This window comes from Triturus cristatus, chromosome 7 (assembly GCF_964204655.1).
Source record: "Triturus cristatus chromosome 7, aTriCri1.1, whole genome shotgun sequence".
In the NCBI taxonomy this organism is placed as follows: domain Eukaryota; kingdom Metazoa; phylum Chordata; class Amphibia; order Caudata; family Salamandridae; genus Triturus; species Triturus cristatus.
The window spans coordinates 1,716,934,150-1,717,006,238 of NC_140590.1; the positions used below are offsets into that span (position 1 = coordinate 1,716,934,150).

The following is a 72,089-nucleotide window of genomic DNA, read 5'->3' on the forward strand; positions in this document are numbered from 1 at the left end:
CTTAAGTTCTGACTGTGGCCTGTGAGTCCAAATGACAAGTAACCACACATGAGGCTGGACTGGCCCTGGAGGCGCAGAAGTCCTTAGGCGGCAGATACACGCACTTTAACGGCTCGAAGCACACTAAGCACATTAGCACTTTTGAGGCCAGGGTTTTTTAGTTAGGAATAATCACCTTTTTATGGTGTAAATCTTTTTATTGAAGCAGGTGTCAATTGTTGTATACCAGCAAAAAGGAGCTATGCGGTCAATCGGGCCTCGCAGGGCCCCAGTGCAATGTAATGACATACAAAATTACAAAGAAAACAATCTATGGAAATAAGAGTAGCAACACAGCCCCCACCCTAGCTTAGAAGTAGAAAGAGAGGAGAATGAAAGAAAAAGGATAGCGCTCGCCTACCTCATCCACCACCCCCTGGCATGTTTAAATGTGAGCGGCACCCTAGCTCGAGGGGCTGACCTCTGAAGTGAGAGCGTTAGGTGTCGTCAAGCGTAGAAGGCGCAGGTGTCTTGGGCATGTCAGTTCCCTAAAGTCCTGTGCTAAAATGGCCAGAAATGGCTGCCATCATTCACTAAACCCGGGGCCTTTGCTGTTATGGTGAGCGAGATCTTTTCCATGCCTAGTATGTGCCACATTCGATGAAGCCACCCAGAGTGTGTTGGAACATGGGTTGTTTTCCAATGTGTGAGGATGTTTTGTGTGGCTGTACCCAGCGCGAGCGCGATCTGCTTTCCTCGCCTGGATTTCAACGGGTAGGTGAGCGGGTTAGGGACCCCTAGAAGCACATACTCCGGGAGCCGGGGAAGCTCCGTGTCTAGGTACTTGTCGATTTCATCAAGGACTTGAGTCCAATAGGGGGTCAGGAGTTCACAATCCCTTAACAGATGGACAAGTGTACCCACCTTCCCACATCGTCTTCAGCACTCTGGGCTATGCGTGCTATCAAAATGGTGCAGACGCTCGGGGGTATAATACCAATAATATGCCAGTTTAGTATAGGTTTCAGTGGGACCAGTGTGAGTCGCAGTGTGTCGTGCCCTGTAGCAGATCCCTTCCCATTCCTTACTGGTGAGGTCACGACCCAGGTCCTTTTTCCATCAGACCCGGCCTGCGTGGAAAGTATGAGTGTAATGAGACAGAAGCATTTTGTACAGGTCTGAGATTAACTTGTTGTCTGAGGAACGTGTTATCAGCCATCATTCATATTGGGTGAGATGTCTATGAGCCTGCGATCTATCAGTCAGTGCGCAGCTGTGTGAAGGGCACGACCCCATCCGCATCGTAGAGAGTACCAAGCACGCGGCAGTCAGTGGTTCTCCAGAGGGGGTAGGATGTCTCCCATCCCGATCTAAAGTCAGAGTTGCCAAAAAGCAGAGTAAGTGGGGAAGGGAAAGTCATCAGTCCGTGTCGTCTGTTCGTCTGGTCCCAGACCAACATGGTGGAACAGGTCATATAGCAAGCATAGAGATTGGGGGGTTGTTGGGGCTTCTGAAGAAATGGGATCTTCATCAAAGAGGTGCCCACTACCGCACAGTCCTGGAAAAGCCAGTGTTTCTCTGACTGAGCCCTACTCCACTCCACTAGGTGCCGTAACTGTGCAGCTTTATAATAAAGCGCGAGATTAGGAATCCCCAGACCCTCTTCGTTTGGATGGAGAAAGCTGACCAGCCGCTTTATCCTTGCTCTGCGACCCTGTCAGATGGATTGAGAGAGTTGTGATTGCACCTGCCGGAGCCAACCGGTGAGCGGCTGGAGAGGGAGTGTTTGAAAGAGATAGAGAAGTTTGGGAAGGATCGTTATTTTGACGGTGGCGATGCGGCCCAGCCAAGAGATGGGGTAGTGTTTCCAGCACCGTAGGTCAGCGTGGATATGAGCTTGCAGAATGTTGTAATTGACCGACCTTGTCACTTGAAGCGTGGGGGCAAGCCGGATACCCAGATAAGGGACTGTGTCAGTAGACCACTGAATGGAATGACGCGCCTGCAATTCTGCCAGTATCTGAGGCGGTAAAGAGAGATTTTCAATTTTTTCTTTTCTTTTCAAATTAAAATTTATTTTATTTAGTTCTCTGCTGAGAACAACAAATAATTCGATAAGACATTAAAATTACATCCATAATTAGCAAAATTGTAAACACTAAGTTTAAAAAAGTTTTAAAAAATTTAAACGGGTTATAACATACAAATTAATTAGGGGTGATTTGAGAATGGAAATCAAACTCTGTACACTCGTATAGGTACACTTTGTTTGAATTGGTTTTAAAAATCGCTTTCTGGCGACAACTACTGTGGAATTGGGACAAACAAACAAAATATGCATCAGATCTTGAGCTCCTCCTTTGCAAAGGTCAGATAAACTACTAGAATTATTATCATTTGTCCATTTACAGATTAAAGATTTAAGAGGGAGAATCCCAAACCGAAGTAAGATCATACAACGCTGGGCACCGTGTCTTAAAGTAAAAGTAAGGTATTGTTGCCTTTGTTTGAATTCTATTGAATCAGCATAGACCTTGTAACATTGCAATTTTGTACAGTGCTGGAAGTCTAGATCGTAGGTTATCCTTGGAGTTAAATGTTTTAAAAAGAGTTTCAAATGTGCCGGGGTCCATGTTCTCAGCATATCAATTGTACATTCAGACAACTTCAGTGCAAACATTACATTTCGATAAAAGACATATTTTTAGGATCCTTCGTCAAAGATTTCCAGTTTTAGTAGAGCTCTTAAAGAACCTTGTTCAGCATGTAAAATGTTATATGCCCATCGAATAATACTAGTGATTCCTTTAGCATATGTACTAGTTAGAGAAAACTCGAGGCGCAGGGCCTGCACAGGTACAGCTTGAGGCATTTTGGTTAATTTCCGAAGAATCTTACTTTCTTTGAGTTGTATTGGATGCCATTGATTTATTGGAATATGCTCGAGCGTATGAAAGAACTGGAGGGATCTTGATACTATAAACCTGTAAAAGGGTTGAGAAGTGCCTATGCACAGTGGAAGAATATAATCTTTGGAGTGCCCCGGCATGAACATCCGCTTTGTAGGCCAGGTGCTGGAGACGAGAATGATTTTTTAAAGTTTGAGAAAAAATACGACCTAAATAGATGTATTCGTTCACTATTTCTAAGGGTTGCCCTCCTAAAGTCCAGTTATATTTAACATATCTTCGTCTTCCTCGAAAAGGAACTATTTTTGTCTTTATGTTAGAGACAAAAACATTTTTGTCTGCTTATAACGCAAGTGCGTGTAAGTTCCTTTGGAGGCCAAATGGAGTAAGATCAAAGATAATCACATCATCTGCATACAACAAAGTATGAATTTTGTGTTGTGATATTTTCGGAGGAAAATTTGTTATCTGCATAAAACAGTCTGGGAGATCACTGAGGTAAAGGGAAAATAATAAAGGCGCTAAAAGACACCCTTGTCGTAGGCCATTCAATGTTTTAATTGGGGATGTGAGGCCCTTCTCTTTCCCCAATAATACTTGGCACCAGGTTTCGGAGTGGAGTGACACAATAATATGTAATAAGTTATCTGGGATTCCCAGATTTTTTAGCTTACACCAAAGTGATGGTCTATCCACTCTGTCAAATGCTGTTGAGAAATCAACAAAGACAGAGTAGACGACCTGTGATTTGGTGAGGCTTGTAAAGGTTTTTTTGTGCCTGTTTCTTTTGCAATAAGAGTCCAGTATTCACATATATTTTTTTGTTTAGCCGCTATCTGAATATCCATCCATTTTCTATCCTGTTGCGCTTTTCTTTGTTTTTCTTTCGCCCTCCGTTTACGATTTAAAAGTATTTTAATTTCCTGTTGTCTACGGTTGGAATAAGATAAGAATTGTGCCCGAATTCATTTGTTAAGCAATATTACATTTTTATCTGGATTTTTGTTTTTGTGATTTCTTGATTGAGAGCTTCGAAGATTAAATGAGTCTTGCAGGAATTTCACCAATTTCTTTAAAGCAACTTCAAAATTTGTTATTGGGTCTGTAAAATGTGTACTCTCAAATATTTGCATAAGTGCCTTTTCTATGTTGTTATTGTCAAGTGCTCTTGTATTCCTAATAATTCGTCCTTGTACTTAATTCACGAATGTAGGGCTTTGTGAATAGATGTTATAACCCGCAGAGGTAGGCTTCGCGATTAGGCCAGTCGTAAGATTAAGAATGGCATGATCGCTTCCCTGATTGAAGTTAATATTTAAGTGTTCTATCTTCCTAAACAAATCCTGGCTACATATCATGTAGTCTAATATTGAGGAGTTAAATATTCCTGTTCTTGTACCTGTTGCCGGTATGTCTCCTTCTGTGTTACCATTTAAGATAACTCCACTGAAAGCTGATAGTGAGGAAAGTATCAATTTCCCCCATTTATCGGCTTTGATCCCTGGGGGAAAACTGGTGTTGAAATTAACTGGGCCATTTCTCCAACAAGTCATTGGAAATGTTCCCGTTAAAGTCTCCCATTAGGAAGACTGACGGGAATCCTAAGGTTTGTACCACTTCTTTTAGTTCCTCAAATATTTCATACATAAGGAAATCCAACTTGGAGCCAGGCGGAATATATAAGTTAAAAATAAGTAAATCCTTTGCTGTATCTGCTAACTCATTCCGGCACTTAACCTTTATACATTGGCTGTTTGGTGTTTTCATGGGGATGATTTCCTGATCCCATACGAAATCTTCGCTTAGAAGTAGTGCTAATCCGCCCTTAGCATGTCCCCGGCTGACTGGTTCCGCTGGGATATCATATACAATATAATTATCTAGATGAAAAGTTGTAGTTGACCATGTTTCCTGGAGTGCCCCGATCCCTGGGTCCTCTTCCATAATTTTAATAAGTTTCTCCTGTGTTTTCCCTGCAATATTCCATGAAGTAATGCTCAGGCCTTGGTTAAAGAGGGAGTAGTTTTGCCCTTCCCTGGGTTTTATCATTTAGGTTCTCTGCAATCCAGGACCAGTGCTTTTCATCTGTTTTTGTCTCCGCTTTGGGGATAGGTTTATTCCAAATCCTTCTTTCACCGTTCCTAATTGATATTGTTAGATTTTCATTTGTAATGGATATCAGGTTAGTGTGACCATTATGGCCTTGTAGGAGTGAGTAGTTTTTCATATCAGTACTCTTTTTGAGATTATTCCAATTGTGGAATTCCTTATGATCAACTGCTACGACATCGTATCCATTTTTAAACAAAATTTCTCTTTCCTTTAGAATAATGCTCGGGATCACCGGGGACCAAAACTCCACAACGGCTACTGTAATTTTGGATTTTAAGGGAAAGTGTACTAGTTTCATCTCTGCACTTGAGAACGAGTGTAACACATGAATCTTTTGTATAAGTTTTGTTATTCTCTCCCGGTTAAGTGGGTCCTTCCCTGATGGGAATAGATCAGTGAACTCTAAAGTATGTAAGTGAGTCTGCTCTTCGCTGCTCTAGTTTTTCTATCGTTTGGGTGGGCACTGGGAGGGAGAAATTATTACAGCTTAAGGCAGTTGAAAAGCTAACTGCCAAAGGGTTTAGTGCGTTATTGGTCTCTTTTAATTGTATATCTATGTGCTCCGTAATGTCCTGATTTGGATTTTTTTCCAGAGGTTTATCCAGTTCAGATGATTGAGGTTCAGGAGATGAAGATTTTGGGAACTTTAACACTCGTAATTTTTGTTTCGCGAATCGTCTTTCTATTATTTTCTTCTGCCTTTTCTTTATGTTCTTAGTAATTCTCTTTTCCTTATTAGATAAAGTGGTATCCGAGGGGAGTAAGACTGGATATTTGGACAGTTTTCTTCTTTTTTTGATTTCAGTTGTAAAAGATTTTTTTGATTGATCAGCTGTGACTTTAGTAGTGATCTGATTAAAGATTGGATAGTACGGTTTAACCTGAATTGAAACTTTATCGTTGTCTGATTCCTTAAAAAGTTTGTGAAGCGAAAATGTTTGAGTGATCTCTGACTTTTTCTGTGGTTCTCTATGTTTGTTCCTCCCCGTTTGAGTTGAAGTATGCTTTGTCTCTAATAAAGTTTCTTTATTTAAAAGAGTATCCTTGTGGTTAGGAAAATTATCCTCAGTTTTTCCCTTTCCTTTTTGCGGTGGTGACTGGCAGATACATTGCTATTTTCTTTTTTTATCGACAAGATATTGCAACATACCTATTTGTCTCTCCAACATCTGATCTGAATTATCCATCATATTCCCCAAAAGGTTGAGAATTGATTCTAAAAATTTTTGAAGAGAAAATAAAGAATTTGATACCGGTGTATGACCCTTTGGAGATTGTAAGTGCATTGTAGAAAGAAATTCTGGTGATAGGGAGAGATTTCCTAATGAAGTTGGATTTGAGTTTTTTTGAGGGGTACTGTTTACAATTGTCAAGTGATCCTTCGTCTCTTGGGGCACTTGGTTCGAGAGAGAAACGTTGATATCAGGTAAAGTAAAGTCAGTAGCAGGAATTTGTTGTACATTATGTTCTAAGGGGGATGATGATATTTTTCCGTGATCCTGCGATAGATCGATAGTTACCAGATCTTCAGTAAAGGAATTACTGATTTTTTGCCCATTAAGGTTTTTTTGATCTTTACTAGGATCAGTCTGAGTCACTTTATTGGAGTTTCCGACATTCAGTGCACTTCCTTGGTCATTAGGTTCAATCCTTTGTGCATTATGATTTATTTTTGGAAAGAATGCCGTTATTTCTGTAGTCCCCGCCATATATCCTACATGGACCTTCTTGCATGCGCTTTTGCATATGTCTTGCTGTGTTCCGATTCTTTTCATAAAGATCGTACAAGATCTTAAATTTTTGTAGGTCATTGTAGGGTAGTAATTTACTTGTGGGAGGCTTTCGAAATTTAGGGTCTTTTATAAGAGATCTTTTTGGTAATACTAAATACTGTGGCTAGGGTGATAATTGAACTTGGTCGAAGAAACCCAAAGGGTGAAATTTAGCAGGTTATGATGACAAGGAATGCTGGGACGACAAGGAGTGCTGGGACGGCAAGCAGCTTTACCGGTTGCTCGCCTGGCTTCACAAGCAGTGGTTTGTACTTAGTTGCTACAGGCCTATCTGGCCAAAATCAGGCCACCGCAGCAGTCCTAGCTCAACGTCCTTGCCGACCGAGCAGCAGCCGGACAGAACTAGCACTCCCTCGCGGTAGCCCTCCCCGCTACACAGTCAATCGAAAGGTCTCACCTTACAGCCTGCTGTATCCTATACACCATCCCCCGTTCTCCTCCGCCACCGGCGCCTGCTCGGGTGCCCTCATGAACCAGATGTCCCAGTCCCAGGGCTACCTCCGCCGGGCAGAGCACAACAAATCAGCAGAACCTCCTCCACACAGTGTGAGCTCCTCCACGCGGCACTTTACACCAGTCAGAGCTACATCCAGTGCCAATAAATATCTCTATGAATTGCCAATAGGAATCTCTGTGGATCGTCTCAGGGGTGCTTAGAGATCTCCTGCCGCGTTTAGGGAAGAGTTCGCGAATTCCAAACTGCACCAGGTAATAGCCTCGCAGCTCCTGCCAGAGTGTAATTTGAGCCGCCGATTCTGGCGTGTTCGGCGAAGTGCCTGCAGCTCCAACCGCGTCAGACAACCTTTCCGCAGGTCAGAGGGGCCGGAAACCTCGCCTCGAAGAATTGTGGTCCGGTTGCGGATACGGTAGAGGTCAGGCCAGTCTGTGGCTTTCCGATGCTTTCAACGGCACCCCCTGCAACGGCAGCACCGATAGCACCGGTGGCGTTCTTACAGCGTCCTTTGCAGCCGAGCGTTCTAACAGCGCTCGGCGCTCAAAACGTTACGCTAACAGCCTCCCGCATCCCGTAGGCAGGCAGCCAGCCTCTCCCTCTCCGCTTCGCTCGTGGCTCCTTGCAAAACGCGGCACTGGAACTGCTTCCGCCAACACTTAGCCAAAAGAGAGATTTAAAGCCGTGGACTTCGTAATGTTAATTTTGAACCCGAACGCCCTCCCAAAGGAGTCCAGCTCCTCCAGAAGGGTGCCCAGGGCCGTTGCCGGATCTGTCAGGGTGACCAGGACATCATCTGTGTACAAGCTAATGGTATGAAGATCACTGCCAAAACGTATACCCGTGATCTGAGGGTGTTACCGCACCCTTTGCACCAGGGATTCCATGCATAGGGCAAAGAGCAGGGGCGACAAAAGGCACCCCTGTCTAGTGCCTCTATGGATATGGAAGGAGGTCAAAGTATGCCCATTTACCCGTACTGTGGCAGTAGGGCCCCGATAGCAATTGAGAATGCGAGTCCTCATCTATTCCCCAAGGCCAAACAGGATCAGCACTTGCTCCAGGTAGGGCCAGTGTACTCAGTCAAACCCCTTTTTGGCATCAATAGTCAGGAGCATATAATCTCCCAGGATGCGAGAAGCTTTTTTAATAAGGTGGAGCACTCGGTTTGTGTTGTCGCTGGTCTGCCTCTGAGGGATAAAACCCGCTTGGTCGGGGTCAATGTAACCGGGCATATAGGGGACCAGGCGAGCCGCTAGGATGCTGGTGTATAGTTTTAGGTCAATATTTAAAAGAGAGATGGGTCTGTACGCACCGCATAGTGTCTTGTCCTTACCGGGTTTATCAATAGCCATGATATCCGCCTTGAGCATTGAAGGAGGGATCGCCCCCGAAGACGCGAAAGAATTAAAAAGACGAGTGAGAAGGGGAGCAGGAGTAGAGCAGAATTGCTTATAGAAAGCCGCCTTGTAGCCATCCGGACCAGGAGATTTAGACAATTTTAAGCGCGAAATGGCCGAGATGACTTCTTCTGGGCGGATCTCTCTCTCTATATTCTCAGTCTGCACCTGGGACAGGCTGGGAAGAGTAACCTGTTTTAGATATGCATCAATGTCCTTCAGCTCTAGGTGCTGCGCATCATACAGTCGTGCATAAAAGTCCCTGAACGTCTCAGCTATGTCAAAGTCTTCTGTGTGTGTGTGACCTACATGATCCGTGATTACTTGAACTCCCTCACGCAGCCGGGTTTCCCTCAGTTTGTGCGCTAACAGCCGACCGCACTTGTCTCCACCGACGTGAAAAGAATGGTGCAGGCGTAGCGCCATGTATTCGGCATTGTCACGATCTAAAGCAACTAACTGCTATCTAGTCACTTTCAAGTGACGCCAGATACGCGGGGCGCTCGTTCATCGGTGGATCTGTTCCAGTTCACGCACTTTCTGGGTGAGATCCTCCCTCTTGCATTTGCGCTCCACATTGTCCGCAGAGGAGAGAGCAATAATTGCTCCTCTAACCACTGCCTTCAGGGCGTCCCATCTAGTAGAGATGGGCGTGTCAGAGTTGTCATTATGGCATAGGTAGTCATCGAGGGTGCTCTGAATCTAGGCAACAGTGTCTGCACGATGCAGAAGGGTATCGCGGAAGTGCCATCGCTGGGTGGGCAGCCGAACGGGGGGTAAGGTCAGGGTGATCACAACAGGCGCGTGATCTGATAAGGCGGCAACCAGAATGTCAGAGGAAGTTGTGATATCAGTGAGAGTGTTAGTACCTAAGAAATAATCCAGTTGAGCATAAGTCTTGTGAGCGCCAGAGTAGTGAGTATATTCCCTGGAATGTGGGTGGTGGTGCCTCCACAGATCTGTCAAGCCTAACTCGTCTAGTCTAGTATGCCCAGCGTGGGAAAGGGCACCCACTTGCCCATAGCGTTGCTCGGATCTGTCTAACTCATTGTTAAAAACTAGATCAAGATCCTCCCCAGGAGTAAACTACGCACAGGAGTCGCAGTGGCTTCGAGCAAGGCATCATGGAGAAACCATTCCTGTCCTTTGTTAGGGGCATAGATTCACCCTATAATCAGTGTGTGGCCCCCAACCATAAACTGGTAGATAAGTAGCCTGCCTTTGATTTCTGCCTCCTTCTGCACCACCTCCCCCCTGAAGGCCCCGGAAAACAGAATCGCCACCCCTGCAGATTGAGGATCCAGAGGAGAAGAATTGGGTAGGAAAGGCATGGGATCGCAGTCTGTGACAGTCTTTGGCCAGCAAATGCATTTCTTGTAATAGGCATACATCAGCCCCTGAGCTCTCCAGCTACGCAAGGATCGCTCGGCGCTGGATGGGGTTATTGAGTCCCCGCACGTTAAGCGTGAGGACTTTAAGACTATGGGGGGCATCTACATCAGGGGGTATCTTGCGTGGCAAGGCATGCGCGTCACGGGGCAGTGCAGAGCGCTCGGCTGCAGCAGCTGAAAAAGGTCGGGGATTATCTGTCGCCAGCTCGAGAGACCATTCCTAGCAGTGCTAAGAAACCGGGGAGGATCGCAGGGGGGAAGAAGAGAGAAGAATAGCCCTTGAAAAGTAGAGAGAAGACCCCGGCACACCAGGTGCCAACCAGAAACAAAAGTCTTGGCAACAGTCCATCCTCCGTGGAAGATCAGGTGGAGCATCGATACGGGCATTACGTGGCCAACTGCATCCCCCGTCCTCTCCCCGACAACCAGAGGAACAGTAAAGCTAAGAGATAGCTACAAGGATCAGGCCTATTTCGAGGACTGTGTCTTGGCCAGGGTTAGTGGCAATGTCTCAAGGGCATCCTGCCGTCCCTTTGCGATCTCATCGGGATCCAGACGCCGCGGGCGGGTGAGCGGTGTCGACGTCGCTGCTGTCTCCAGCGCGGTTTTGCATCGTCGGATCCTCGGTCCTGCGTATCGCCACTGTCATCCTCATCAGGAATTTCAATCCCCAGCAGCACCCTGCAGGCCTCCCCAAGAGAGCAGAGGTGGTAAAGCTTGCCATCGTAGCGGAATATAAGACGAAATGGGTGGCCCCAGGAGTATGCAATGTTACGTTGGCGAAGAGATGCAGTGATGGGGAGGAAAGTCTTACGTTTTTGAAGTGCGAGGGCGGCGAGATCCTGGTACAGAACCAGAGACTGAACCTGAAACGTGATTGGGTGTTGCACCCTGGCCTTCCGAAAGATTTCCTCTTTGGTGCGGAAATCGTGTACACAGACTAATAAGACCGCCAGCGGGGCATTGTTGGAGCGTGGGGGACCCACACGGTGTGCTCTGTCGATCCGGAGCTCGGTATCCAAGGGATGACCCTGGATGTGAGTGAAAAGTTCACGCACAAATAGGAAGATATCGCCCACCTCTGCGTTTGGTCTTACTCCCTGAATCCGCACATTATGACGCCTTGAGCGGTTCTTCAAATCCTCCAAGTCAGTCTGGAGGTCCACCTGTTGGTCGTGTATGCGGACAAGTTCCTGCTGTAGGAAGGAGACTTCCTCGTCGTGCCTGTCACTTTTGTCCTCCAAAGCGACTACCCGGTCCCCAATGCTATCTAGGTCCTTTCGGACGTCTTTAAGTTCCGCAGTGAGGTTCCGCTTCACGGTGTGCAGATCATCCCGAAGGGCCGAGAACAAGGATTCCAGGAAGGCCCGCGTAACTGTTTCCTCCCTAGGGTCGCCCATAGGAGTCGAGGTAGTGCAGATCTGTTTTGTAGATCCGATGGCGTCCCCCCCCCCCCCCGGGGATACGCGAAGAGCTCCTGAAGTGACTTACTTTTCTTCCTCCGTGTGGAGGCCATTGTGCTGCCCACGCTAGGAAGAGGCGTAGAAGAGATCGCCGACTGTATGCCACTGTGCCGCCCTGACCGAGCCCCTCGGATAAGCGTTAAGATGCTGAGAAGTGTCCCGGAAGCTGAGAAGTGTCCTGGAAGGGGGGTTGTTAGACTTGGCCCTTCTGGCAAGTTCACCCCTTTTTGCAGTATCCTAGCCTTTTTCCTGTGTTGTACTAGTGGTCTTAGGCCTCTAGTCGCTTTCACACTGTGTCCCAGTGGAAAGCGCGTGCGCTCTGTGTGGTTGAATGAGACTGACCTGCCCTCCCATAGGAATGCATGGGGGATCTGAGTGACCGTGCTAGTTCCTGATGCGTGGGGAGTGCAGGGTCGAGTTTGATATGTGCAAACTCGTGAGAGTGAATGCTGCGCAATGATGTGTGCGGCGTAACTGTAGCTAGTATAGAAGCGCCACTTCTAGACACTGGCATAAATGTGCAGTGACTGTCTGGCGTGTGATTGGCTGGTGTGCCTGGCTCCAGGAGTCAGGGTGGGTCTGCCCCAGTGGTGGGTGGAGAGCTCTGCAGGTTGATGAGTGGGAGGAGTACACCTAGGACCTGAATAGGTCTGGGCTTCCCCCACACAATGCTGGCTCCGCCCCCTGTGGTGCGGCTGATGACCCTGGCCTGCTCTGTGTATAGGGAGAGGGGCTGAGCAAAACAAAGTGCTCAGGAACCAGTTGTATCTGGTTCGCCCCTTCCCTGCACCTTTGAGAACAAAGGATTTGGTGTATAAAAGAGGGGCTGTGACCCCATGAAAATGTTCTTGTTCTGACTCGAATCTACCAGGGGAGTGCTGCTGCTGGGGCCCAGGGGAAGGCTTGCCTCCCTGGGCCCTGCCCAGCCCCTGGATACCTAAAGGACTTTCCCTTGCTGGGAGCTGCTTTGCTCCATCTTCTGATGCCCAGGACTGCTTAGAACTTTTCCCTTTACCAAGGCTTGTTACAGCCTGCCTAGCGCTTGGGGAGCGCTGTGTCTCCAATCTGCTGAGGACCGCTTTATTATTATGGAAGAGCGCTTCCCTGCTTTCCTCGAGTGCCTCACTGCCGCCTGCAGTGCTGCGAACTCCTTAGAGGGATTCCCCAGCGTAGGGATTCCCCCTCATTGTGTCCTGTCGCGGGTGCCCACCCCGCTGGTTGTGTGCCAATACGGGTGCCTACCCCGCTTATTTAATTAATTGTATGCGCGGGTGCCCACCCCGCGACTATGCCGTATTTGTGGTGCGCGGGTGCCCACCCCGCGACTTCAGCCGTGATGGCGGCGCTGTGTACTTGTGATTACGAGGGAGCCTACCCCTCATTGCCCCCGAGATCCACGCTGCCGTCCGCGGCCTGCCTGGTTGTGGGCGAGGCCGCCGGACGGAACCGGAAGCAGAAGACGAGAGGCAGTGCCGGGTCGCGAGGGGCTCCCGTGTGCGAAGGGAAGCCCCGCGCGCCGCACCGGAGAGAAGTCCTGGGCCCTAGGAGAGGACCCAGGTGAAGCTGCCTCGCGTCCCAGCGGGGCTCCCTTGAGTGGCTGGGAGCCTCGGGAGCCCCGTGAGAAGCGCGAGGCGTGCAGCAAGTCCCGGTCCCAGAAGAGGGACCGGGTGAAGAGAACAGCCCGGTGAGTGTACAGGGCTGGAGGGGGGGCTCAGCAGAAACTGTAGTATAAAGTCTAGAGCGGCCCCGGATGGCAGCGGGCCGCTCCAACGGGGGCCTGTTTGTTTTAAGAGCCCCGTGGCTCCAACGTGAGCATGATGGTTATTTTAGAGCCCAGAGAGGCTCCAACGACGGGGCAGATTGTTATAGAGCCCTGAGGCTCCAACGCTATGGGGGCATGGTTATTTTAAGAGCCCCAACTGGCTCCAACGCTACGGGGGCATAATGCATTTCTGAGCCCCAGATGGCTCCAACGAAGGGGGCATTATGGTTTCAGAGCCAAGAAAGGCTCCAACAACGGGGGCATATTTTATTTAAACTGCCAGTGCGCTCCACAGTACTTTGGGGCAAGTTCCTTTGCTATATTGGCGCACAATTATTTCAGGAGCCCGTGCGCTCCATGGGGACATGTTATTTTCGAGCCTAGGTGGCTCCAACGTTTTGGATATTGTTTCAGGGGCTATTGAGAGCCCATGCCTACTATTTGCCTTCCCAGCTGTGCAGCACTTAATGCCAGCTGCAGCGTTTAGGCCCTGTTCTTGTCCCCAGCTGCCCAGCAAGTTGTGGGCAGCTGCTACGTTGAGGTTCTGGCGCGACCTGGACCCTAATGTGATTGAGGTGTTGTTGTGATTCATGCTAATGTGATTCATGATGTTAGTGTCTAATGCGTTTAGACTTCTAATGTGATGTGGGTGTTAGGAAATGTACTGTGTATAGCATGTTTTGCGCACCCTGTGTTTTATACCTCTAAATGTGCTCATTTCTGCCTAGGAGGTTGTTTTACCTGTTTAGGTTGATGTTAGGGAGATTGTACTTCCCTGTGCGATATACGCCCCTAGTGTAGGTATACTTAGGTGGTTAGGTCTAATGCGTTAGACTACTGAGAAATTGCATAATGTGTTTATGCCCCTGTGATGGATGCAGGATAGGTTTTATACCTGATGCTAGTGTGATGACGCTGAGGTCATTATTGCGCCAGTAGTTACTGGTTGTGTTCTACAGTGCTAATTTGTGTTACAGTTAGTATATGTTCTACATGTACAAATTGGTGATTTGCGCTGATTCTGACAGTGGTCCAGGTGGCCCTGTCCCGTGTAAATAGTCCCTTGTAAAATTTTGTCCAGTGCCAGTTGGCACAGTGTAAATTGTGTGAATATTATCTAATGTGTTTTGGTATAATACAAAGGCTATTTTTATATATAACCTTGTGTGGAGTTTCCTTTGTGGTGGGCCTTGGGTGTTGTTGCTGGGTGCGCGCGCAAACGCTTTACACATTGCCTCCGGGATAAGCCTGACTGCTCGTGCCAAGCTACCAAGGGGGTGAGCAGGGGTTATCTTTGGCGTGTTACTCCCCAGCCCTGACTAGAGTGGTGGTTTCTGCCTGGCTTTGGCGCAAGCCCTAGCCAACCAGAAATCCCATTTCTAACAGGGGTGCAGCCTAGTAAGAGAGACTCAGGACCAGGCAAATCCGGTGGGGTCACCACAGGCCCCGCTATCGCTCTGATCATTGCGGTAGGGCAGGAACGGCGGCCCTCTCAAGGCTGAGTCCTTCCAGTGTCAGCAGAAGTAGGGGACCACTCCAGCCCCAGCACGATGATGGCTCCAATATTGGTTGTCTGGGGGGCCCACCAAGGTGCACAGTCCACCGAACATGTAGATGACAGGGCCACCTCTCCCTCCCAAGATAGCCGCCACAGATCCCAGCCGGCACCAGCAGTACCAAGGCCCTTCACTGTTGGCAAGGCACGGGGACAAGGACTCACCACCAAAGGCCACAAGGGTACAGCACATCCACAGATGTCCGGCGCTTCAAAGCGGGGAATCGCTGTGTGCACACCGAAGGGGGATCAAGCGGGGAGCTTCCAGCCCACTTCAAGGCACATCCAAGCCGCAGCCGCACCCTCGTCTCCCCGTTCAGGCTGCCAGTTTAGGTATCTTGCGTGGGGCCCCTCTAGAGGACACGGAGCAGCAGCCAAATTTCTTCCCAGGGCCCTGCAGGTAGGCGGGGAGCTCTGCCAGTCAAGACGAGGGGCGCCATGTGCGGCGTGCTGCTAGGCCGTCCCAAGCACTCCCTCTCACCTCAGATGTGTCTCAGGGTCGTCGGGCGGATCTGCACGATGCCACAGGCAGGAAGGCACCTCCGCTATCGGCCCCACCATCTGCCGGCTCGAGTGCAGGTGAGCGCCGTCTCGGACTCTCCAGAAGCGGGCACCGGGTGTCGGGCAGGCCTCGGCGCATCCACCTCACAGCTCCAGAGCACTCCAGACCTGGCTCCTCATTCCGTCGGCCACAGCGTTGAGGCGGCAGGCTCAGTGCCCCGGGCCGAGAGCGGGCCGAGGCACCAAACACGCCAGTCACCAACTGCCGGCCGCTCCACACCAGCGCCGGTCCGGCTCAGTCCCCAACATGAGGCCGTGGCTCTGCCTCCAGACGCAGGCCTCGAAATCGTGCGTGGTGGCCTCTGCTCTACGCCTCAGCCCAGGTGACGTTCACCAGCGGAGTAGGGGCCGCCGACTCTTAGCATGTCGTCTCGAATAGAATTCCAGCCAAATTTAGGCTGCAGCTGGCCCGTGCCTGGGATTTCCACGGACGGTCGTGTAGTGTCCATGCATGGACACGTTCTAGTGTTCTAACCTGCTGTACTACACTGTACACCCACCCACCACAGACGTCACTGTGTCAGGTGACGCTGTCAAGAAAAGGGCCGAGCGCACGTGCTCGTGGCCATTCCCACTATCCCCAACTATGTGTGCAGCGTCATTCATTACCTAGCATGTGGGCCTAGGGCCCAACATTACATTGGCGACGAGGCGGGTACTTTACCCCGCGAGTGCAGCCCCCGATCGGCGCACCATCGAAAACAATGGGGGGAGAGAGGACTGCCCGGTGAGGACACCACCCCCTCTGCATGGAGGCGCGACGCGCCGAGAAGCCTACGGGGCGAGGCGGAGCCCGCAGCATGTCCTGTGGCGGCCGGGTGCCCACCCCGAGTCTGCCGCCGTGAACCCCGCGTGGGAAGCGCCCCGGCGACAAGCAGACCGTGCGGAGCCCACCCGCACCGGCCGCGACGCCGTCATTCTGCAGGCGGAGGCCGGGTGCCCACCCCGACCGGCCGCTGTGCCCAGAAGTGCCCTCGAATAAGGCGGACCGACCGGAGCCCACCCGTGTCGGCCGCGACCCCGGGAGTGGCGTGGACCATGCGGAGCCCACCCGCTGGCCGAAGGTGAGGAGCACACCCCGCCGAGCCGACTGAGCGCGTGCTGTGACCCCCAGTGCCAAGACCGGTGGCGGAAGCGAGCTGGTGGCGAAGCCCCGCGGCCCGATGAGGCCTGAGCATCGGAGGCGGAGCCCACCCGCAAGAGGAGGAACGGCCGTGTGAGTGAGGCCGGCGGGTGCCCACCCTGCAGACAACCGTTACCCAGAATAGCCCGACCCCCTCTCACCCTGCGCGGCAATGGCGCCAAACTTCCCCCGCTCCGGCCAGCGTTGGCGCTAGGAAGCTGCACCGGGAGCGGGGAGAGTGAGAAGGAAGCAGCGTCCGGGCCCGTGAAGGGAGGAGTGGCACGGATGGCATAGCGGAGCCCGCCCGCAGCCGGAGGGACGAACGGCAACCTCTACTTCATCCGCCTGCCCCCCCCCGCACAGCGTGTGAGCTCCGAGACGCTGCTGCGGTGGGGGGCTGAAGCAAAAAGGAGAGTTCGGGCTCTAGGCTGCCGAGCTAGCGACCGGACAGCGGGGCAGAAGGAAATAAAAGCCCACAGTGCTGCCGAAGGAATGAAGCGGAGCCCACCCGCGAAGCAGGATCAGAGTGATAAGTTAAACCAGCGGGTGCCTACCCCGCACTAAGGAACATGCCGGCACCCCCTTCCTGCCGCGCGAAGACTGCAAGGAGCTGCCGCGGGCAGGGAGGACGATCGCAAAAGTGAAGAATGGCCGCCGCCGGCCATGCCCAGTCAAGGCCCACCTCGCAGGACCCCCAGCAGTGCTCGCAGCGCCAAAAGTACACCACAGCTGGGCGCGTGATGCCACTGACTGCCCTGGTGCTCCGAGTGATGCCTCTCCCTGCTGAGCAGCCCACTGACAAAGCTGGTGCCCTCCTGCCCCTGAAAAAATAAATGAAAAGACTTACCTGCTGCCCAGCCCCTCTCCTGCACTTCACTGGTCTGCCTGGCTCCAGCTCCCCTCCAGCTCTCCTACTCACGAGTGAAGCCTGGAGAAGTGGAAAAGAAAACAAGGGATAGAGTTCTGGCAGCACAGAAGGTTGCTGCTGCATGGGAAAAGCGACACTGCCACCCAGTGGCCACTGGTGGTATTGCAGACACCTAGAAATCAACAAGCATGCAGCAATCCAAGGAAGTCCAGCAGCCACAGGTGACCGACGGCTCGCAGCGCAAGGAAGAAGAGGCAGCAAGGCACGCACCGCAAGGTCTGACGGATGCGCGATGGTGAGCGCACGGGAATGCGACGGAGGCGCACAGGAATGCGCCAGAAGCGCAGGAACGCGACAGAACTAAAGGACTCAGCGCAGATGTACCCCGGACGCGGAAGGTACACTGCAGCGCCTACTGGAGAGGAACCCACTGAAGAGGGTGGGCGCAGCAAGTATCCGACACTGGCGGGCAAGGATGTTGAGCCACACCCAGTGGCGCCAAGAAGCCACCACATCAAGTGATCATGGTACAAGGAGCAACGCTACACTGAAGATGTACCACGACGGTACGAAGAGTAGCACGCACCAGCGCCTGACAAGGCAGCGGACAAAGGTAGTCACACGACGCGACACACCTCGTGAAGCCGACCAGCCAAATGGTCGCACCACAAAGGCCAAGCCGACCTGCCAAACGGTCGCACCACAAAGGTCAAGCCGACCAGCCAAATGGTCGCACCACAACGGTCAAGCCGACCAGCCAAATGGTCGCACCACAGAAGCCGACTCGCCAGGAGTCGCACAAGGAGGTGACCGACGCACGGGTCAGTGAAGCTACAAAGCAAGAGGTCTGACGACAAGACCGAAGATATCCTGCCAGTGATCGGCAGCGCGGACCGTCAAGTGGTCCAAGAAGCTCAAGAAGAACCGAAGTAACTGGTGAAAAGGAGAAGAACGAAGCGGACCATGAGTATGGCCCCACAAACTTCAACCAAAGTAACTGGTGAAAAGGAGAAGATGAAGAGAAGGTCACGACCCTAACTCGGAATGCTGAGGAAGATGAAGAGAGTGTTCTCGGACGAGGACAAGACCAGGGGGAACACGTGCAGAGTGCGCGCGCTGCATGGAGAAGCCTGGCCAGACCAAGAGGAGAACAGAAGTGGTCCAGAGTGGGTCGTGAAGGGAAGAAGATATCTGAGTGGCACGTTTGCCACTACACGAAAAGAAGGAAGATGACATCGGAGTGGCACGTCTGCCACTAAAAGAAAAAGGGGAAAGAAAGAGATCTGAGTGGCACGGTTGCCACTACAAGAAGAAGGAGAAGTCAGAGTGACATGACATCCTCACGGAGAAAGGAATAGAGGAAAGAGAGAAGAGTGTGGCAAGACTACTCACACCTCAAAGACAAGGAAGGTGACAAGCGTCAGAACACGGTGCGCAAGTCCTGAAGAACACCCGTGGCACGGAGAAAAGACCATCTGTTTGATGATGCTTTCAGCGCACCTGGGATCTGCAGAGGTGAGCAGGCCGGAGCATTCGAAACACCCACCTTTGGGGTTACACGGACACTGGACAACGCCAGCCGTGGTGACCCAGGGGCAGAGGCCTCAGGGATGCCAGTGAGAGAGCGTCCCCGCGACGAGAGATGGTCATCAGCCGCCCTCCAGCAAAGGTCCCAGGAGGATGAATACATTGTGTGCGAAGACAGGAGCCAATAGCTACCCTCCAGGCACGACTGTAGAACCCGAGGTGAGACTTGTCGTCTCCTCAGCACCCACACGGATCGGCGTGCGAGTAACACGGCACGGTACACCCAGCTCAGGACAAGTCAGAGGGCCTCAGGGATATCCCGTGGCAGGGGAACACCTGCGAGAGAGGCATCATGGTGAGAGGGGTGTCTTGCAACCAATCCGTCTTTTGCAAAACAGAACACACGCCACAGATAAAGAAAAGGACTGGACGAAAAGATGAACGGCAACATCCAGCGGTGAACCACAAGAACTCAACTGCGTTTGTCGCCAAGAAAGTAAAGCGAAGAAAAGACTGTGAGAACAACTTCAAGGCAGAGCCGTCAAACAGACTAGATCCATCGAGCACCCACGACTGATGCCACAGTGAACTGGTGATCGTCCGCGACAGGAAGAACATCTTCTGCGACTCCAAGCAGCTGAAGCGTGAGCAATTCTGCAGAAGTTCGGTCACTGTATTACAACTGTGTATATCTCTCTTTCTCCCCCAGGTTGAACTTTGACTTTGGGTTTTGCTATTAAAAATTGGGAGGGATGTAGTGTCCATGCATGGACACGTTCTAGTGTTCTAACCTGCTGTACTACACTGTACACCCACCCACCACAGACGTCACTGTGTCAGGTGACGCTGTCAATAAAAGGGCCGAGCGCACGTGCTCGTGGCCATTCCCACTATCCCCAACTATGTGTGCAGCGTCATTCATTACCTAGCATGTGGGCCTAGGGCCCAACATTACAGGTCGGAGGGAGAGACAGGAGGACAAGTCTCACCTTGTCGCCATCTTGGCCACGCCCCCTTATCACCTTTTAAATTACTTTTATAACTGACTTACTAGAATCTGTAAAAAGAAGTAATGGTACAGGCATATTGAACCGTTAACATTTGTTTTTTTAACTGTTTGTCGTAATACTATGAATTGTGTATAATTGTTACATGCAGGTTGGAAAATTTGTGCTTTTGTAATGGGACTAAATATGATCGCGTTATTTTGGAATATTGCAAGGATTTGAAGTAATTCCACAATAAAAACTCTTCATTCATTCATGTTTTTAAGCACTCAAGAAAGATGTCGACAAAAGACAAACAATTCTGACATAATACAGTTATGTACAATAGTGCACTAAAACCACAATCTTTAAAAATGATGAAGCGTTTGAATCTGACAAGTAAGGACAAACAGTTTCAATTCACAATGTGTCCAGAAGTACAGGAACGAAAATAAAGAATGTATATGTTTTCCTCTCCTTGACGTATAACAGTCAATGGTACCCCTTATGCATGTGTAGGTTGCTTAAGGTTCTGTTTCCATCTTGGAAAATGTAGAAGTTAATCTAATCTCAGTTCCTCTTCTCTCCCAATATCTGTAATTGTGGAATGCAGCCACTGAAAGAAGGGGTATTGGTTGGAGAGGGTGGGTAGTTGCAGTAGGGTTTTCTGGGCCCAAATCGTTTTCACAATTATGGTTTTCCTTTCATTTTCCTGTTGTCAATAATTTATACCACTCTCTCGGTCCTCCGATGGACCTTGTTTTGTACCGAAAGGGGTTGAATATAAAGGATCTAGCAGTCATCCAATGAGGACCAGGAATTGGATGACTGAACTACAAACTAGAAATTAAGCTCATGTAAATTACTCTCAACACAATACTATAAAGGGAAAGGATTACCACAGCAAGCCCAAATCTCCTTAAAAATGTGAGCGAGGCAAAATCATACACACTAAAAGCTCAGTTAAAGCAATACAAAATAAATAATAACATTAGTATTTGATGCTCTAAGATTTCCATAGTATGATCCCTCCTGATCATTATCAAACACAAATTAGGAATGCACATTCAATTTAAAAGGAATAAATCATGATAGCGGAGTCGATATGGAAATTGTAGTATAGTTTATCAAAGATTAAGAAATAAATGCATCATCCAATTATATCAAATCGTAAGCAATTCAGGAAATTCTAAATAGATATACCAAAGATCAAGCATTCAGGAAGGGACATGGAATATGCCAGTTCGATAAGTCTCCAAGGAAAGGATGAGACCGCTAAGACACATAAGACACATGCGTCCGTTCTGAAAGGAAGCCAGGAGAGTCCATATCAGCCCAGTCAAGATTGCCAGGGAAAGTTCCGCAAACTCTCCTTTAGGAGATATACAGTTGCCCATCCATCAGCATCAGCCAGTAAACTAGCAAAAAGCGCAAGCCCAAAAGTTCGTTAAATTGGGCGATATTATATTCTTAGAGTTGCAGGGGCGACACCTCCTGGAGTCAACTCATGTGGTCAGACTACTTAGTTCATTGGTCAGTTCGTATTGGATGAGTGTCAGCCAACATAAAGAAGACACAAAATGTAGAGAAATAGGTGATACACTTACGCAGACCTTTAGCAATCCAGTAGGTGAAGCGTCAAAACAAAACTCCTTTATCAAGAGCACATGAGCAAGTTCAAGAGGATGATTACCCAGGAAGATGGTCCTCACTGTAATTAAAATGTAACAATTGGTCTGGTACAGTGCATGAGAACTCAAGAAAGAAAACACTGTTTCACTTTATTTGTAATAACGAGGAATTCTCTCATGAGCAATGGATTTAGCAAGTCAAGAGACTTCACATTTTCAGTCAGGCCCACATAAATAAACTAATTTAAGGTAAAATATATATGATCATTTGACTTATGTTCAGAGAATACAAACATTTCATGATTCTAAAAACATTCTGATGCATTTGAAATAATTTAGTGTCATTATAATTAATACGTGTCAGTATTACTACATTGAAGTACTAACATAAAAATATTTTAAATCAAAGTATCAAACTCTGGTTATAGCCACATACCGTTAGTAGATGTGTGAAATACATTCCTTGAAAGTTTTATGAATACATCATAAATTAGGGATGTGTAGCACCTATTTTCTTTTGTCATTTCGGTGCACACGGTTACTCGGAAAGTATAGGTTCTAATTGAATATGTAATTATTCAGGTTAAATCTTGATAATTATCTAGTTTCCATTAGTTATACACACATATAAATGAAACATCCTTGTACCCCTCGGTATCCTCCAGCATTGAGGCCAGGGATTTCATGGGTATATCAGAGGCCAGAATTGAACACAACGGCATAGATTGGAGTGCTGCATAAATATTGCTGCATATTGCAATACTGCTTCTGACACTGCAGAAAAGTTACCTCGCCAACATTCTGCTATAGAATGCGGTATTTAGCCTTCTAAATAGGCAAAACATGCTTCCGAAATAATGTGTAACTATTCTCTAGTGATGGACTGAAGCAAAGACATTTGTATCCTGTAGGAGATTTAAAAAAACTGAAATAGTTTCTTCTTATCAAACAGGTTGCTCAGAGTGATTCTTACTTGACAATGGTTTGACTTTTCTTACAAATGTCTGCTTCGATCATAGCCACTCTTCGCAAAGCAATTATTTCAGGGGGACACTCTTGGCACATGTTGCCTCTCCTCCTAAAGTCCAGTGTCCTCCTAATGCAACTTAAACATAGCAAAAAAGCATAATGAATGCAAATGCAGAACACTGTTCAGCTCAGCTGTTTCATAATGGAAAGAGGCGCTTCTGGACGCCATCTTCGGCAAACAAGGAATAACCCTGAAAGTGCAGACCCATTGTAGAAAATATCCCGGAGCCACCGAATAAATGGAGTTTACCTGTCATTATAATGAATGCAGGGGCGTGGCCTCCATTGGTGTAGCAGGTACAGTGGCACCGGGGCCCACTGAACCCTGATCATTGCCTTTCTTATACTGTAATAAAGGAAAAAGATGGTTCTGTTGGGAATTGGTAAGCTTAGTTAAATATGCAATAAATGCTAAATCTCATTAAGTAAATATTCATTCACAGAGCGAAAAAAGTGTACACACATGAACGAAAGGATTCAGAAATTAAATTAATTTTTACTCTATAATCAGTGTCCGGAAATTTTTCTCTCAAAAAGGTGTGCATTTACAGGTCTGACCAACCATAATACAAATACAACATAGAACACTCAGTGCTTACATAGACTCCTTAACATAAAATCACAATTGCCATATACACAAATCACAAAAATAACAGAAATAAAGTAATACAGACAAAGTCCAAAAAAAAAAAAGAGCATTAACCACAATTGGACATGATTTCCTAATTCTGATTGTGGAAGTGCGTGGACAATTTGGACAAAGCACGTCGACGTTTCGACCCTATATAGTAGTGCTGGGTTGTGTGCATCTAGAGCGGGTCTTCCTCAGGACAAAAAGTTGGGCTGGCTGCCTGTAAGTACAAATAATTTTACATAAGGGACATGTGTGTATGAATAATGAAGGAACAATGAAGGTATCCCTTAGTGCCAAAGACGCTCACCTGGAGTCAAATTTGTATAGGATTTTAATTTCCTTGTCTCTCATTAGAGTTCTCAGCCGACATCTGAATTAATCAGGAATTCTGTAATCAATAAACGACAGAAATAGGCGCTAGAAATCCCTATTGTACATGACGACATGTAATGAGGTATAGTAAACAGGTCACGTACCTTCACAGTGACTTATTCAACTGGAAAAGAGTGGTGCCGTCAAAACGATCGCCACTTACTGAAAATGAGAGGGCAGAGATTAGCGCCAACCTGGAACGCCTAGATTGATTTTAATCAGTTACACAGTAGACTAATGTGTTGTTATACAAAGCAAAAGAAAGTGCGTGTTTTGCGCACATGTGAAAATATATCTCAAGTGTTCTTCTATCGTATAGCCTAACGCGTGCAGGGTTGAAAGTCATTTATACCGGGTGGCACTCATAAAGCCAACTCCGTGAGAGACCCGACTTGATGCTTTTAGGCTGTGAAACAAAGGGGTCCTTTATGCGTGGTATTTTAGATAGCAACCTCCCAATTGTTTCTCAATTACGATACCACTTTAAAATCACTACGGTTTCTACATAAACACACGTAGTCTATTACGGGGAACATTGTTATAAACAATTCGCTGAAAGACGCTTACACATCTACAAAAGAAATCAAGTAGCGTGGCTGGCCTACGCGCCAATGGTTTTAAAACTTACATAGTTTTCTCCGCACAGACGTCTGTATCCGTCTCACGCTCTGCAACTAATGACAGCGAGGCGAGGGTGAAGCCGGCTATATGACGTTATCCCAATTGGTGTCTACGTGCAGGCTGTCAGCTGCTCGTAGACAAAACACGGAGCGGATTCTGAAAGTCACCCGGTCACCGGTTCCTGGCGAGTTATCTTATGATTTAATATAGTCACGAACAATACTCAGATGTGAGATAAAGGAATATATTATTATATAGATCCTTTCTCTGTGAAAAGCGGATCAAGTTTAGCCGACCAACGTGCTAGATAGCGGTAGGAATAAGGGTCTTAGTAACCAACTAATGGAATTCGTACAGGTTGTTACATGTACATTGAAAGGCTGTAATGTAAACGAGCTCCTATGTGTATTTTCTTATATCCACTCCGGATATATTACATCGAGGCAATATTTAGTTGCTTAGTGAATATCGGTTACGGAATGAATTCCTCACACATGTGGAATAAATCAATTACATTGATTCAAAGACAAGTCATGTGTACCAATTCCTTAATGGACCGTGGACAAGCAGCAATATTCTTACACCATATAAGAAAGACCAACAATTTTCTGAAGCAGTTTTCAAACAATATAAGGAATTAAATCATTCAAGGGAACATGTATTTCTTGGGCAATATATTCACTCTACATGCACCATGGATTAAAACAGTGTTTTCTATATACCATAACAATATATTCTTACACCATATAAGAAAGACCGACAATTTTCTGAAACAGTTTTCAAACAATATAAGGAATTAAATCATTCAAGGGAACATGTATTTCTTAGGCAATATATTCATTCTACATGCACCATGGATTAAAACAGTGTTTTCTATATACCATAACATTAATGAAGTATATATTCTCATGGAATTATGGGTTATCAATTAAAAACTGACATGCATATTCCTGTCTAACCATATGGTGTAATTCATCATGTTCAGAGTAATTATATGTAGCATATTGTACATTCAAAATACTTGATAATGAGTACACATTGAATAGATCTTTCTGATGGAATATCCATTAATGGGGAAGTGTGTCTTACATCAATACACTCATGAGTAGAGATAATGATGTCAATGCATTTGCACAGTTAAGACATGTTTATAATTTACTCATTTGTACGTATGTCTCCTCATGTTCATTGAGGCCATAATTTACAGCATCAAGGGTATGGATCCAACGACACTCCTTATAATTAAGGGAAATGGCAGTGTTCCCACCCCTTTGGTGTAAGGTGATTTTTTCTATTACCCACCACTCTAGATGATTGTGAGTGTGTCCTGCGTTCATATAATGTTCTACCAAGGGGGCCCCCAAGGTCTTGCACTTGATTCTGCTCTGGTGTTGCAGGATCCTGTTTTTTACTTTTTGGGTCGTCTGACCTACATAAATCAGCTGGCATGGGCATCTGATGGCATAGATAACATTTTGACTATTGCAGTTAGAAAACTGATTAAGTGCATATGTCTTCCCACGGTGACTGAAGTTGGCTCCAGGTGTGGAATATTCGCATGCCTTACAGTGACTGCATTTGTAGTGTCCCTTGATTGATGGTAGGCCAAGTTGCGATCTAATATCTGGTGCAGGCAGAGATTCTAGAAATGAAGAAACTACAAAGTCCTTAATGTTTTTTGCACGTTTGAAGGCAAACATAGGAGTGTCGGTGATGCCAATTTCTGAACCAACAAGATTCCAATATTTCTTGATGACTTTTTTTATTTCGTTGCTTCTGGTATTAAAAGTCGTTACGCATACCAATTTATCAATTGTTCGGTCCTTGGGTTGTACTTCAAGTAAAGTTTCCCGTGGCCTATACCAGGCTCTTTTTCTGGCTCTATTGAGAAGTCCTTTGGGGTATCCCCTTTCCCTTAGTTTTGCAAGCAGAATGTCAGTTTCTTTAAAGAAGTCTTTCCTTCTGGTGCAGTTGCGACGTAATCGCAAAAATTGTCCATAAGGTAAGTTATCCCTAAGATTTCTCGGGTGATGAGAATTGTACTGGAGCAAAGTATTTCGATCCGTTGGTTTTTTATATAGGTTCATTACAATTCTGCCGTCCTCTGCTTCAAGTGTAAGGTCCAAAAAGGGGATCGATTGATCACTGTACGTCATGGTGAATTGGATATTTGTGTTGCGAGCATTAAGCCATGATAAAAATTCCAACAGTTGGTCAACAGAGCCTCGCCACAACATCATGATATCATCGATATATCGTTTCCAGGCAGTGATATTATCGATATAGGGGTTTTGATCAGAATAAATGTTCTTGTCTTCGAAATGATCCATATACAGGTTCGCCAGGCTCGGCGCGAACCCGGCTCCCATGGCTACTCCTCTGCATTGGTAAAAAAACTCATTTTGGAAGATGAAGTAATTTTTCTCCATAGCGATATGCAGTAATTGTACAAGGAAGTCAGTTGGAATCCAGTGAGGTGTAGGGCGGGTTTCTAGTATGTTCCTGATGACTTCAATGGCCTCATTCTGTGGTATGCTTGTGTATAGTGAACACACGTCAAGTGTGACAAATAACTGTGTGGTCCCATCAAAAGGTTGGTCTTCAAACAGTATGATAGTGTGCATTGTGTCTCTGACAAATGATCTGGTCTCTACAACAAATGGCTGCAAAAAGCTGTCAAGATATTGGTTCAGTGGTTCCAACACTGAGCCACAACCCGACACAATAGGTCTGCCGGGGGGTTTCTGTAAGTTTTTATGAACCTTCGGGATAGTATAAATAGTGGGAATTCTTATACTGTAAACAGCAACAGGGGTGTCTTTCCTTCCTTGCACTAGGGCCCATGACACACTGCTATGCCACTGTGTGTACACGTAGGGCAACGTGTAAATGTTGTATTGTCTATTCTTTATTAGGAAGCAGAAGGGACAGTATCGATAACATGGAATTGCTTTGCTTCCAATCCCGGCAGAATTATTTATTGTTGAAGATTAACATTTTAAATAGGAGCTGATGAGATCAATGTGTATAGTTTTCTTTCATAACAACACTACCTCTTGTGTAATACTGGAATTACTATTGTATTAGTAGGGGCGGCTCCTCCATTGGAGCGGAGGAACGTCTCCCCATTTACATGGCCCCGAAAACCCCAGAGATAAAAAATAAAATGGTAAGTGATGACCATTTTATTTTTTATCATCCCGTCCTGAACCAAGCGTCAGAACGAGGCGGAGCCTGCTGAGGGAGCAGGAAGGAGTGGTGGGCAGAGGGCTGCCGTTGCACTTGTTTAAAGTGCGCATGTGTCTTTGGCCGGCTGTCTTGAGACGGCCAGCCACACATGCGTACTTTAAACCTCTTAAAGCAGCTGTCTTAAGACAGCTGGGTTGAGAGCAAGTGCAGGCATCCAGCGCCCTCGGGAGCACAGAGAGAGGCCGCTTCCACCAATCAGGGTGCTGCTCACATACTGGCTAACAGCACATGAGCACGCCTGGATTGGTCGAGGGAGTTTGCTGGGGCCTGCAGTGCAGTCCCAGCAGACAAAGTCGGAGTGAGGAGGACGTCGTCAGAATCCGATAAGTCTTTTTTTTAATTTGTATTTTGTGCACCCTTAGTGGATGCCAGCTGCCACTGTGTATTAGTGTGTTAAAATCTCTGAATCCCTAGACAATTATGTCCCAGAATTTGGTGCAAAATCTCTCTGTGGTTATGTAAACTGCCATATAATTTGTTTTTCCTTGCCACATGATTCCAGTCAATTCTGCCACACCTTTTGTTGCATTTTACTGCAGTTCTGTCCAAAGGTTCGGCAGGAGCTCCAGTGGGTGATGCAACCCAAAGACCCAGGCTAGCAGCAAAGAGGCCTTTTGCAGTGAACGGTGCTAGTGACAAGAAACGTTCCGCAGCTTGAAGCTAAATCCGGGACATCGGTATCTTGTGTCGTCTGGCACTCTTATTGGGACCCTCACGGGTGAGTAGCACGCTTTAAAAACCCCTGATTGAATGAATGCTCCCAGACAGCTGCAACCACCTTCCCCCAAGTTGTACATGTTCTAGAGGACTCCACGGTCACCCGATTTGCAACATCTAGATACACAGGCATTCTTGTTGCCCAGAGGAATCTGAGGGCGGTTTCAACAGTCCACTGGAAGGTCTGCCAGTGTATCTCTGCCTCGCAGCTTTAATTGGCGCATAGCACCTTCTCACGCCATGGCATCTGCCCAGTGACATGTAGTTGTCTCCTGTATGTCAGCTGGGGTCTGTCAGAGGGAAAACAACAAGAACAAAGTGATGGCAGTAAGAGAGCTCGGGCCCTCTTAAACATCCCTATTCAACCAGATGGTCTTTTCAGCTACTTGAGAGGTAAAAGGGAGAAAACAATCACAATTTAAATCTCAATACAGTGTAACCATTTTAGTTACACAATAACTACTCAATAACCAAAATCAAGATTAGAATGGTTTAATTATAAATTCAGAAACAGATTGATGGCTCCAGTAACTTTCCACGATTCCAGCACAAATTGGCTACTGGCACCACCTTCCCCACATCAATATGTTCCTACTGCATTCGTCCTTGGCAATTCTTTTTCTCCTCCTTGGGAACTTGCCTCCTTGCTCGTTACCGCGTTAATCCTTGCAAAAACCCATCTTCACAAACCTCACTAAAGTACAAAACACTCTTTTACTAAATAAAGAAGCTTTCTCCGCACCTGCAGCAGAAACAAAATAATGCATGCAAACACATTCTACATCGAAGCTTAAATACAAATCAAATCAGTGGCGTAGGAAGGGGGTGCGGTGGGTGTTGGCAGCCCCGGGTGTCATCACTGAGGGGGGTGACAAAATGGCAAAAATATATGTTTTAAACATATTTTTGCCATTTTGTCAAGCCGGGGGTGACAAGAAAGTTTCCACACCGGGTACCACCTGACCTTGCTACGCCACTGAATCAAGTGTTAGACTTAAATGTGAGATTGTGCTGAAAGTATACTCAAGGCCGCAAATTCAAGTTAACTTAATGGTGCACATTACTAAACACATAACAAATGCAATTTATTAACAAATGAATATATGCAAAGAATCATTAAAAATATCATTTCCAAAGACTCAAATATGAATATAATTTTGTGTTACATACATAAGTGTCTAAACATTAGTCTGGAAATACATATCATATCATTAGCTTCACAAAGAGACCTATTATAAGCTTGATGATCTCTTAGAATATTAATTTAAAAGTATTACATAGAAAACTTTAGTAATCACATTTCTAAGCACTCAATTTGTAATTCTCATTAGATTTCACGTGGAGTACTTTAAATATACAATACCTCATCTTCTTTTGGTAACGTTGATCACACAGAATATATTCGAGTGCTGACTATGCATGATTATAATGCACTCCTACAGTTTCTTAGGGTGGGATCAAAATTATGCTCGTTTACTAGAATAAGCAACCCCGGTCTCATCAGTGAGGTATAGTTTGAATGCTGTGCCACAGTAAGCTCACGACTCACTTCAGGGCATACTCATCACACTTAGGATGTCTATTGCATCAAGAACAAAGCAATAAGGGGAATGCTTAAATTTATCTCTTTGCTAGCATTCATCTGAGGCTGCATCACAGTCCATTGTTTCTTACCCATTGTGCCACTCTAGGCAGAGGCTGATCATATACACTCAATCTTGGTTCTGGTCCAATAGGAACATTCCAGCCCAAACCACCAAACCAGGTCCCTTCCATATGGGAACACAAGCAACCTCAGATTGACTTATACCTACTTGGGTCTTGTCAATGAGGTAGACAAGTTTAATTTGAGCCCTGTGACCCAGTGAGTGTGGGGTCCACGTCTAGGCATACATGTCACACTTGGGGCATCTAGGGCAATACGAACTAAGTGACGGATGGAATATTTCAATTAATCTCATCCACTGGCAATTTCTCTGGCTACATCCCAGAATGGTCATATGCAAATCATACCTGGTCCTGCTTCAATAGGAACAGTCCAACCGAATTACCAGACCAATTCCAGAAGGATGCAGAAGCAACCCCAGACCAGTTTCAAACTACTTTGGTCTCATCGGTGAAGAATAGCTTGAGTTTTGTGGCTCAGTGAGCATCCGACACACATCTGGGCGTACGTGTTACACTTTGGATGTGTAATGCAACAAGAAAAAAGTGATGACAGAATGCTGTAATTGATCTCAGCCAATGAAATTCACTCTGGGCCACATCCCAGTCTAATTTGGTTGATTATATCCCTACAATATTTTTCTCCATGCACATTTCCTCCGTATTCATGCACACAATGAGATGAGAATGATCATACGTGCTGGAGTATATTTCCATGTCGTATTCTTGCAGACTAAGGGCTCAGGCATGTGCATTTACCACCTCTTAATACATGGATGTTGCTTCATAACACTTGTGCCCACCCCACAGTCTCAGGTGCGCAAACCTGTTTCATTCCCCCATGCTTGTGAAGGAGCACACATTCATACCCGGTGTGCACCATACACACATGTTCATGCATGAATCCTTCTTCAACGTGCTCACTAAGTTGTATTGCAAACAGAACAGCAGCAGTTCTGAACTCTTCTACATTTAGCAGTTTACCATTACTGCTGGTGCCTAGAACGCATTGCAAATAGTTGTTTGGCTGGAGTGGCCCTGGTCTAGTTGGTGATGAGGCTATGGCAATGTAAAATATGATGGATGAATTCTTGCTCCCCATGAACACTTCAAAGAAGGAGACTGTAAAACATCTTACTTCAAGAGTAGTTTATACTAAGAAGCCACACCAAGAACAACAGCTTTGCAGTCTGCCCAACAGCAGTGCTTGTTTGTGGAGAATCACACCTCAACATTCCAGACAATACCCTACCATCCAGTCATGCCTCTTGCTCTCCTACCCTCACCCTACCTATTATACCAACGAAACTGCACTCTGCCATGTCCCTAGTTCCTGCTCATTGTGTTTTGCTTCTGATTTTCCTGCCATTTGCTCAGATACAGTATCCCTAGGCGGGTCTGGGTCTGGCTTGATTCCATGTCCAGGTCATTTTTAGGTCGAGCACTCGAGACCTCTTGTATATACTTTAGTATATACTTATTATATACTTAGAGGTGTATGTACTTTGTGTGTTTGGAGATCAACCCTATGACTTGTCTGCTTCCACTTAGGGACTTTTTTTTCTGTTCAATTACCTCTATTTAACTTTCTTGAAAGAAAACGGCCAGCAGAGGTCAGTAAAATACCAGAATCACTTTAGCATTCTCAACATTACAGTCCAGAAAAATTGTCTTCCACGAGCACCATTAGACAATATTTTATTCAAATCTTGTATTTTCAGTGATATGACCACCGAATGCCCTGATTTTTATATTATAAGCAGAGCTTTGGACTATACCATTCCCCACTGAAAGGCAATATTTCTCTCCATGTGTTTCCATACCGGGCGTGTCATGCAGTTTGGTGCTTACTTTCCCTCCATGTTAAAGAACAGTAGATTTTTCAGCAACCGGGCTAATGTGCTGCATAGCTAAATACATATAAGGTCCCAAAGGCGAGACTGATTGCATTGCAAATGCTTGTTTGGATAGCCATGGCTACCTTTGCTTGCCTGCATTTGTTTTTTGCTCTCACATCACTCATAATATATTTAGGTAATTTTTCACTTATCTGTCTGTTTCTTTCCCCTGTTCCTAGTTGGTGAACCTGTGTCTGGTGTGATATGCCTGCATCCAGAGGTTTTAGTCACAGTATCCATTCAGGTCAATGGGCCAAAATAAGTATCCAGATGATGAAGAGGCTTGGAAGAGAGACTAGTGGCTGAGCAAATTCTTGAGGGGAAGACCAACTAAAGTTGACAGCGTTGTCGCAGAAACCGAAATATAAAGTCTGGCCCCGATGATAGAGCACCTCCAAGAGTACCAAATCCCATCACTTCCCACTTAACTTCCATTCCCAGCCGCAGCTCTTCCACTCCCCTTGCTCTCCTTGCTACCCCTGTAAGCCTTACCCCAGCACCCACATCCTCTCCAACCCCATACTTGAGTCTATACCCCTTGAACGAAGCTGGCTCTGTATATGCTATACCAAAAAGAGGTACAGTGTGCACAGAGTCCCCAAAGGTATGGCAGAGGGTAAAGTAAATTATACCTTACTCTCAATTTAGTGATAGCTGGGCTAAGCAGTTAGGCTAATCAGAGGGTGGTGTGAATGCATTTGGTGTACATAAGAGTACAAAGCAGGGACACACGCTCAATGACTGACTCCAGCCCAATGGTTGTAGAAAAATATTGCTTTAATGACTTTTATTTCTAGGAACCAAGTTGAACTCAGTTACAGGTAAGTAGCCTTTTGTGCAATACTTTCAAAATACTGCCCATAGGTTTGTATAGCATTAAACAATACTTTACAGGTGCATGAAACGTTTTTCAGTTGAGATAGAGATACTTTGCATGCTGGATCACACTTAGTACAATACAGGGAGAGACCAATGCAATACTATGGGAAAATGATAGGTCAGTAAATTACAGGTACGTAAGCGTTTTTTGAGCTTCAGTCTCCAGGGGTTTTGGTCAACATTGGTCAAGGGTTGGGCCAAGGTAGGTACAGCACCACCACCAGCAGCACTGGGGCGGCTGGGTGCACAGGTCTCTAGGCCCAATGTTATCCTATGGAGGCTGGGGGCACCTTGAAGAGGCACCAGTTACAGGTAAGTACCTGCGGGTCACAGGCCCTGGATCTTAAGATCAGCACTGGAGGGGCCACCAGGGAGCACTGAGACTGCACCACCAGCAGCACAGGGGCAGCCGGGTGCAGAGTGCAAAGGAAGTGTTGGGGACCCCGTTGAAACCAATGGAGATTCACTGTGGGGGAAAACAGCTGCAGGTCCCATTCCGAAGGTTAACTGAAGGAACCCTTTGACTGGAGGGATACGTTGTACAGAGGGGGGATACTGGGACACCGTTGATTGGGCACACCAAGGCCTGGGGGTTGCAGGTGTAAGGGTGTCTTTAGGCATCGTGTTTTCTCACCAGCTCCGGTCGGGGGACCATTCAGGTTGAGACTGCAGGCATTGAGGGGGAGTTCAGGAGAAGTCGTCCAACACTGGATCCCAGGTTAGTATCACTGGGGAGACTTCACTGGGTCGGTAGGCCACCTGGACTTGGGCCGTGGGTGTCGGGTGCAGAGTGGTGTAAGTTTTTCAGATCTGCCTGGACCCGGAGTCCTTGTGGTGGTTTCTCTGCTGGGCAAAACCAGGGTCCACAGGAAACAAGAGTCGTTGTTGATGGTACCACAGGTTCGCAGGGTTCTTGGAGGCTGCTGGCTGTGGGCCACACCGAATTTTTGTAGCAGGGTTGCTGGAGAAGGAGACCGGTCGGTAGAGCTGGGGCCAAGTCAGTCATCATCTTCTCCATTGCTGCACAGTTCTTTGATCCTTCTTCTTCGTAGGTCATCAAATCTGAGGAACAAGGTTCATGGGAGCCCTAAAATACTGCACTTAAGTGCGTTACTAAGGTTGGGGGCAATAACCAATTGCTACTGTCCCTTAGGGTGACTAGACCCTTTGGGAGCCCCCTACCTTTGGGGAGAGGAACATATCCTATCCCTTTTGGCCTAATTCTCCATAGCAAGATGGAGAATTTTCAGGAGAGGGGTTCACCTCAGCTCCCGGCAACGGTAGGGGTGTGCCAGGGTGAGGTGGACACTCCTACTCTACTTAAAGACTTTCCTGCCTGTCCTGCCACCAAAAGTGGGGTACGGACAGGGGGGTGCAGGCATCTCCACTAGTTGGAGTTGCCCAAATCAGCAAAAAACAAGGTGAGAGGATTTAAGGCTCACCGCCAAGTGTTGCTGTTCCTGCTAGGGGGAAATGAGAAGCACCTCCACCCAGAGCAGGCTTTATTTCTGACCTCTGAGACTACAAAGGCTCTCACTCCCTGAGGTCAGAAACCTGTCTGGTGGTGGCTGGCTGGCAGGGACCCGTGAGTGCATTTCATAATAAATCCATCACTGGCATCGGGGTGGATTTATTATGCTGAGAAGTTTGATACCAAACTTCCCAGTCTTCAGTAAAGCCATCATGGAGCTGTGAAGTTTGTGATGACAAACTCCCATCCCATGTACTCAAAATGGCTTCACTGCACATACAGTGTCCAAGAATGGACTCAGGCACTGTAGGGGCATACTGCTCAGGCAGCTATGCCCTCACCTGTGGTATAGTTCACCCTGCCTTAGGGCTGTAAGGCCTGCCAGAGGGGTCACTTACCTATGCCACTGGCAGTGGTCTGTAGGCATGGCACCTATGAGTGTGCGTCACGTCGACTCTTTTAGTTAAGCTACACCACAATGCCTGCAATGGTAGTGTGTATGTGTTTGGTGTGTGGTCCTTTAGGGTGGCACAATCCATGCTGCAGCCGTGAGACACTCTCTCTGGTCACAAGGTCCTTGATACCACTGGTACCTTTTACAAGAGACTTATATGTGGGCCAGAGGTGTGCAAATTGTGGAAACAATGGTACAGTTTAGGGAAAGAACATAGGCGCTGGGAACCTGATTGGCAAAAAGTATGGTGGGGGTTACTGCAACCGAACCCCACTTTCCTACACCCCTGCCCCCAGTCCCTATCTGTTCATCTGCACTATCAGCTGGGAAATCCCCATCCTGCAAAACATTCTGTTAGATCGTGGGTAGGTTTGAACTAAATAGATCACATGCATATATACATGGAGGGACACTAGGCATGTTGGTTATTTTCTGACCTGTTGCTGGTGCTATAAAGAAAGAGTTAGCAAGCTCCAAATATTTTACCACTGAAATAGGTGCATGCAACAACCCCCAATGCAATCAGACACAGACATGAGTGGGTAATGTAGTGATAATACGTGGCTGGTCAGGAGGTATAAAAGAGGGGAGGGGGTTATGGCAGTAACTATGGAAGGGTTAGGGTAGTGAGAGGTTAACATGAGCATAGGATTGTGGGATCACTGGGCACTGCACTGGTGACCCAGTCAGTCAAAATTCATATGTCACCACATCACTCTCTGTTGAATATTGATGATAGGTTGATTGTTTGAAAAATATTCAGCCACTGTTAGTTACATTCGGCCGCAATACATTCTAGTGTTTTTTGTCCATCATGCGATCTCAGACAGGAAACAACCACATGCAAATAAACCTTGATCTTGTTCCAATTGAAACAGTCTATCCTGAACTGCCAGGCCAGGTAACCTCCGAACGATAAGAGAAGCTACCCCAGCCCATTTTCAGTTTATCTTGGCTTCGTCAGTGATGAGGTCTCCTAAAGACCTTATAGCTCAAATACTACTTTGAGGTTTGTCTTTTTTATTTTTCTTCTATATTATTTAGTACTACCCATTCTCAAATAGCTCCCTCTTAATGCTGTTGCATCACAGGCCTGGTTGCATCATCTCCAAAGCATTGAAACTCACTCCTCACTGCTCCAGGAACAAACTCAAAATCTCTGGTGGATGCAGAAAACTCCATTCCACTGACGACCTTACCTTGAAGCATTAGGATGCAAAGGGCGTCTGCTCTATACCAATTCTCTGGATCAGTTCCAAAGATCTGGAATAGTGTATCTCTTGACTGACATTAGGAAAGATGCTTGCTTACACTTCTTTGAAAACCATCCAACAGAACATCTACTGCTAAAACTATTTAGAATCTCCTGAAGGTTTGATCTGCATAATAAAAGTTCTAGATGTTTAGGCATCATTGTCATGCAAACTTGCTTTGGGCTTTTCTGCTCTCTTCAACACCTAGGCTAGTAAATACTTTCCCTCAAAGGTCTGCCCAAGATTAGATTTTTCCCTTCTCTACAATTCAGTACTCAGAGAGTAGAGCAACTCTTCTTCTACAATAACTAAGGTTACACATGTTACAAATGTGTTGAACGATTAAATAAATATACTTAAATATCTCATGGTTTAGAATTTCTATACAAAAATTTAGGGGTCTACCAGAAATGAAAAAATTAAGTAAATATTGAAAAGCTTTGTGCAAAGGAAATATTGACACAACCACGTCTATGATAGCATTGAGAATGTCGTGGCCAGTCCTTACATCTACCCCTACAGGCAGGTCCGGCACTTTATATATTACAACATTTGTGAAGAGCACATGTGAGAAAGAGGAAAAGGGGGGTAGGGAGAAAGAGACACTCTCCTGCAGATTTGTTGTTGAGAAAGCCAGATTGAATTGTGTTAGATACAGTGACTTGGATCAAAGCCCTATTCTCCGCCTAATGGTGAGTGAACACAAGTCAGGTCATGGACAATACATGAGTGAGATGTAAAGGTGATACGTACAAGAATAGAATCTGGACTTTCCGGGTATAGTGGGTGGGCAGGCCATAACTGCTCTTCCCAAGTGCACCTGGAGCCCCGCTCAAGAACCAAAGCAGAGTCTCACACCACATGAATTTGGAAAGTCCCCGGAATCATATGGCTGTGGAACCAAGGTAACCGATTATAGAGGAACTAACAAAGATGCAGCAATGGAAAAGCCGGTGTGCAAACTATAGCGAATGCAAAGTACAGTTGTTGAGACAGAATATCGAGTTGGAAATATTGTGATTCAGAAATATTGACAGCAAGAATATCGTGGTCAGCAATATTGAATTTAAGGTAAGAAATATTGTTTTAAAAAATATAGAAGTCATTAATATTGTTTGCAAAAATATAGTTTAAAATATCGATTTTTTAATTAGTTATATATTTTAGTTTATATTTTAAATGTATGTGTTGTATGTTTTTTTGTATAAGTAATGTTTATGTTTTATAATATGTGTTACATTTTTAGTAGATATGGATTTTATTTTAATTACATTTTGTGTTTTTTAGTTCTGTAGTGGGTTGTGGGTTTCTGGGGGATAGAAGTAATTTAATTATAATAAATTAATGATTTTTTTCATTTAGTGTTTATAGTGTTAACTGCGGGAAGTAATTTATTTGTAATTATTTATTAATTGGTTGTTAATTAATAATTAATTGATAATTAATTATGGTAATTGTGTAATTATTTTTAAGTGCGTGTTGTGCACTTTACAGGGGTAAAGGGTGGGAAGTAATTTATTTTTGATTAATTAATTATTAGTTGTTAATATATATTTATTGATTTAAAATTAATTATGGAAATTGTGTAATTTTAGGTGCAGGTTGTAGAGATTATAGGGGTAAAGGTTGGGAAGTAATTTATGTTTAATTAGTTAATAATTAAATGTTAATTTGTATTAACTAATTAACTGATAATTATGGTAATTGTGTGATTTGTTTTAGGTGTGGGTTGTGGAGTTTATGGGGCAAAGGGTGGTAAGTAATTTATTTTCAATTAATTAATAATTAGTTCTTAATTAATATTCATCAATTGATTGAAAATTAATAATGCAATTGTGTAATTAATTTTAGGTGTGGTTGTGGGGTTTATAGGGGTAAAGGGTGGGAAGTATTTTATATTTAAATTAATAAATAGTTGTTAATTTATATTGACTAATTAATAGAAAACTAATTATGGTAATTGTGTCATTCTTTTTAGGTGTGGGTTGTGGGGTAAAAGGTGGGAGGTAATTTATTTTTAATTAATTAATAATTAGTTGTTAATTAATGTTAATTATTTGAAAATTAAATATGGAATTATTTTAATACATTTTATTTGTGGGTTGTGGCGTTTGTAGGGGTAAAGGGTGGGATGTAATTTATGTTTAATTAATTAATAATTGGTTGATCATTAATATTAATTAATTAATTGATATTTAATTAGGGTAGTTGATTATATTTTTTGTGAGTGGATTTTACTTTTCTTATGGGTAAAGGGTGGGAGTAGTTTTTATATACTATTAGTTTTTTAATTGAAAAATGTTTCCATTGAGTAATACATTTTACAATTTAAGTTTAGCTGTGGGTTGTGGGGATTATAGGAGTAAGGTGTGGGAAGTTTATTAATTTTTATGAGTTTTAATTTGTTTAAAAAAAAAAATATTTCTTTAATTGGTAATTATGTTAGTTATGTAAGTACATTGTTTTAATAAAATGTAGATGTGGGTTGAGAATTGTGTGGTGTTATAGGGTAGGAAATATAAAAAGTAAATGTATGTAATTAATGTTTTTGATTCTAAATAATTTGCAATTAAAAATATATATTTGTTTGAAAATTATTTATTTTATTGAATATAGTATTTGTAGGTATTTGTCATATGCATTTAACATTACAATATTTTCTTAATTTTTAATATTAAATATATTTGTGTTTTAATTTTTAATATATTTATATATTTTACTTTTGTTTTTTATATATTTTTGTTGTTAATATTTGGTTTGTTTTTACTTTTGAACTGACTGGAGTGAGAATATTAATTGTTACCCCTTTGCAATCCAACACTTTCCCTACTGTTGCATTCATTGGAGTGGGAATAGTCATTTTTACCCCTCTGCTATCCAATACTTTCCCTACTGTTCCACTCACTGGAGTCGGAATAGTAAATTTTACCTGTCCGCTATCCAACACTTTCGCTACTGTTGCGCTCAATGGAGTGGGAATAGTCATTTTTACCCCTCTGCTATCTAGCACTTTCCCAGCAAAAAAAGAAAGACCGTGTCCATGTTTCCATGTCACATATTTATCTATGGAAAATAATCCCTCTGAAATCAGAGGTTCAGGTGTATATTAGTCTACATCAGTGGTTCCCAAATGTTTTCAACCCGTGGCTCCCTTGACCCATTGGCCATTGCCCGTGGCTCCCCACTGTTACTTTTTTTGGAGGGTAGGGTGGGTGTAAGCCCGGCCTGTAGAGTACTTGCCTTTTTCTCCCTGAAAATAATTGGGATGAAGCTGATGAAGGTATTATAATCATATACACAGGGTGTTTCATATTACTAAGGCGGAGAATTAAAAAAAAAAAAAAAAATCCTATTTACACTTCTTTGCCCATGCCTCCACTTCTTTGCCCATGCCTTTTTTAGAGTAACATCTCAAACTTTTTTTTTTATCACACTTAAGACCCCTATGCATGTAGGCCCTATTGCCAGTATTTCTGCGCTTGAATAATATTTGCATGCACTTCCATTTCTACTCATGTCATATGTACCAACACACCTGTCTCAACAGGGTGATTCACCATTTTTTAAACCACATACAGCTTCATTTTTGCTGTCTCCTCCCTAAAATTGCCTCCAAATCAATGCAAGTAAAATAAATTCCTCTGAATATTTTTTTTAAACATCCCTCTTGCTTGCTTCCAAATGTTGGCATAGGGTGTTTTACTTCCTTGTGCTCAAGGAGAGAGTAGGCCTGTATGGAAATGTGTGTGTACTGAAAGAAATGAATACTGCAAGTACCTATGATTCAAGTACAAATGTCAATACTTAATAATACTTAGGGGGTCATTAGTATATCGGGTGCATCGCCGCCGCCGGGCCGGCGGTGGCCACTGCTGACCCGGCGGTGGCAATCTGCCCGCCAAATGTCCCTGGTTCACCCCCCGCCATATTAGTATGGCGGGGGCACAGCAGCGGAGGGAAAGACAGTCTGCTGCTTTTCCGCCGGTCGGATTGCCGACCTGGCGGAAAAGGGACACATATTACTATGGCTGCGGTTGGATGCCTTTCCATGACGGAGACTCTGCCATGGAGTGGCATGGGGGAATTCAATGTTGGGGCCCGTTACGGGCCTTGAGGGGGGGCTGCACTTGGGGGGCACCTATGGTACCCCCCCTACATCGGTATGCACAAGGTGACAGGCACTGCGCGGTGCCTGTCACGTTGTGCAGGCCAATGCACAACATGCATGTTTGACATTGTGGCGGGTGCTGCATAAAGCACCGCCCACCACAATGTTAAATGTGCACGATGTGACCGCCAGGGTGGTGGTCGCATCCTAATGGGCACAGCTGGACCGCCGCACCTCTGGCGGGCGGTCCTGTTTACCGCTACGGTGGCGGTCATTGTAATGGACCCCTTAGTGTGTTTAATAGACAGGACAACTTTACTTTCCTGATAACTTACAGTGGTGTAAAATGAATTTGGAAAAAAACGAAACTATTAACAAGTCTAACAAAATAATTCAGGCATCTTCCGCTTAATTTGGGAGTGTTGGAAAGTGGGGATCCAGTGAAATATGGAGGTCATCTCCTTCGACATGCCATCAATAAAGCACTACATTTATAGCTTTAGGCATGTCACTTACAAATCATCAACATCATGCGTTTAAGTCTAATTAGTTTAACTGAAACCAACAGACCCTTCAACATTAAGGGGCCGATTCCAATCCTGGAAAAAGGCTGTACGAATCGTTGGACGGAGCGTTTTTACCGTACGACTCGTACCCGGTAAACTTTCCTTACAACCTAGGAAGTACGTTTCGTACAGAAAGCCTATTTCCGTACGAATCGTACAAAAGACCGTACGGGTAAAAAAAAAAAAATTCGAATTCGGAACAGCCTGTACGCGACGTCTGCACGTATTTAAGCAGCGTTTTCTGGCTCAGCAAGTACGATTCGTCCCTACGGCACTAAGTACGGCTCTTTACTTACGGGAGCCAAAAACAGCCGTAAAAGCAGAGTCCTATAAACGGAGCCCCGGTACGCGACGTACACGCCATGAACCCTATCGTACGTGTCATCCCGGTCCTCTTGGCCTACGACCTGGTGCACCGAAACCAATGCACACGCCGCAGAAGGTGAGAACAACACCCAGGGGCCAGGGTGGGGGTGAGGGGCAGGAAACATACCCCATACCCAAAGCCAAACCTATAATTTGGAGCCCATACATTACCACCAGGGTCTGGTCACTTGGGGGGGCGTGTCCAGCAACCCCTGCGTACCGCAACAACGGAAGTGGACGTGTACGGTGCATTGCACACGTACCCGTACGTCACCGTTACAATAGTGATACGAGGTGTACACACACAATGAATGCGGGGGTACGGTGCGTTTCACACGTACCCCTACCGCACCAGTACAATAGTGATACGAAGCGTACACACGTAATGAATGTGGGGGTACGGTGCGTTTCACATGTACCCCTACGGCACCAGTACAATAGTGATACGAAGCGTACACACGCAATGAATGCGGGGGTACGGTGCGTTTCACACGTACCCCTACGGCACCAGTACAATAGTGAAACGATGCATACACACGCAATGAATGCAGGTGTATGATGCGTTTCACACGTACCCCTACGGCACCAGTACAATAGTGAAACGAAGCGTACACACGCAATGAATGCGGGTGTACGGTGCGTTTCACACGTACCCCTACGGCCCCAGTACAATAGTGATACGAAGCGTACACACGCAATGAATGCGGGTGTACGGTGCGTTTCAAACGTACCCCTACGGCACCAGTACAATAGTGATACAAAGCGTACACATGCAATGAATGCGGGTGTACGGTGCGTTTCACACGTACCCCTACGGCACCAGTACAATAGTGAAACGAAGCATACACACGCAATGAATGCGGTGTACGGTGCGTTTCACACGCTTACAATGGTGATACGAGGCGTATACACGCCAGGAATGAGGGCTACGAGTCGCCCTAGGATGTCCATCAAGTACTTGTCATTGCATACTTTCATGTGCAGGCCCTAGGTGTGGCACCCAGTCATATTGCACAGGTCATCTCATCTAGTTGCACAATTGATGTGTGATGACCTGTGGACACATGTCATGTGTGATGGGGCACTATGTGGCACACATCACCTTGACACTTGCCACATGTGTGTCTGTAGTCCAACTGTGTCATGCACAGCAGCAGTGGGATGGCACAGTCATCAACACCCGCACCTGTCTCCTGATGCCAGAGACAGGGACACTCTATCAACTGACAAGTCACGATCAGCGTGCCCCTATGTGACTATGTCAGGTGTGTGTCATGTGTTTCCATGAGCTTGCTGTTAGTGTTCCGTCAACTGCATCTGCTGTTGGTGCATCCAACATGGGTCTGTGTGGAGATGGGCATGGCACACATCTACGCACACCATGCCACATGTGGATTCCCACGGCTGTAGGGTCTGTGTGCATCTGACATCATATTTTCCCAGGCATACATGTCTGCGTTGTCTCAATGGCTGTGTTTTTTTGTTGTCACGTGTACCCCTTCATCGCAATGTATTTGATATGTACATTTGACATTCCATGTGACCTGTGCGTGTGCCTTGCAGTCAGCTGTCTGGATGAGATGACATCCTTCCAATGCAGCTATGTGGATGTGTGTCACTCCGGTGATATCTCTGGCTGTTCACTCAGACTGGCCCCCAGCTCATTTCAGGGCATGTCATGTAGACTTGACAATCAACAGGTGTATGGCATATGTGTCCTGGATGTATTGCACACACCAGACTCCATAGTTACCTGATGTTTAGTAGCAGTTTAGCATGTGCTATGTTCATTGACATTGATGTTGGCAGACTCTCAATCTTCATTTTTCCAAACAATGTCCTACAGGGCACCGCCTGTCCCAAGACCAATGCCAGACTTGGCTGCCATGAGGGAACTTGCCTGCATCCGACGTTACAGATTCACTCGACAGTTGATTGAGGACTTGACAAACAAGCTGGCACCACACCTCCAACCGCGACACAGGTATCCTACTGCACTGACCCCCAAGATGAAGGTGATGGCAGCCCTAAATTTTTTTGCCACAGGTACGTTTCAATTGACCATAGCTGATGTTTGTGGGATGTCACAGACAATGTTCAGCCGTGTCCTGCGGGATGTTTTGGCAGCCATGTTGGAGCACCTTGATGAATTCATCAAATTTCCTACTCCTGAGGAGTTGACAGATGTCAAGGGTGATTTCTATGCCCTGGGAGGGATGCCCCATGTCATTGGGTCCATTGATGGGACACATGTGGCTTTGGTACCACCACAGGCACAGGAGCAAGCCTATTGCAACTGAAAACATTACCACTCAATAAATGCCCTTGTGGTGTGTCTTGCTAACATGCTGATTTCCAATGTCTGTGCACGTTTTCCAGGATCAGCAAACGATGCCTACATCATGAGGCGTAGCAGGGTGCCACAAATGATGCTGCGGCTGCACAACGAATGAGCATGTCTTGTTGGTGGGTATACTCTGTTTGTCCTGTGTGTTGCGGTATCTTTGTCTCTTACGGCATCTCCTGACCCACTTATTTACATGATGTTTCCATGTAGGGGACTCTGGATATCCCAACATGCCATGGCTTCTGACACCTCTCCGCAACCCAAGAACAGCTGCAGATCACCGGTACAACAATACACACGGGCAGACCAGGCGAGTGATTGAGAGGACGTTTGGCCTCCTGAAGAGCCGATTCCGGTGCCTTGACAAGACAGGCGGGTCCCTCCCATATGCACCGCAGAAGGTCTGCAAAATCTTCATCATGTGCTGCATGCTGCACAACATGGCAGTTGAGAAGGCAGTGCCACTCATCCTGGATCCAGATAAGCAGGAACATCCACCCGTGGAGGATCAAGGGCTTGGTCACGAGGCAAGTGATGAGGAGGAGGAGGGGGAGGAGGAGGAGGATGATATCCGGAGTCAGCTCATACACAACTTCTTCTCATAATGGTGAGTCACTGGGTATGAGTGTGCAAGCTTGTAGCATTGAGTGGCATGTGTTGCAATGTGTGTGTCCAGCTGACTGAATGCAAAGTGACTTTGATGTGTGTTCTGATGTGTCACTCGAGTGATGATGTCATGCCACACAGTTTTGCGGAGAGACTTTCTTTGAAATTTGCCTGTGTCCAACATTGTTCATGTTTCGTAAATGACCATGTGTGTGGCAAGAATTGTTTTAGGTGACTTCTTGTGTGTCTGTCATTCCCAGGTTTTTGCGCCTGTTGTCTGCTCGTGTCATCTTTGTCCTCCTGCTATTCCTCATGAGGATTGCAACGTGTGCTGAATCAGCGTTCCATGCACGGGCATGTGGACATGTCTGTTTGGGTAAGGATTGCAGCAAGGCTTTTTGGTGGTGGTACGGGTTGGGAATGTGTGGGGACTGCTTCTGTGCATGTTGTGGTACCATGCATACATGTCTTCTCACCATGGAGCATATAACATGTAGCATCACTCCCATGACATGATAGTCACCCTTCTTGACAGTCATCTGTAGTGGAGTGTGGAGTCTGATGAAGGCATCAATGTGTGTAAACCTTGCCTCTGAAACATTGCGGATGCTACGGGTGGACATAGTGTGGGACATCACAACAACAGGCTCTATGGGGAATTGCAGTATCTCCATGTGCAGCAGGATGTGTTTGGCTCATCCCCTTAACTTGTGTGTCAGTTCATTGGGATTTACAACATCCGTGTTGTGAAGGGGGGGTCCAGCATATGTTTGACATGTTATGTTAACTGACCTGTGAGTCTGTTCATATGGATGCATTTCCCTTTGTGTGAGTAAGTGGAATAAAGGTGTTCAGCACAATCCAAAGTGCCTCATCTCTGTCACTGCAGATCTCTTGCCAGTTTGCATGCGTCATCTATGGCATAATTGTCAAAGATTGAGCATATGAGTGTATGTGTACTTCGGCAACATGCATGCAGTTCTTCATGGCTAATAATCTCTATTGTGCATGAAGTACCTGGTTGTGTATGTATTTGTGTAGGTTTCTCCCCACAACGGGACGTCAATGCCTGCTGACGGTGTGTCTCCTGTGCGCAGCTCCGCATTTTGTTGCCTGATCCTGTGTCCGTCATTTTTGGTGATTGTTCATACATTTTCTCAGAGTGACCCATGAGTAACCTGACACTCCTTCCTTTACATACATCTGTTGCACTGTGCCTTTCTGACCTCCTTGTCTTTGTGTGCTACTTTTTGCCTAGTTTCTCACCCCTTCCGCCTGCTGCTGCCTCAACTGCGGCACCGCCACACCGAGTGCCCTGATTCTGCAACCCATACGCCTCCAAAATGCTCCTCCCTTCCCCCCTCAACCCATTCTTAATGCAGCCAGCAGCTTGTCTGTGCCACTGCTGCGCCAACGCCGTGCCAAAGGCAGGACCGTCTGCGCCTGCAACGTGCACAGTGCATGACCCTCTGGTCCTTGCATGACCCACGTCACACAACAGGCTCATGCTGCAGCCACCCTCCAAGCAATGTCCTCCAGAAAATCAACCGCCTGCTATCAGGCAACTGCTAAGCGCACACACGACACCTTCGCATGCTGAGTGTGCAACTCCAACTGCCTACACAGCGCTGCCCCGCCTACCAGACCCTGTCAGAACGACCAGGTCATGTGCCTCCTACTCCACACCCGCTCCGTCCACCAGCACGCCATTGGACTCTGTTACCTCCTCAACACAACAGCCCCACACATCACCTTCATGACAGTAACCTGGATAAAAGCATTCTCAGCACACAACTTCTTCATTGCCATCTCAGACGGATACAAGATCACCCGCAGGGACGGCACTAACAATCCCGGAGGATGAATTGCAATTGATTCACAAGTACACCCTCAGTCACAAATCCGGTTTTGCACCAACCCCCTGGCAACCCTCAGAGTAAAACTCATCTACAGATCTCCAGGCCTACATCCACAATTCCGCTAAGTCATCAACATGTACATCTGCTTGCACGCCCTCACCTCCACAGGCTACATGTGGCTGAGGGCCAGTAACTTCTTACTGGAGGAGAACCACACCACCATCCATCATTGGTCCATCAACATTTGCATCCACGTCTCCGACAAGCAACACACTGCCCCACACCCCGCTACCGATCCCCCAAAGATGCTTGATGTAAGTCACCACAGACAAGCTGTGTGGGACACTCAAAACAACACCACCGCCACACCCTGCAACCTCACACTCTGGATCAACAACTGATCCAACAATCTTGCCACATTGACGGACTTTCCTGTGAAGCACAACAACAGTTAAGCCACCTGAGACAAGGCAGACCTACTGGACTCATTCAGATCTAGCCGGACTCTTGTGCAAACCTTGCAACACAAAGAACCATCAGTTACCTTACAGCCCTGGAAAACGCCCCACACAGCCATCACCATATCATCAGCAAGGACAAGTGGAGATCCTTCAGATAAGGCCGAGGCACCAAAATACACGACATCAACGAGCTCATCAGCATTGTGAGTGGACTGACAGCAGATCTCCATCCAAAAGACACTCCACCCTTGCAAGGCAGATCAAATCCCTTGCAACTTTCTACCACTGCAAGCTCATGGACATACACGACAGCCTTGGCACACAGAGGCAGACAGCACTATTATCCGCAGGACAAACCCCCCTCAGGTTCTGGACTCCCGTCAGCAGCAAATACACCACCTGCCTCATGTGCACCATCCACTCTGGCTCTCCATCAGGCCCCTTCCAACACAACATCTCAACTACATCATTCCCCATCCTTGAAGCCCACGTCCAGCGTGTCATGAATGTCTCTTTTGAGTTTGCCACATTCCATGGGAGCTGGAGGCATGCAGAGACTCAGGCCCTTCTTAAACAACAGACGGCAGTACCGCAGGATCTCCTGGAACATCACCCTGCTTCCCTACCCAGCAAATGTCATCAGGAAGACACTCAACGAGCAACTAACAAACTTCCTCCACGCAAACAGCTCCAGGCAACCGGCACCAGACCATCTTCCACAGTAATCACACCACTGCAACCGTCATCATTGCCACCACCAAGACAACTTTGCCCTGCTCAACAATGGTGAGACCACCCCCCCTTGACATTTCAACGGCATTCTACACCATGTGCGACAACACTGTCAGCTCACACATCTCCAACACTCGTATCCAGAGGAGGGCCCAGGATTAAATCAACAAGTAGCTCACCAGCAAGGCCCAGGGAGTCGGCCTCCACCCTTCAGCATGTAGTACACTGGGGTCATCTGGCCCATGCCCCAGGGCTCATCTCTCAGCGTGACGATCTTCAATGTCTCCATGACCCCCCTCTCCACCGTCACATGCACACACGACCTCATCATCAACTCGTATGCCATTGACACACAGCTGCTCCTCAACCTCACCAAAGACCCAGCCATTGCCAGATCCAACCTTCAGGAAGGCATGAGATCCGTTGACGAATGGCTGAACATCAGCCACCTGAGGCTGGACTTGGACAGGACTGAGGTCATCATCTGAGGATTGTCCCCTTACGTCTGGGTCAACTCCTTGTGTCCCACCGGCCTGGGCACCGCACCAGCACCCAGTGGCCATGCACGCAAGCTGGTGTTCATCATGGACTCATCGCTCACAATTACCATGCAACTCAACACCATCTGTACCTCATGCTGCAACACCCTCTGCATGCTGCAAATGATCCACAGATAGATCCACTCCAAGGCAAGACAGACCGTCCCCCAGGTCCACGACACCAGCCGGGTCAACTACAACACCGCCCTCTACGGAGGAACAACAGAAAAACTGCAGGAGAACTTGTCCAAATCCAGGGTGCATCCGCACACCTCATCTTCAACATCCCCCGCCCCAGCCACATCACCGTCCACCTGTGATAGCTACAATGGCTCACTGTCTGCTGCAGGATCACCTTCAGACTCCTCAACCACACTCAGGAGACAGTTCACAACCCCAGACACAAAACCGACCTTGGACGTCTGTCATCCAACACCCCGTTGGCCCAACTCCGTGCAGCCCACCTTGCCCTGGCCACCATTCATCACATCCACAGAACAACTGCATGCAGGAGATAGTTCTCCCACCTCGCCAAACAGACCTGGGACTCCCTCCCCGGGCACCTCCACATGACCCATGACCTCTACGCCTTCATGATACTCTTCCAAATTGGTCTGTTTGAGCAGTATTGCAAGTTCCCCCTCAGCAGATTGAGGCCACCACGGGTGAGTATTGGGCTCCATGTCTGTATTTGATGATACATTGTGACCCATGTGTGTCCTTGACTGGACTCAGATCCCAGTGTATGGATGGCTGGAGTTAGTTCCACACTAACTAGTGGACTCATGCTAAATGACTGCAACATAAAATTTCAATTATTCTTTTTTGTATTATAGGTCTGGGCGTGATTTGTGCAAAGAAAAAGGTGCAAAACAGGGACCATAGAATCCAAAGTTCACAGGGGTAGATGGGATCCTTGGCATTTGAAGTCAGCAGAGTCCAGACCACAGTGTTTGGCATTATTGGTCAGACTGTGACCAGCAAGTCCATGTGGCAGATGATGTCAGTCAATGAGGTGATGCTGTCGCACATGAAGGCCAGGTGCCAGGGCAGGTGACCTGGGAGATGTGGATGGGCCGCTGCCTCTCACGGTCTTTTCCGTGGACGAGCCACCTTCCTTGGGGGACCCACAGAAGCAGGCCTTGACGATGCTTGGGACGCTCCGTCGGACGAATGCTCGTCCTCCTCCCTCCCTGTGGCTGGTGGTGGTCTTCGCCTGGTTGCACAGGGAGGGTTGCCCATGTTCTCGGCGATCTGACGGAGTGAATGGCTTATGTCCCTTTGCACCGCCAGGAGCTCAACCAGTCTTGCCTCCATCCGTCCTTGGTGTTCTTGTTGACTGGCGCGTTCCTCGGCCTGCTGGTTCTTCATCTCTGTGATGGTCCCCTTTATCTCTGTGAGGATCACCACTACCTGGCTGAACTCCCTGGTGTCACGCCGGTATGCATCCATGATGTTGTGTATGTGTGACATACCGGTCTCTTCAGCTGGCTGGTCAGGTTCTCGCCTCAGCCTGCCTACACTCCCACCACCCCTGCCCACACGAGCCTGGGCTGCCGTTGTGGGCACATCGGGTCTACGGGACCCCTGAGGGATGTCAGTGGCGGTGTTGTCTGACTCCTCCTGGGTGCCCGGCGCACCTTGTCCCTCCTGGTCAGACTGGCTCAGTTGTTCACTGCGGGCACGGCTCCTCTGTGTCTCCTGGGATGTGGCAGGAATGGGGGTGGTGGTTGCCACAGATGTTCCTGAACCAGGTGCTGCAGGGGCTTGAACAGCAGAGGATCCAGGTCGGTCGGGGTCATCCGCGGAGTGTTGAGAGGCGTTGCTGCCGGTGGGATCAGGTTTCTCCCCAGCCTGGGACTGTGATTCTTCACCCCCATTGTTGGGGGGAGATTCATCACGTTGCTTTGTGTGTGAGAGACAGACAATGTTAATACTGTTTCATGCAACATCCATGTTTCATACACATTCAAGTTGGCACTGTTCCTCCAGGTAGTTGTATGTGCCTAGCATTCTCCTCAATGTTCACTTGTGGATGGGTATGTTGCGGGGGACAGATTGATATGTTCTCCTGAGTCTTTGACATGTAGATTTTTGGCTTGGATGCTTCTTCGGCTATGTATTGGTCTTGTTGTGTTACATGTCCATTGTGACAGTGGGTAAATCCATTGCCTGTCCCGGGGGTGTCTGCTTGTGTAAGGGGTGTGTGTGACAGTGCCTGCTGGTGGGTGTAGTGTGATTTGGCACTGGGGCTCACAGGTGATGTAGCTGTCCCCCCATGGAGCATGCTGCCATGACAGTGAGTGTGAGTTCCTGTCCTAGATATCTGACCTTGTTGTCTTGGTGTTTGTGTTTGCACTGGTCACAGGAGGGCCTTGTGCTGTGTTAGACCTGGCACCTTAGTGTGAGTCTCCCTTCAACTTTTTTGTTGCTGTGCCTCATGTGTTTTGCTGGTGTTAGCTGCTCAGAGCACTGTGCCTACCAACCAGTGCCACAGTGCAAGTGCTCCCTGTATAAAATGTTGGTTGGATTCCATGATTGGCTTATTTGGTTTACTGTCAGACCCCAGTAATGTACACCAGGAGTGCCCAGGGCTTGTAAATCCAAATACTGCTAGTGGGCTTGCAGCACTGGTTGTGCCACCCACTGAAGCAGCCTTGTAAAATGTGTCTAAGGTCTGCCGTTGCAGAACCTGCGTGCAGTCTGGTACTGTCATGCTGACTGGGCCAGTGCACCCACTTGCCAGTCCCTAAACCTTCCCTTTACTTCATGTGAGTCACCCCTATGGTAGGCCCAAGGGCAGGGTGCATTGTAAGCATAAGGTAGGACAAGCCCTGATGTGTGTGGCATGTCCTAATAGTGAATTACAGCCATTTTCGTTTTTCACTGTTGCAAGGCTACCTGTTCTCATAGGCCAGAATTGGCTGTCAGAATTGTTACATTCTATGATCCTAACAGACCCAGGTAACATGGTAGGAATTCGAGTTTAGTATGCCTGAACTCAGATTAATAAAATACTTATTTTAGTAAAGTTTATTTTAATATTCTGTGTTTGCAAATGCCACTTTTAGAAAGCTGGTATTTGCTTGCCTAACCATTTCAGCCCGCCTCTGCTATGATGTGTATCTGCTGTCTGGTTTCTGTGAGTGACAGGGCTGGGGAATTCCAGAGGGGCAGGGCTAGGTAGCCTGGTGGTGAAGAGAGAGATTGACATCCAGATGGGTGGGAGGAGTGCACCTGGACTCTGAATAGGGATGTGCTCTGCCACCACAATGCTGGCTCCACCTCCTGTGGAGCGGCTGATGACTCTGCCCTGCACCCTGAATGGAAAGTCAGAGACATGTCAACAAAGTGCTCAGGAACTGGTTCTGGCTGGGCAAATGCCCCTCTACCCCAGAGGAACAAAGGAATTAGGGGTATAAGTATTGGGACCCTGCTCCCAAGAAATTAGATCCTGCTTGACAAGATGAGCCTCTGCCTGAGGGGAAGGAACTGGGAAAGCTGTAAGGAGGAGTACTGTCCCTGACCTGGGGGATTGGCCTGCAGTGGTTGCCTTGCTGCTGAAGGAGAGGAGAAAGACTACAAAAGACTTTATTTCAACTTGTGCTTAAAAAGATCTCCAAGGGCCTGAGTACAGCTGGTCTCCTGTTAAGAAGTCCCAGGAACAAAAGGACTTCACCCCCAGCTTCCCCCTGAACTCTGCTGTGTGAGTTCTGCCCCTCCTAGAGTGCTGGAACCAGTCGTGGGGCCTCTGGGAGCTGTGCCTGCTGTTGGGAAGCTGGCTAAGAAGAAAGAACTCAAAGATCTCCACTTTTTCACGAGAAAATTTCAGTCTCACCGCTCGTTAGCGGGCAGAATTCGATCGCTGCGAACATCGTCGCAGAGCCTGCTGCCGCTGAGCCAGATCAGTGCTGGAAAAATCATCGCCCCGCTCGTTAGCGGGCCGAATTTGATCGCTGCGGACATCGCCGCACATCCAGCCAAGATCCTCGCTCCGCCTGTTAGTGGGAAGAATTCTATCGCTGCGAACTTCGTCGCAGAGCCTGCCGCTGCTGTGTGGAATCGTCGCAGACCAAGCCAAGATCATCGCACCGCTCGTTAGCGTGAGTAAATTTATCGCTGCGAAAATCGTCGCAGACCCAACCAAGATAACCGCTGGTGAAATTGTCACCCCGCTCGTTAGCGGTCCGAATTTTGTCACATTGTGCCGCAGCGAGTAAATTTCTACCGGATAAGCTACACCTTGATTTTCAACGCTGAAGCTCCGCTAAGAACTTTTATCGCATCACCAGGTACTGTAGGTTAAAACTGACGCTAAGGTGAATGATTTTGTCGCTAACCTAAGAACTCTTTCTGAAATCATATTCTTGAACTGTGTATGTCATTTTTGTTGTTATTTGGTCTTGTGCTAAGTCTTTATATAAAAGATCACTATTTTTTCTAGTGTGGTGTCCATTTGTGGTGTTGTCACTGAGTTACTGTATATGGTCACAAATGTTAACCTATAACGCTCTGAGATAAGCCTTGTCTGCTCGCGCCAAGCTACCTAGAGGGTGAGCAGGGGTTATTTTAGGAGTGTACCCCCTTACCCTGACTAGAGGAGAGGGTCCCTGCTTGTCACAAGTAACTACCTGTGCCAACCAGAGATCCCCAATTCTAACATGCTGCCTACACCAGGGCCAAGTGTCAGCTAACTTGTCAGTACTTTCCCAGTCCCTGTGCATTGCGCATGGTGCATGGGTATGTACCTGGGCCATATGGGATGAGGGAAATTGTGTCTGATTTGGAGTTCAACAATGCGTTTTGTGACACCCACCCTCCCAGCATACCGGACATCCATTCTTGGCTTAGTGCTTCGTGTAGCATGGGACATAGCATGGCCTTGCTTTCTCAATGGGGCATACACATGTTAGTGGCATTAGCGTTGTTTTTGACTGTGGTTCTGGCCGGTGAGGGCTTGGGGGTAGTTGTGTGCATTTTGTGTAGTTGGGGTGTGGATGCCATTACCCCCATGTTACATAAGTTGTTTGTGTACTCACCAGGCTCTGGAACTCCTTGAAGTCCATGTACTCCCACCGGCAGCAGCAGGGCCATCACCTTCTCCTCCCAGGGATGGAAATGTACTGGTCTGTGGGGCCCACCACCTCCAGTGATGTTGCTCTGGGCGTAGTCGTCATTCATTTTTCGCTTGACTGACCTCCGCAGATCGTACCACCTGGCTTGGCATTCAGTCCTGGTCCTTCTGATGGGTGCAACAGCATTCACCCTATCGACGATCCTCTGCCACAGGTGTGATTTTTCACCTATGCTGGTCTGTCTGACCAATGTTCCAAACAGCTGTGGCTCGACTCTGATTACTTCATTGACAAGGATCTCCAGCTCCTCCCTTGTGAACTTTGGATTCTTGTCTGTGGGCATGGTGTGGGGTGAGGGTGTGGATAGCTGTGGGTTTGCGGGTCTGAATGTGAAGGTGTGGGTCGGAATGTGAAGAGGGGGTATGTGTGAAGGAGGTTGTGTGAAGGTGTATATGTTAAGGTGGATGGGTGCAGTTGTTGGTGTGTGCTCTGTACTGCAGGGAGTCTGTAGCAAAGGCTCATGGTTTGTGTGTGTGGGCCCTTTTTAATGGTCCATTTGTGGGCGGGCCTCAGTTTGAATTTTTGGTGGGTGTGTTATAAGGTGTGGTTGTGAGTTTGCCTGTTTGGATGTGGCCAGGTCAGTCATTTCCATGTTTTGTGCACTGCAGACGTGTTTTGTGGTGTTGTGCGAGTCGAATAGACCCTCCTTGTGCTGTTTTACAGTGTCCATGGTTCAGTACGACTCGTTTCGTTGTATTTGCTTCTGTTTTTGTTCCCAGGGGTGCGATTGGGTGCGTACCCAAACACTGCGTAAGTACGGTGCGTACACCAACATTGCATATGTACGGTGCGTACACCAACATTGCCTATGTACGGTGCGTACACCAACATTGCGTATGTACGGTGCGTACACCAACATTGCGTACATACGCAATGTTGTTGTAAGGTGCGTACATATGCATGGGGGGGGTGCCTGTACGACTCGCACCCCGGGAACAACTTTTCCCGGGATACGAGTCGTACAAAGTTAGCTTTGTAGCGGGTAAAGTCATTCCCCGTGTACAGGACGTTTTCCGTACGATTCGTAAATCGGAAAGGCGGTCCGGATCGTACTTGTATGGTCAGAGTATTTTTAGGATTCGTACGGAAAAGTGTCCAGGTCCGTCTCGTACAACTTTTCACGATCTGATTCGTACGGATCGGGCCAATCCGTATGTATTTTTCCCCTACAAATCGTACTTCACTGGTCGGACGGGACTTGTACAATCCGTACAGAAAAATTTACGGATACGAGTCGTACGAAAAAAAAAAAATACAGGATCGGAATCGACCCCTAAATGTATTAAAGTGCTTGGTGCGCGGCTCCCCTGGCTAGGTTTGACGGCTTCCCAGGGATCCATGGTGCTCAGTTTGGGAACCACAGGTCTACATCATACTACTCATTGTATATTATCGGTATTGTTCTACACCATGGTAATCGTTGTATAATATATGTATTGTTATACATCATTCTAGTCATTGTATACTATCTGTACCCATGCCCAGCCTAAAACATTTCTGTAAAGGTGAGGACTCCTCGTCTGTGGTTTCCAAAAGCAGTTAAGCGCTGCAATTACAAATAAACAAACCGCTTTATCGGTGTATTTTTAGAGTAGATCATATGTTTACAAAATGTATGGTCAACGCAAAATACGCAAGAAAGAGCTGACTTATACCACATTTTACTACCAGTGGAAAATCAGTGCCATTTCTGTTGCTCCTACGGACACGTGGACTTACTGCCACTTTGTGTGCTGTGTTTCTGGTATTTCAAGCACTGTTAAGTGTGAATGTTCCTTTAGGGCCCCCAGATCCTTGAAGTGCCTCTGTATGCAATCTAGAAAGAAGCTAAGAGTGTAAGTGAGCGTTAAGCAGAGAAGCGAATAAAGAGACTCACCAAGCCAGCAGATCATAAAAGAGAGAGAGAGAGAGAGAAAGAGAAGGAAAGAGAGAGAGAGAAAAAGAAAGACCGAACACAGAGAAATAGCAAGAGAGAGAGAAAGGGCAAGAAAAAAAGGGAACAAGAAGGAAAGAATGTATGAAAATGAAGAGAAAAATAGGGCGCAGTTGATCAAATACATAAACTGATACAGAAAGGGAGAGAAAATAAAGAGAAATAGAAGGACAAGGAGAAAAGAAGAACAAAGTAAGAAGGATTGGGACTGCAAGGAAAGAGAAAAAACCTTAAATGGTACAAGCAAGTAAAAGGCAGTAGTAACAAAGAGGAAAAAACGAGGAGAAATAACATATCTGTCCATGATATGCCTCTCTATGGTAGGCGCAGGATTTTGATGCAATTCCTGGTTTACTGCCTTTAGCAAATCTGAGATTGCCTCAAATTCCATGGGTTGATGCATAAAAACGCCCATGCTCCACCCATCCATGTAACACCTACTACAAGGAAATGTGACACAACGCAGTGCAAGCCACAGGGTTGCACTACATTTCTTTACAAAGTCTGAAAGGCCACACACATTGGCTCTTCCATGGCTTTGTAAACTTGGGCTACCATTTTGTATTGTGGCTTTAAAACTGAATTTCGTAAAGTCCTGTAATATCTGGTCCGATGACATAAAAATAGTTTCTCCAACCACTTTATGAAACCAAAAGCATTCTAGCCTCATATTGTGGACATGTGACTCCGTGAAACATAAGAACTTTAACCAAGACAGGCAGTCTGACAAATTAATTGAATTCAATTCTCAGGGATTACCCGTTGGCACTTAAATGTGAGGGACTAGTATTTAATGGATTAAATCATACTTCCACCACACAAGACCATGACTAGGTTGGCCATGTGGACCAAGGACATCCCCCAATTAACAGGCTGCACCCTGGTTGGCTGCTTTTAGATCTGAGACAGCCATTAAGCAGCAAGGAAACGCTCACTCCTGCTAGTGTTTGTCGTAGAAGCAGCTGGCTTCTGCTCGGGATAGGAAGGTCCAGCCATACAGCCCAGGAGCAGCCAGTGCAATACCATATCACGCTGTCTTTCCTCTGTGGCCTGCGTCCACTAAGAAAGGCTATGCCACAGGTGAGTAGGGATGGTAAGTGAGGATTATGCGATATGTGTGATCTGATACGGCAGCATTGATGTATATGTGGTGTTTTTCTGTAAACTGGAATCTAAATAGTATTTTGTACAAAGGAAGACCCGGTGGATAATCGAATGGCGATGATGCTTCTTAGATCTAGCTAAACAAGCGCATCTGTCGCCTGACCTTACGTGATCAACAGAAAAAGACCATTCATAAGTATTACTGAGAGCAGCTTAGGATCCGCCCATTTGTTGGTTTCCTTGAGTACAGCATTTGATTGGGCAGACGTTGTGTGATTCCACTGAAAAAGAGAGCTTGTACTCCATTATTTGCCTTGTTGGGAAGCTTAAGCTCAATACAGGACTGAGCTGTCTATAGGCTGGAACTGTTTACTATGAAAAGTAGCAATAAAAGAATGAAGTCTGATATGTTTATTGTGAAACGCAAGTGTTTACCGAGCCCGACAGGATTATAAGTATTGTGGGAAGATTACAAGCCATTTAGTATCCCCCGGGCTATCCGCTTCATTAAATGAAGCTTAATCCCTTGACAAAAATGCAGACAAGAATTGGAATAACTGGTGGATTGAGATGCCTCAAACCTAATTCTCCCCCTTATTTTCCATTCCTGAGTGGATCCCTAGGATCCACCTCAGAATTGTACATTTTTCCAGCACGCGGCAATACCCTTGCAGCCGGTAGAGCCATCTTCAGTGGCTGGAATTACCAGAGCCATTATTGGTTGGCTCATTGAAAATCTCCTTTCATATGTCCAACGCTTCAAATTCAATGGCGTGATTACAGTAAAGCACAACGGTAGACTAACACTGATGTTAATGTAAATGTATTTATACAAAATAGAGGGTTTTTCACTTTCCTACAAGTGAGGTTTCCCTCTGCTCATGGGTTTAGTAATGTTCTTCTATCTATACAGTTTAGATTTTTGCCTGTCTTCTTTTAATTTCAAAGTATTTTATTACGTTTTGAGAGAACAATTAATACAATAATAATACATAAATCACATGCTAAGTATTAATACAAAGTAATAGTCCAAAACTATACAAAACAAGATATAAAACATACTATATGTCAGGTTCCTCCGTTCCGATGTCCTCAGGGCTGTGTTGATGCTCTAAAGGGGCCCACCTCTGGACAACCCCAAGTCGGCATGTAAGTGAACACGGACTGTTGGGGTAATCGACCGGGGGAAGGAAAGGGTAGGGACAGCGGGGAGGGAGATCTGAAAAGCAAGAAAAGACAAATACCATATGAGATCCGTGCCTGTAAAATCTTTGTATGAACTGTTGACTTGAAAACCAGCATTACATACACTGTCTCGCCAGCTCACCTGAAAAGCAAAGAAGGTGCGGCTTAACTTATAGGGGAGAGCAAGAGGCAGTGGCAAGAGGCTTCAGGAAACTAATATAAAACAAAAGAAACAAAGACCACACAAATTGGATCGACACTTCAGTGAGAACAACACATGGAACACGACATGCCTCGGTCTTTTCACTTGCATATACCCACTTGTGTATGAAACACTATTCTCATGCCCAGTGGGTATGGCACCACCCCTTCTTGTTGAGGCTCTCTCCCATGTCTAATAAACGAAACACAAGAAAAGAAACAATAATGAGGACTGGCTGCGGGAACGTGCCTTTCTACACGCCTTGCATCTGCCAGTAAATGAATTAAACATGCATCATCGATTCCACACAAGGTAATTAACGCCTACTGATGGTCTGTCTTTTACTGCCCCGAAAAGCAGTTAATGAACGATATGGAATTTTGCCACATATGTTTGTTTGGTAGAGTGATATCAAGCCAATAGGGTAAAGTCAGGGCTGAGAATCACTCGCACTATCTGGAGGGGTAAGTAGCCTTAAGATCAGAACCGCTCCTCTGCATGAGACCAACAGGTCTCCTCCAACGAAGCGGTGGTAAGAAACAGCTAAAACACGCCTACCTCGATAGTCTAGATGTCCCCGAGAGGGTGTGCAGCTCTCGCGCTGCCCGTTTCCTTAATACCACGGTGCTTCTCTCTCCAAATACGGTGCTTCTCTCCATGCGTCTAGTCCGGAAGAATTATCAGCTCCGAAGGAGTCGACCTTTGCCCTTTTGACGTCCGCGACGGGCGTTGCGCGAGTCACGCCTGCCGGGACTTGTAGTCTTAGAACAGACGTGTTCCGAGCTCACGCGTATGGGGTTCACGGCAGTCGGTGCGCTGGCTATCGATATCCTGACAGCACATCCCCCTTCCGAGGATCACCGACTGTTGGATGGCTTGTTCGGGTGTAACCGATGAAACCTAGCAACCAGCCTGGGCACATGGACCGCCGAAGCCGGTTCCCACGAATCATCCTCCGGACCGTACCCCTTCCAAGAAATCAAGTACCACAACCTACCCGCACTGTCTTGGCGTCTAAGACACCCTTCACCTCGTATTCCTGCTCTTGTTGGACCCAGATAGGCGCTGGACGCTGCTTCATTGGTTGTCGCGAGGGTTTCAGAAGGGAGACATGAAAAACCGTATGTATGCGGAAGTGCGCGGGTAACTGCAGCTTCACAGCAACGGGATTTATGTGCTTTATGACCCGATAGGGTCCAATATATTTAGGGTTGAACACGCTGTGTTTCCTAAATCTGATATGCCTGGTAGACAACCACACCCTATCCCCACGCTTGAATATGGGGCCTGGTCTGCGATGCTTGTCAGCTTGTGTTTTATATTTGTCGTTAGCTTTCAGCAAATTGGCCCTAGCCTGTGCCAGGATTTTACGCATAAGCACTAGCCTTTCCCGCAAGTCGGGTGTCTGTGTTAGGCAGGATCAAAGGGGTAAACCTGGGGTGGAACCCGTAAGTACAGAAGAACGGGGTGTGTTTAGTTGACGAGTGTGTGGCGTTGTTGTAAGCTATTTCAGCGGCCCACAACCACTCCACCCAAGCATCAGTAGCGGTATTTACATAACACCTAAGGTATTCCTTTAGGGTTTGGTTCAACCGCTCGGTTTGGCCATCAGTTTGGGGATGAAAGCTCGTAGAAAGGGAAGAGGTGACGTGGAGCTTGGAACACCAAGCCTTCCAAAAGCCTGCTGTGAACTGGGCCCCCCTGTCTGACACAATAACCTGTGGAAGTCCATGAAGGCGGACTACATGGGTAAGCAGTAACAGGGCCAACTGTCCTGCTGTGGGTGCCTGTTTGCAGGCTACGAAGTGGCCCATTTTGGTTAAATAGTCTATTACCACCATGATGGCCGTCTTTCCTTGGTCCCGGGGGAGCCCCACTATGAAATCCACTGAAATCCTTTCCCAGGGTCTCTCGGGAGTGGGCATTATCTGCAACAATCCCTGGGCCGGTTGGTGATCTGCCTTCATTTGGGCGCAGGTGGGACACTCCTGAACCCATGTACTGATGTACGGACGGATGGTGGGCCACCAGAATTGTCGTAACACCCTTTCTAGGGTTTTTTCACATCCGGCATGTCCTGCACAAGGGAGGTCGTGACACCACTTAAATGCCATTTTTCTCAGTTTTTTGGTGGGGACAAGCACTTGTCGGCCTTTAATGGGGAGGCCTTGATGTAACCGCCATTCCGGATGGAACCGGAGCCATTTTCTGCACTCCACAGTCCGTATTCCTCGTCTAGTGCTTTCTAAGAAGCTGTCGGTGGTCACTACCCCCACTACTCGACTAGGCTCGATGATGGCTTTCTCTGTAACCGTATCCTTGGGCTGAGGGCTTTCCTGTCGAGTGAGAGCGTCAGCCTTTCGGTTGTTAATACCGGGGGAAAGGTTACTATGAAATGAAACTCGGCTAAGAAAAGCGTCCAACGGAGTTGCCTAGGCGTGAGGTTTCGAGCTGCTCGCAAAAACTGAAGGTTGCGATGATCGGTATATACTGTGATTTGATGTGCTGCCCCCATAAGCCAATGCCTCCATTCCAGGAATGCGTCCTTTATAGCCAAGAGTTCCTTTTCGGCGATGGTATAGGTTTGTTCCGCCGGGTTCAATTTCCGTGACATGAAGGCTATGGGGTGGAGGTACCCCGTGGTTTCGTGTCTCTGTGACAGCACTGCTCCCACCGCTACTTCGGATGCGTCTGCTTCTACAAAAAAAGGCAACTCCGGGTTTGCATGAACAAGAACTGGAGCGGAAGTAAAAGCCTCCTTTAGGCGATCGAACACCTCTTGGGTTTTGGTGGACCATATGAACGGTACCTTCAGTCTTGTCAACTTGATCAGAGGTGCTACTGTGCTGGAAATTTTTTTTATGAACCTCCTATAGAAGTTCGCGAACCCCAGTAGACTTTGGATATCTTTAACGTTATGAGGACGGGGCCAATCAACGACGGCCTTCACCTTCCTCTCTGCCATGACCTGTCCAGAGGGGGTAAGCATGACTCCGAGGAATTCCACTGTGGTTACATGGAACTCACATTTCGTGAGTTTACAAAATAGCCGGTTTCTTTGTAAGGCATGTAACACTTGACGCACATGGAAGATGTGCTCCTCTTCTGTTGCTGAGTATATGAGGATGTCGTCGATATACACGACTACGAAGATATCCCAAAACTCTCGTAACACCTCGTTGAGGAAGAATTGAAACGCGGCAGGGGCGTTACAGAGCCCAAAGGGCATTACCAAATACTCAAAGAGCCCCTACCGCGCTTTGAAGGCTGTCTTCCATTCATCGCCTTCGCGCATCCTCACCAGGTGATACGCCCCTCTCAAATCCAGCTTGGTATATATGTTCGGTGCTCTCACTTGCTCCAGGAGAACGGGAATTAACGGGAGCGGGTATCGGTTTTTACCGTGATGGCGTTTAAGGCCCGAAAGTCAATGCAGCACCTCAGTTCGCCTTCAGAATAAAAAAAAGAGGGGAGGCTGCTGGAGACCGCGAAGGACGAATGAACCCCAATCCTAGGTATTTGTCCAGGTAGGTTCGCAGGTATTGGTTTTCCGGTAGGGTCAGAGCATTTATCCGCCTGCAGGGCACCACTGCCCCTGGAACCAAGTCGATGCGACAATCGAACTCCTGATGAGGAGGGAGCTCTTCCGCCTTGGTATCGCTGAACACCTCCACAAAGGAGCGGTAACAGTCAGGTAACACCACCTCTTTCTCGGCTGCGGTCGCTATATGGTGCCAGGTGGCCAAAACCTCCGACGCGCGGGTCGGCTCCAGGTTACAATGCATCTGGCAGTACGCCGACTGCAACCGTAAGGTTTTCGTTGCCCAATGGATGCTGGGCTCATGTTTCTGCAGCCACGGGAGCCCCAAGATCACTCCATACTGGGGGGCTTGGATGATGTTAAAAGACACCCATTCTCTGTGATACCCCTCATAAGTGAGTTCATACTCAGGGGTGTTGTGATGTATCGGTCCTGATTCCAATTCCTTGCCATCCACCGCATATACCAATTCCGGGGTGGTTTTGCGGAGGAGCTGAACTCCTAACCTGGCTGCCTCTTCTCTGTCCATAAAACAACCGGTAGCACCGGAATCGACCATGGCTCTGACAGATCTTCTTACTTGGTTTATGTCGATGTGCATCGTGATGAAGAAATGTTCTGCTTCCCTGAAGACGGCATAAGCCACCGAAGGGATAGTAAGTCTGCCTGAGAGCCTCCCTTCAACCGTTCTCAGGCGCGGTAGTTTTTCTCCCCCTTTTCCGTCGCCATCTGGCCGGGACGAGAACGACCGTATGCGGGTTTAACCGGACACTCCCGTATGAAGTGCCCTTTCTTGCCACAATACAAACACAATCCCTGTTTGCGTCTATGGTCTCTCTCGCTCAGGGTTAACGATGCCCTCACTGCTCCGATTTGGGCTTGGCTGGGGTTTTCTCTGGGAACCCTGTTCGCTCACTCCATGGACCAGACCTCTCCTTTCTTGAATGCTCTCCTTTCCGTTCTTTCAGCCGGTGGTCCAACCGTAGCGTCAGATCAATGAGGGCTGCACAGGTGCTGGGCTGAGGCCCGATTTGGGCCAGGACGTCCTTCAGCTCTTCTGTGAGGCCGTGGTAAAAGATGACTGACTGCTTGGTTTCTGGCCAATTGGTTTCTGCTACCAATCTTCTGAAGTTGTTTAGGTAGCTGACCAAATCCAGGGATCCTTGTCGCAGCTCAAGGAGGTCCTTGTCCGCCGAGAACGTTTCTGCTCGCCGGTCAAACGTCTTCCTGAAAGCTGCTCTAAATTCATCCCAATCGTATAGCAGGGGGTCATCATTCCTAACTATAGGGACTGCCCACTGGGCGGCTTCCCCCCCCTAATACGAAATTAGAAAGGCAACTCTGGTTTGGTTTGTAACAAACATCTTGGGCTTGCAGGTGAAATGGAGCAATACCTGGGTCATGAATACTTGGACTTTCTTTCTGTCCCCATGGAACCTCTCGGGTGGGGCCAAGGGTACTGAGGATGGTACTTCTACCACCACTGATGTCGGGTGTGAGGGGCCTCCCACACTAAACGGATTTCTCTGCATATAATCTACACGGGAATGTAAGGCAGCTGTTTCCTGTCGGGATGCAGCCAGCTCCGCCTGCACTAGCGCTAATGCAGCCATTAAGTCCTCTAAGGTAGCCATCCTTAGCCTTCAACACAACCAGGAGGAAAAGAGAATTCTTAGGCCGATAATTCTGTCAGGTTCCTCTGTTCCGATGTCCTCAGGGCTGTGTTGATGCTCCAAAGGGGCCCACCTCTGGACAACCCCAAGTCCGGCATGTAAGTGAACACGGACTGTTGGGGTAATCGAGCGGGGGAAGGAAAGGGTAGGGACAGCGGGGAGGGAGATCTGAAAAGCAAGATAAGACAAACACCATATGAGATCCGTGCCTGTAAAATCTTTGTATGAACTGTTGACATGAAAACCAGCATTACATACACTGTCTCGCCATCTCACCTGAAAAGCAAAGAAGGTGCGGCTTAACTTATAGGGGAGAGCAAGAGGCAGTGGCAAGAGGCTTCAGGCAACTAATATAAAACAAAAACAAAGACCACACAAATTGGATCAACACTTCAGTGAGAACAACACAGGGAACACGACATGCCTCGGTCTTTTCACTTGCATATACCCACTTGTGTATGAAACACTATTCTCATGCCCAGCGGGTATGGCACCACCCCTTCTTGTTGAGGCTCTCTCCTATGTCTAATAAACGAAACACAAGAAAAGAAACAATAATGAGGACTGGCTGCGGGAACGTGCCTTTCTACGCTCCTTGCATCTGCCAGTAAATGAATTAAACATGCATCATCGATTCCACACAAGGTAATTAACGCCTACTGATGGTCTGTCTTTTACTGCCCCGAAAAGCAGTTAATGAACGATATGGAATTTTGCCACATATGTTTGTTTGGTAGAGTGATATCAAGCCAATAGGGTAAAGTCAGGGCTGAGAATCACTCGCACTATCTGGAGGGGTAAGTAGCCTTAAGATCAGAACCGCTCCTCTGCATGAGACCAACAGGTCTCCTCCAACCGAGGGGCGAGAGAGCTCGAGGGTCTGTATGTTCTTTTGAAGAAAAAAAAAACCAAACGCTCCTGTCCGGGAGACCCTCTGTTTCCGGGTCTCGGTCCTCTGTGGAGCGGTGGTAAGAAACAGCTAAAACACGCCTACCTCGATAGTCTAGATGTCCCCGAGATGGTGTGCAGCCCTCGCGCTGCCCGTTTCCTTAATACCACGGTGCTTCTCTCTCCAAATACGGTGCTTCTCTCCATGCGTCTAGTCCCGAAGAATTATCGGCTCCGAAGGAGTCGACCTTTGCCATTTTGACGTCCGCGACGGGCGTTGCGCGAGTCACGTGAAACGTCTCTCGCTACGCCCGCCGGGACTTGTAGTCTCAGAACAGACGTGTTCCGAGCTGACGCGTATGGGGTTCACGGCAGTCGGTGCGCTGGCTATCGATATCATGACACTATAAAACAATGCAAAGCAATAATAATAGTACAAAGCAATAATTGGCCTTAGATCATGTGTAGTGAGCTAGTCTGCAAAGATAGGTAAGAGGAAAGAGGGAGAGAGGCAAGGGAAAAAGGAACCATTACTTTCAATGTGTATAGAGATATGCTCATCAACCTTCAGTATACAGGAGTGCAAAGTGTGGTTGTGAGTGGTTGTTAGAGGAAGAGCCACTGGCGGCTACTAATATATCTATGAGGTTAATTGCGTTGGAACCTAAGCGAGATAGTGTATACCCGTAAACCTGCCTAAGGTGGTTTGTTTGAGGTGAAATAGTTGTCTAATCTGTCCCAGATGTGTCTAGCTGGAGAGTTCCATGGTGATTGTTGGAGGGAGATATTGGCTGTGCCTCTAATATGCGTGATCCAGTTAATCCAACATTTGAATTAGGCTTTGAGTGTGTCCTTCCAATTGTTTAGGACTATTGTTATTGCTGATGTGAGTAAACGGTCTAAAAGTGCCTTGTCTGATTGGTTTCCTAGGTCTGCCTTAAGAAAGCCAGCAATTAGTGAGGCAAATTCTTTTTTTAGATGGCAGACAACAAACTCCATACAAGACTGTCTTCTTTTAAAAATAACATTATGTGTGCATTTGCCAAATGCATGTTCAGCCCATGGTACTTCTTGGCCCTCGTTAACAGATGTTTGTTGTTATCCAGTTGAATTGTTCTGTTATGGAAGCTGATTTTCACTTTTATGGGCATCACAAGGAGAAAGGCCTTGGCAAGATTCGAGCCTGTGGATATGGGGTCAAGCTCATTGGTTCAATGATCCATAAGACCAGCTGTTAACCAGGTCCTTAACGTCCCAATGCTCCAGCGCAGGCAGGCTTTACTACAAGCCCCCAAGCCCTTTCTCTTCTCTCATCGCAGTTTATCTGCTGCTTACCACAGACCCATGCAACTCGTCTCCCCTGATGTTTGCACACTGGACACACCGGTGCAAGTCCACATGGACCTGGCAGACCAGCGAGCTCTCAAAGTAAATGTAGGTTGTGCAAAGGCTGCTGGCCTCACCAGGTTTAATGATTGACTGATGGTGGGCGAAAGGTGGCCTCTTGAGTGGGTACACAGCCAGAGTTTGAATGGTGTACCAGAGATCAGACAAATACATACAAATAAATCCACTCAGTGTAACTGACTCACACCTGCGTGAGCTTTGTGTCCTGTTTGTGTTGAATGTTGACTTCTCCTCACTACTTGGTGATTTGCCAATACGTTGGCTAACAGGACCATAGAAGGTTATTCCTTTTTTCATCAATGGTTTGAGGATTTCATTCGGGTTGGTATATGTATGGATGATGGATGGATGGATAAACGGTTTGAGTGTTTTACTGGGATGGGTGGATGGGTGGGTAGATGGATGGATGGATGAATGGATAGACAATTAAACGGATGGATAGGAAAATTCCAAACTCCATTCCCACACCTCACTGACAACAGGATGCTCTAGCCCCCCTCACTCCCACCTCAGCCACACTCACCTACTCTCCCTTAAGGTTGGGGTTTCTGGGAGCACTCACATGAGCGTTGTCTAAGTTTCAAACTTCATGCCAGCATCCCCCCTTTGCCAGGTTTGTAGGAGTAGATGGCCAGTGATTTCCGGCCTCGGTTTGCCTTACCCAGTTGCCTAGCCCAGTTAAGTTTCCTAGGTGCTAGTTACAGAAGGGTGTTTGGATGTGGTTCGTGCCCACAATGGGGCAATGTAGTTGTAAAGTGTTTTTAAGCAACCTTTGGAAAGCTCTAGGGAAAACTTTACAACTTCCCTAAGACTGCAAATGTTTTCACTTAACCCCATTTGTGTCACAATCAAAGATCCTTTTCTAAAACAAAATGGTTGCGAATAAAACATCATGTACAAGAACTTACAACAGGATTCCTGGCAGTCACAAAATACACTTCCTGCTGCAGATTTGTTCGCCATGAGTGTGGAGAAATACGCAGTAGTAAATCCCACGCAAGTACCAGGAAGTAAACAGAACAAGGCAGGGTTTGCCTGGTAAGTTTGGGATCACACACAAATATGTAATTAGTAGTCATTAACGAACTCTGGTGCATATTTATAACACATTCACGCACCGAAGCAAGTCACCTTGGGGCACTTTGTGACAGGGAAAAGGCAGGAATGTGCCATATTTAAAATAATTCGGCACATTCCTGCTTTTGTCCCTGCACTGGCCCCGTTTTTGCTGCCTTGCGCCTAAAGAAGGTACTCTGGTGCAAGGTTACCTCCGTTGCCTGCAGGATTGTTTTTGTATATTCCTCTTTCTATGTGTGCTGCAGAATGACATTGCCAAAAGAATGCCCGAAATCCTACTCCTGGTCCAGGCATACTTCTGGGAATGTTTATAAGATGTAAATCTCCATGTATACTTTTATGTTTATTTATGAATCTGACACAGAATATTCCTCTGAACAAACTGTGAATTGACCTATGTATGAATAGGTCGGTTCTTGATTTGTGGTGGGTCGTATTCGACCTACCTCATGAATTTTAATGAGGTAGGTCACAAATTGCCACCTACTATGAATCGCAGCCATCGCAGGGTTGGGGCCAGCAGACCGCCATGTCTGTGATTGCCTTTAAATAAAGCAAACCTTTTTTGAAATGCAACCCGTATTCCTTAAAGGAAAACAAGATGCATTTAAAAAAAAACAAAAAAACATTTTTTTAAAGTATAGGTGGTCCATTGGATTATTACCTACTCTTCTAAAATATTTTTTTCAACATACACAAGGGGAAAGGGGTCTCTTGTGGACCATTTCCTGTTTTGCGAATGCCTTGCCAACTCCTTTGTGAAGGCGGTAAAATATTAATGTTTTGCAACCGAAATTCATTAGTATATACCCCTGTGATTCAGTATTTAGAAGGGATAACCTAAAGACACCCCTTCCAAATACTGAATCAATATTGGCACACAACTAGTTATCGAATCACAATTTATGGTTTGTACATAGCAAAAGGTATTTTTGCGATCTGTGAATTGGGTCAGTTGCGACCGCAAAAATGCTTCGTACATCTGGGCCTTAGTGTTTTAACTTTTCTACTATTTGCCTAGAGCTGAAGGTCGACCCCTGTACAGATGGTGCTGCTGCAGTCCAGAGTGGAGAGGTCCCAGGATTGCTGGTGGTTCTGTTGTCTGCTTTCAGGATCTAGATTATGAGTCAGGCAGGGGAGAGATTTGGGACTTGTCTGCCTGTACCTGGTTTGTGATGTGAACTTGGCACAAAGTCCACCATGAAGCAAAGGTAGCTTTGCGTTTGGTCTGAGTGGAGAGGGGAATCAGCCTGGGTATCAAGACAGTTTTGGATTTGGACTTCTTTGCAGGCTTTGATGATGAGGATGAATTCTGTCTGCTGTAGCTTCAGTGCTTGACAATCTCGCTTGAATGATGTGAAGTCAGATTCTTGGACTTTCTGGTGACGTTGCGAAATGTTTTATGGTAGGTAAAGAGGTGTGAGTGTCTATGCCACGCGTGATCTTCTGCTGTGATTTTAGGTAAGCTGTATCCTTGTGTTCAAATGGATGTAGGGATGTATTTCATGCTATAAGAAATGGCACAAAATGCCATTATTTCGTGTAAAAATGTATATTAATTCACATTTTGGGGCATTTTGATTGATTTCCTCAAAGGGAATTACATTAATTTCGCCAAGGCCTGGTTTTCACTAAGCCTCCATTTTAAATGAATTTTAGAATAAAAGAAAAATGCGTTTTTTGCCACAAAGCATGAGTGAGCAAGCATAAAGCATGTAGGAAATAGTGTCTCTCCAAGCAAGAGACTCTGGAGTATATTTACAAGGGGATGGCACCACCAGAACGTCATTTTTAGCGATGTCCTGGCAACTCCATGTTTCACCCACAACTGCATCCTGAGCGTGGTGCAGAGGCAAATGGAAGCAATTTACAAAGCTTTCCTGAGCATTATTGAAACTTGCAAATACAAAACCTCTGAGGGGCATATGTACAACGAAGTGACGGAGTGTGGCGTTCGCCTTCCTGGCTTACCGCTGCACTCCGCCACTTCAGAAACGCAGGACTGCACCATATTTACAACAATATGGTGCAGCCCTGCGTTTGCCCCTGTGATGGCGCTAAACTTGGCAGCCTAGCACAAACGCAGGCACCCTTGTACCATAGTGCAAGGGTGTCTGCGTTGAGGGGAATATTGTTTATGTGAAGCAAGTTCTCCCTTCCTGCACATAAACAATGAATGGCAATTTACTGTTTCTTTGTGTGCTGCCCAACGCAGCACACACGGAAACAACAAAAACAAGGGAAATAAAGCATTTCTCCTCGTTTTGCCTGTTTAAGACCAGGTTTTGCCTAGTCTTAATTTCAGCGCTGCCTCCTATTTACGCCACAGTTGTAAATAGGGGGCAGAGTCAAAATCAATCGGTGTTGCGGTGGAACGCCCACCACAACACCCATTGCCCTCCCCTTTCACGCTAAGTACAGCGTGAAAGGGTGCCTTATTTACGTTAAGTGGCTTAACGCTGCCTTGTAAATAAGGCAAAGCCTCTATCACCACCATACATCCGTAAAAGTAAAGTTGATGTGGCGATAGGGACTTGTAAATATGCCCCTGTAACTCTACAAGCAAACAGGCAGGTGGTCACAGGTCTATCTATATTCATTTGAACATATAGATCAACTTTCAAGAATTTTCCACAAAGGTGAGACTGTAGGAAGCCTGTTCTAGACATTCCAGTGGAAGTTTCAGGTGGATGGTCAGGACAATGCAGTGCCGGTGAGGTGATCTCCCACTCAGAGGAAGATAAGTGGCTATGCTGCTAGGGGCAGGTATCAACAGGGCAGCAGGTGCAGTGGCACCAGTCACCAATAGTCTGCTGGGTCCACTGCACACGAATGATAGCTTGTTTTTACTACAAGAGGCCAATTTTCCTTGCTTGAACTGGGTCACATGACAGCATGACTACTGCTGCTTTGCAAACACACTTATCAGCATATCCAGACTTTCGCGGAGTGGGCTGGTGTGAGTGATGCTGTAAGAGTGGAAAAGAGCTGACAGTGTGAATATTCTCAGATAATCTCTGGGGATAGGCAGGCCTGCCCTTCGCATAGCTTTCCTGTCCAACTTGTATTTGTGCAGGAAAGTCCAAAACTCCAGAAACAGAATTTAGAGTGCCTGCACCAACCATAGTTATCACACGTGTGTGCTCAAATAACACACCTGAGATTTTTTTTAAATAGTGCGGCTTTATACTGGCTATAACAAATATTTTTCTATCACACATTAAATTAGTTTTATGGAATTAAAAAATTCTCCCCTGGAGATACATCCTCTTTCCCCACGTGTCCTGTGTGCTTCAGAGCCTTGTGTCGAAGACCTAGGGGCTTATTTACAAGCCCCTTGTGCCGCTGGTGCATCCCTTTTAATATGGGAAAAAGTGATGCACTTGTGGCGCTAGGGGCTTGTGAATAAGCCCTCTAGTTATCACGGTGCGCCTCATACATGACTCTCCAAGGGTATTAAAATACAGCAAGGTTGTGATTGAGGAGCCTGACATGGAAAGTCCAAGAAATATTGCCATAAAGGGCCCTATTTATCAAAAAGTAACACAGCGCAGCATAGGAAAGGGCAGGAACGTGCCATATCTATTACAATACGGAACATTCCTGTCCTTGCCCCAGTGTTGGTGCACAATGGGCTGCCTAGCGCCAATGCAGGCACCCTTGCACCATGTTGCAAGGGTGCCTCCGTTGCAGGCATTATTGTTTTGTGCAGGATGGGGCACCTTCCTGCACAAAAACAATCCTGAGCGGCATATTCCTCTTCTTATGTGTACTGCAGAATACCCATGTCTATCAGTAATAGTAAATCTGGGAATGTGTTACCATCCATGGGAGTGGCAATTGAACACTCCTGCAATGCCCATGGAACACCTTCCCAGGGCAGAGAAACTCAGCACAGCAATTTGCGCTGTGTTGCGTTACTGCTGAATTATCGAGCCATCCGACATCGGTCAGGACCCATAACCGACCGACTGACCTGCTGTCGTCGGTTACGGCCCTGCTAGTACGATGGTCGCACTCGTATACAACACAATGCAAGCATGCATTCCGAGCGGAATGCATGCTTGCATCATGGAAAGCAGGGGTGCAGTTCATCCCTGCACCCTGTGGGCAGCACCCCAAGGTGCCTGCCACTGGGTGCAGGGATCCACAGAGGGCACCATAGGTGCCCCCAGGCCGCCATACGGCAGCCTTGCACCCCTGGGTGCCCTACTGGGGGCCCCCAAAGACAGTTTCTGACTGCACGAAAAGGCAGTGAAAAACTGCCATCGTACTCCCTCGGCCGGGGGAGTACTGAGGGATTTACGGAAGGCGGACGGGCTCTCCGAGCCTGTCGTCCGCAATCCGGAAATCCGTGTCGGATTCCTTTCCGACCGAGCCCATCAGAATGGCTCGGTCGGAAAGGAATCTGGCCGACACGTTCCGATTCGGTCGGAAGGGCTCCAACCGACTCCGACCAAAATCGGAATCGGACCCTTAGTGTGTTTGCATGAGCTGACAGGGTTGTAACACCATGACGCAGGGTAAGTAGGAGCCTGACACAAGGAGCGCAGCAGTCTGTCCCAAAGAGTGCAGGATACTGACAGAGTAGATGTAGGGTGTTTAGATGCACTTTTTCCGCGCAAGAAAATTTTGAAGAAAGTTGTGTCAAACAGTATATTTTAAAGCCCAACTTTCACAAAAATGTGATCAGCAGCCACAGGCTAGTGTGAACAAGACGCCCCGGATTTCACGGGACAGTCCCAGTATTCAAAGGAGTTTTCCCAGTGTTCTGATGCTTTTTCTTCATTCTAAATACATGTCCCAGGTTTTGGGTTAAAGTTCGAATCATCCTGCAAAGAAGAACTGAAATATATGCTCAGGGCTTCACAAAATAACTATATAGGTAATTTGTCTTTTTCTTTTAGGCGGAGAGGGGAGACAGAGTGGGGAGGAGAGCTCAGGGTGGAGATCCACCTATACCTAATGTTACGTAAACCCAGCCATGTAAATGTGTGTGTGTGTGTGTGTGTGTGTACACACACAACCACACACGCACAAACACACACACAATGACACACACACAACCACACACACACACACACACAACCACACATACAACCACACACACCCACACATACAACCACACACACACAACCACACACACACACAACCACACACACAGCCACACACACAACCACACACACACAACCACACACACACAACCACACACACACACAACCACACACAAAACCACACACACAACCATACGCACAAAACCACACACACACAACCACACCTACACACACAACTACACACAGACACAACCACAAGCACACACAAGCACACACAGAACCACACACACAACCACACACACACAACCACACACACACACACACAACCACAACACACAACCACACACAACCACACACACAATAACAGAAACACACAACCACGCACACAACCACACACAACCACAACTACACACACAACCACAACACACAACTACAAGCACACACAGCGACACACACAATCACACACACACACAACCACTCACACACAACCACACACACAGCCACAACTACACACAACCACACACCCAACCACACACCCAACCACACACACACAAACAACCACACACACACAAACAACCACACACACACAAACAACCACAAACACAAAAACAACCACACACACAATCACACACACACACACAACCACACACACAACCACACACACATACACACAACCACACACACAATAACACAAACACACAACCACACACAACCACAACCACAGCCACAACCACACACACACAACCACATACACAACCACAATCACACACAACCACAATCACTCACAACCACACACAACCACACACACACCCTCAACCACACACACAATAACACAAACACACAACCACACACACACAACCACACACAACCACAACTACACATACAACCACACACTCACACAACCACAATCATATACAACCACAAGCACACACAACCACACACACAACCACAATCAAACACACACAACCACACACAACCACAACCACACACAGACAACCACACACGCATAACCACACACACACAACCACACACACAATAACACAAACACACAACCACAACCACAGCCACAACCACACACACAACCACACACACACAACCACACACACAACCACAACCACATACACAACCACAATCACACACAACCACAATCACACACAACCACAACCCCACACACACACAACCACACCCCCCCTCAACCACACAAACAATAACACAAACACACAACCACACACACACAACCACACACAACCACAACTACACACACAACCACACATTCACACAACCACACACTCACACAACCACACACTCACACAACCACAACCACACACAGCCACAAGCACACACAACCACACACACAACCACAATCACACACAGACAACCACACACACAGACAACCACACACACACGCACACACACACACACGCACACCCACACACACACACCCACACACACACACACACACACACACACACACACACATATATATAAGAAGGCTTTTCTATATATAGCCAGTAGGTAGTTATAGTTAGGACCAAGTTTCAAAAAGGAAGAGC

At 46.9% G+C, this 72,089-nt stretch overlaps 1 long non-coding RNA gene across 1 annotated transcript; it reads right to left on the reverse strand.

The window, feature by feature from the left end:
* Positions 1–21,060: 21,060 nt before the first annotated feature.
* LOC146812869 (uncharacterized) lies at positions 21,061–56,695 on the reverse strand. Its single transcript, XR_014965986.1, has 3 exons — positions 56,572–56,695; positions 22,791–22,886; positions 21,061–21,591 (listed from the first exon to the last, which is right to left on the reverse strand). It is a non-coding gene; the product is annotated as an uncharacterized LOC146812869 (long non-coding RNA).
* Between the last annotated feature and the right edge of the window lie 15,394 nt (positions 56,696–72,089).